The 54,986-nt window shown below is 37.9% G+C and overlaps 1 protein-coding gene across 1 annotated transcript; it reads right to left on the reverse strand.

Moving 5' to 3' along the window:
- Window positions 1-5,847: 5,847 nt before the first annotated feature.
- Window positions 5,848-36,681, reverse strand: MEIOB (meiosis specific with OB-fold). The gene is made up of 13 exons (XM_054589372.1): window positions 36,613-36,681; window positions 34,568-34,625; window positions 27,633-27,764; window positions 25,064-25,136; window positions 23,091-23,286; window positions 20,825-20,925; window positions 19,850-19,902; window positions 19,668-19,763; window positions 15,701-15,802; window positions 12,168-12,321; window positions 9,742-9,925; window positions 8,914-9,000; window positions 5,848-5,958 (listed from the first exon to the last, which is right to left on the reverse strand). Exons 1-13 carry the CDS (start codon window positions 36,679-36,681, stop codon window positions 5,848-5,850), a joined length of 1,416 nt encoding a protein of 471 aa, XP_054445347.1.
- Between the last annotated feature and the right edge of the window lie 18,305 nt (window positions 36,682-54,986).

Raw genomic sequence — 54,986 nt, forward strand, 5'->3', positions numbered from 1 at the left:
TTTAGTAACTTAAAGTATAGCCATATCAGTCCTAAAACTGTATTAGTTGGGGACCTTGGTTATACATAAGAAAAACCTACCTAAGGTAGTAAAAAGGCAGAATTTATTCAAGGAATGTAAGTATTCCAAGGGCAGAATAGAGCCAGGCCTAAGAACTGGAAAAATGAAGGATTTTAGGGAGCAATCCCTATCCTCTCAACTTGGCTTTATTTTTCTTTCTCAGTCGACTGACTTTCTTTTCTTTTTCTTTCTTTTTTTCCCCTTTGGTCTATTAAAAATTACTTTATTAAGTCAACAAGAAGAAAACTAACAACCTGTTTTTAAATGGGCATTCTTACCACATGCACAGATGGTCCCCAACGTATGATGATTTGATGTATGAGTTTTCAGTTTTATGATGGTGCAAAAGTGATGTCACCGAGATCTTGGTTTCTAATACCATTCTCCAGGAACAGGAACTAGGGCTCTTTGGGGTGGGAGGAAGAAGTAGGCACCTTGAAACCTCACACAGTTCTCCCAACAGACATCAGCTGCCCATTCATATTTTCCTGAATCTCATCGACACTCTAAAATCTCCTTCCTCTCGAAGGTGATTTTAGTTTTGGGAAAAGCCAGAAGTTGCAGGGTGCCAAGTCTGGGCTGTATGGGGGCTGAGTCACCTGAGTGATTTGATATTTCACCAATAACTCTGCATGAGACATGATGCATGAGCAGGCGTGTTGTTGTGATGAAGGTGCCAATCATCTATTTTCCGTAGCTGTGGCCTTCTGAATCACCTGAATAGTTTCCATGGAGGAATGTTTAAGCTTAACACAAAATTTGATGGAAGTAGTTTTGATCTGCAAATTTGTTGCTCTACTCACTTTGAATGTGACAGTGCACATGTTTACTCAATGGCATCTACTGCCCCCACTGACTAGTACAGCGAAGGCATCATTGCTCACGCATGCACATTTCAGTCCATTTTTCTTGGCTGCCAGGTTACATCGATGTTGTGTAAACCATTCTCGTTATATTAACAATGGCTGGACGTTTTCTGGACAGACATCATGTATGTAAAGGAGATCTGGATGGGGCCCAACATTCCCAAGTAGGTTACATAGGTTTCAGGTGTTTTTCTATCAGAAGCAATGATGTAAGGAACATCCTCCGCACACATCATTTGGCATTTGTTTCCTTAGGGAAAATATTAGAAGTGAAATTAATGGTTTGGCCCCTACAATTTTAATTTTTTTTTTTTGCCAAATTGTGGAGGGAAATATGCTAATTTGTACTTGACAAGAGTGTTTAAGAATACCTTTTAGGCACACCCTAGCCAACACTGAGTATCCAGTTATGGTCATTTTAATTTGCATTCCCTTAGTAGTAAAGCTGACATCTTTTCATATGTTTATACCCACTTATTTTTTTTTAACAAGACTACTGGACACATGTGGTATAAATGTTGGTGTAGCATCTTTGGTTTCGGGTTTTATGTTTATTTTCAATACAATTAATTCAAATATGGTAAAGCCATATATTTTAAAGAGAAACAGTAATTATATATGTAATAATGTATTTGAAAATTCAAACTATAAAAGCAGAATAGAATTCATACAACAAAAAATTTTTTTAAAGAAAGACTTTTTTTAAAGGTTTTTTTAAAAGATTTTATTTATTTATTTTTAGAGAGAGGGGAAGGAGGGAGAGAGGGAGAGAAACATCAATGTGTGGTTGCCTCTCGCGTCCCCCCTCCTGGGGACCTGGCCTGCAACCCAGGTATGTGCCATGACTGGGAATCGAACCAGTGACCCTTTGGTTCGCAGGCTGGTGCTCAGTTCACTAAGCCACACCAGCCAGGCATACAACAAAAATATTAAGAGCCAAATATGAGTGCCAATGAAACTGCTATACCTCAGCAATTACAGTAACTGATAATTATTGATCATGGACTAAATGCAGGAGTCTAAGCACTTTACATATATTAACTTATTCAGTCTTCACAGTTGCCAAGAGGAGTTGGTATTGTTATCACCATAAACAAAAGGAAAACTGCAAAGGAAGAAGCTGAGAGCTGGAGGCCATTCTGGGAGCAGCAGATGGGTTTGGGCTTGCAGCCACAGAGCCTGCCCATGTAACCATCTTCGGTTCTACCTCCTCTAGCTGGGCCGTCACATCCCACCTGTTCAATGGGCAAACTAGCAGTTCTTAGAGCAATCAGAAGTGTCTGTAAGTAAACAGACATATAGTTTACTTTATAGTTTACTATAAGTAAAGTGCTTATTACAATGTCTGCCACATAAAAAGCATTTAATAAAGTTAGCTATTAATGTCTAGAAACATATACCAAGGAAATAAAAATGTGGACAAAAATTTAGCTACAGCTGTTATTTATAATAGCAAAAAGTGGGAGACATCTTAATTCTGTAATAATATCGGATTGATAATATTCACTATCCTATACTTATATAATGACATGCAGCCATTAAAGTTATGTGGATTGTTTAATGATGTGAAAAAGTCGGTTGCAAATTAAATGTAAAAGCAGATTATAGTGTAATCTGTATTTGTAAATTGTGTATTTTACCACAGAAAGATGGATAGATAGATGATAGTAAGGAAGGACACAAATAAGTGTGGGATGCTCGTACATACACATTCATAGCAGCTATGATGGCCAATCACAATAGCCAAAAGGTAGAAACAGCCCAAATGTCCATTAACAGATGAATGGATAAACGAAAGGTGGTCCATGCATACAATGGAATAGTACTCAGTCATAAGAAGGAATGAAATTCCGACACATACTATAAAATGGATGAACCTCGAAAACATTATGCTAAAAGAAATAAGCCAGACACAAAAGGACAAACACCTTTATTGCATGATTCCAATTACATAAAGTATATGGACTAGTCAGTAGAGAATCCTCATAGAGATGAAGTAAACTAGAGGTTACCAGGGACTGGAGGAGTGGAAATGAGTTATCTAATAGGCACAGAGTTTCAATTTGGAATGATGAAAAAGTTCTAGAAGTAGAGGTGATGGTTGCACAACATGGTGAATGTACTTAATGCCACCCAAATGTACACTTAAATATAGTTAAAATGGTAAATTATATATGCTGTACATTTTTCTAAAATTAAAAAAAACACAAAACAACAACAAAAACATATCCAAGAAATCTGAGATGGGAAATTATGGGCTCTCCTTTTTATTTGTTATCAAATATTTTCTAATTTTTCTACAGTGAACGTGAAATATTTTATAATTAAAATATTTAAAAACAACCCCAGGGTTTCTCAAAGTTAATGATGATATATATATATAAAATGTTTCTGCCTCGTGCACCATATTGAATGACAAAACTCACCAAAGCAGAATTAGGAAAGGAAAATAATATTGAAATGAACTACTAATAGAAGATTATGAAAAATTATATATCACCAAACTATTTATATAAAGCAGTATAAAAATTGTATATCTAAATCCACTAGGACCAGGAAAAACAGCTCCCAGAGAATAGTAGGGAAATGGAGATCCCAGACTGGGGGTTGTATATTTTGTATTTTTTAATTAATTAAGATTTTATTTTTAGAGAGAAGAGAGGGAGGGAGAGGGAAAGGAATATCAGCATGTGGTTGCCTCTTACGTGCTCCTCACTGGGGACCTGGCCCGCAACCCAGGCATGTGCCCTGCCTGGGAATTGAACCAGTGACCCTTTGGTTCACAGGCCAGCACTCAGTCCACTGAGTCACACTAGCCAGGGCTATTTATTTATTTTTTTTAGAGAGTGGGAAAGGGAGGAAGAAAGGGAGAGAAACATGGATGTGTGAGAGAAACATCAATTGGTTGCCTCTCACATGCCCCTAACCAAGGACCTGGCCTGCAACTGAGCCATGTGCCTTGACTGGGGATCAAACTGGTGACCTTTCAGTTTGCAGGTCGACACCCAGCCCACTGAGCCACACCAGTCAGGTCATGGGGCATTGTATACTTTGTGTTGATGGGGAGGTGGGTTAGAATGTTTTGTTTTGTTTTTTTTTTACTTCTTTGAGTGCCTGCATTTTGACTAATCTACAACCAAATTTTATATTTAAATCAATTTGTAATCTTCATTTCTTAAATGCGTAATTTAGACTTGGAATCAGCCTCTCTGATTCAATGTGGCCTGACACCTTACCCCTATAGATTCCTGTGTCATCAGATGAAATAAGCAATTGGGTGTCCTTACGGTGACAGGCAAGGCACTTCCTACCAGTTAAATATCACACTGAGAGGTCAGCAGGGTAGGAGTAAGAAGGTCAGCCAGAACCCTCTGCCAGCCCACTAGGGCTCTATGGTTGGAGAACACTGATTACTGCATATGTACCTATTTCAAAGGTGCCTGTATCACGCACCTGTATTATGCAGTTAAAGCTAGTGGTAGAAGAGCCAGAGTGGCTGAGACCCAGGGACTGTAGGAGCCTAGTTGGTTCTGGCACCCTTAGCCCAAGCATTCGTACTCTGAGACCTGTTGCTAGAGGTAAGGGCCCCAGGAGGCCTGGCTCAGCAGCTCCTTGCACACCATCTGGGCCAGGCATCCTTCCTCGTCTCCTGCACTCTTGAACACGCACTCTTGCTTAACTAACAGAAGGTGTGAATGTGGCTGCCAGCAGGTGCCCTTGCTTCTCTCGCCTCCCCATCCCTGCTCCCAGTGGGAAGGGCATCATCCTCCACCCTCTGCCACTTTCCCTCCTCCCTTCCCTGTCCATGCTCCCAATTCACCTTGCTTAACACACCCATTCCACAACCCAAGGGAGAAAGAAACTAAGCTTTTCACTGGGCACACTTGCTGTTTGCACAGGTCAAATCCTTCATTACCTTGCTTACAACCACAATTTGGACACACTAAAGATCCACTCATATTCTTCCTCCATGGCTGCCTATGGTAAAAGCCAGAGAAAACATTATTGACAAGTTTATCTCCCAGCACCAGCTTTATAAAAGAGTTTCATATACTTTTTTTAATTTACTCCTGCGGTGGGTGAAGTGTAACCTTCTGAAGTGCCAGATCTAAATCATGTTGGCCAAACCTCCCAGACTATGGCTCAATGCTGACCGTGTTGGTGGATCTGTGCCCTGAAGCAAGTAACTCAGAATGGTGTGGAGCTGAGGAGAGTGTTCTGAGTCTCCTGCAAGGATGACTGAGGTAGAAGGGAGGCTATTGTCCTTCTGTCCAAGCAGACCCCCCACCGTTCCAAGTTCCTGAGACTTGGCATCACTCATATAATTTTTGAAGTTGGTTCCCTCCCAGTTGATTTAGGCTCATAAACGTCAGCCCTGAGTCAGCAAGTCTTCAAAAGCACTGGATAGCTTCAATGCATTAGATATCACCAGAGAAGGCAAGGGATTCACAAAACTCTAGGGTGTTCAAAGCAGTTGCACAACATTGCCTACAGACCTCTGCTGTTCCCACCTGGTGCTGAGAGAGCCTCTTGTTGGGCCCTTTCAGCCCCAGGGCAGCAGAACGAGCCATTGCCAGGCTCTCTGATCTTTCACAGAGAAATAGGACAAAGAGGAAAAGGGCTTAACAAAAAAATCAACCTGTGAGAAAGGTTAAATTTGTTTATTATTCACACAAACATTTTCCAACTTGGGAAGAAAGAGGGCAAAGCCAGTAGAAAGGGCCTAAGAATTGAGCTCGGGTGAGATAGATATTTAAGGCTTACCCCCAAATCAACACCAAGAAGAAACATAACAATTTATAAAAACATTTTTACCACATTTGAACAAAATACAATTTTATCCTTAGTTTTCAAACTTATTTTCCACTTTAAGGGCAGTTAAAACTCGTATTCTTTTCCAGAGTTTACAATGACATGTGGTTTAAATATCTCCTTGTCCAGACAAGTTCCTACTTGCCTCAATAGGATCTGCAAGCTTACATGAGAGCACACTAATCCTCAATCCACCCCTTGCTCTGTCTGATAAAAAAAACTGTAGGGAGAAAAAGAGAGAATGAGTTAGTTATAAAAATCACCATGTGTACAAAACTGAAAGCCAATGATCAGAACAGAGAAGGTAATAGACAATGAGTTTTGCTTACAGATGTTAACATGTCAATTAAAACTCTAAATTGAAAAAGAGTTCAAGTTTTGGTCAGAGTTCAGAAGAGAAATTACAAATAGGCTTTTATAAAAATCCAAGTCATTTTTCCATGGTAGGAAAGTTGGGATTTCAAATCCAACATGTAGAAAAAAAGAGCTTAAAGTATGTTTAAATGACCTGTTGTGACAGAAGTTAACCTGTAGTAGTAACATAATCTATTAGACCATAAGAATATGAGAAAGTTTATTAATAATGATGTCTTAATTTTTACAATTAACAAAGTTCTTTCGTCAACACTTTATTTAATATAGAGTGGAAGGACACATTAGCTAGCCATTTTAATTTCAAAGACTAACAGGAAAACTGTACTAATGCCAGGAAACGCTATGGAAGATTTTGAAATGGTCAGCCATGATAAGTGGGCAGCATTCAGTGGAATGCTTCTCCATGGTCTGGTGTTGGCTAGAGCACCTTCCAAGTTGCCTGAGTCTGCAATGGTCTGCACTTTTCATTGCACTGGCTGTAGGTTGTAAAAAAAAAACAAACAAACAACAAAAAACTGATAGTGATACAGATAATGTTGCTCATAGAAATCCAAATGAATTTGGTCGGGGTGAAGATGCAAGTGATTTTGTATTGTAGAAGAGGCCAGTTTTGCATCTATAAGCAAACTCATTTCAGCATTTTGAATTGTCTGACTATGTGTCTATTCTTTCAATTCTCCTTTGAACTCATTTAAAAAACACCTTATTGATTCCTTTATTAATTAATGAATTACATTAAATCTTTGATGTGTTCATTTTCCTTTTGTGACAATAAATTGAGATAACTCACTACCTTCAGACCAGCCCATTTTACTTTTGTATGGGAGTCATGATTTTACCCTTTTTGGAAACATTCCTTTACACAAATAACGGACTTACAAGGATATTGTAAATCTAATAACATGATGTGTTTGAAACATTAAAATGAATACCTCACTTTGAAATCCCTCCAACAGAATCATTTTAAATAGCCATTGTTTTTAATTGAAATATGATAAATATATAAAGTGTCCAATCTATATAGAATAGTTTTGTTTCTATCATATTAGCAGAGTAATGTAAGTTGTTATTTTAAAAATTAACTTCTATTTTAACTGATTTATAACAATTGAAATTATGTTTGATTCTCATGATCTTTACTACATTTTGTGATATAATCACTTGTATCCGACTTAAATATCTTTGAACATATTCTTTGGAAAGGTACAATGTCCCTTTACTTGAGAGCAATTTGTTGTTATATTAGAGTTAAGTTGGAAAACTCTAAGTTGCCATATACTTAAATTGATCAAACTCATTAGCAAGTGGTATCTCCTGTTTGGAAGAAAAATAAAATTGGTCAAGGATTTGAGTATATTATGATTTGGGAACAGACAGTAGTTAGGTCTATTAATAGACAGTATTTATGTCTCATGGTGGAAGAGATGCAGTGTATTACTCTAACTTTCCTCTTTCAGCCTAGTAATGAAGAATCTTTGAACCAAGGTCCTAGAAATATTGGCGGAGCCATTGGTGACTCCATGTCTGAAACCTATTCAGATATACTTGAGGCCACAAGAGAAGGAAGACATTGGAAAATAAAAAAGCCTACTTATGAGACTGAGATGCAGTGATGCAGTATTTGCAAGGACTCTTTCTAGGTACCCATGAGATCACAGCTACAGGATCTGGCACAAATAATGCCCTATTTTTAGTACAAAATCTTTTATTACAAAATCATAAGCATGTAATTCTGTAACATAACAATATCACACTCAAGCACACCATATGACATTTTAGGTGAAATGTTCAAATTAAAACTATCAATTATTACACCTGTATTATTACCCTATGAACCACACTCAAGCAGGCCCTATATCTGCTGGATGCTGTATTTTCCTAATAATACTAGGATGCTATTTGCCTTTTTTATTCTCATTCTTTCACCAGAATACACTGGAGTTTTCTTGAGGCTACATGACATGGGATGATATCACTACAGCTAATGAAATGCATGCTCATAAATGTTTTCTATTTTTCTCAATGTTAAGTTCTAGGACAGTAAATATGAACAGCTTTAACTCACTTAAACAAGAGCTTCCAGCTGTTATGACTGTAAAGGAGTAAACAATTGAGAACAATGAGAGGAGAGGAATAATGTAGGCAGTAGCCCTGTCTCACCTGTTGACTTGAGTCTAGTGGCAACGCTTCTTGGTCTCATTTTACTCATTTGTAAAACAAGGGGCATTTGTCTCACTCCCCTTTTTACATCTTTAACACTAAGATTCTATGATTCTCCAACGTTGTAACGTTTCTAGTATTGCAGGATTTGGATCAGAATTGTAGGATCACAAAATTTTAGAGGCTTAGAGAAGTTAATTAACCTCCCCAGGATCACATAGGCTGAGGAGTGGCAGAATTGGGATTCTTACCTGAGTCTGTCTTATCCCAGCATCTAAGCATTTAACGATATGCTATTGTATCCTGCTCACTGAAGTGAGGAGAGCACTTCAAGGGTTGCCACATGGGTTGTTGGGGTGGGGAGACCCAGCTTGACTCTAAAGCCAGGTGCCTAGTCTTGGAGTTAACATTACTGGATATTTTCTTTGTTGACCTATTTCTTTGGCGTCATTTGTAACTACTTTATGCTATATGAAAAAACCTGATTACTTCCATCATTTTTACAGTAGCCAGATCCTTCCGCACATCTGAGAATTGGGCATTATTAAAAATAACAAATTCCCTAATTTATTATGTCATACTCTAGGACTTCATTTTGTTTGAATATATAGAATAACATAGTACCATAAAATACACTAACTTTTAAATAAATTTTGCTTCTTTCCAAAAGAAATTGCCACTTCAATGCTGTTTTCTGTTCATCCGTCATTGCAAGAAACTCATTTACCTGGTTAAAAAAAAAATCAAACAAATATTTCCAAAGTATATATATATATATAACTCATCTTGACAACAAGGTGAAATTTCAATTTGCTCACTAAAAGTGGAATTTTATTTACAGTAATCACTTGATTCTCTTGATAGAGGAGATAAGGCCAGAGACCTACTTTAAACTGAATCTTTGAAGCTAATCAGGTGGCTTGGCACCGAAAACTCTCCTTGACAAACTGGAAATCACTTGGAACTGAGCTTTAATGGTAAATGTCAGAAGCTGGTTTTAACAATAAAAAAACAAATGCTTATCATCAAGTGTACAATCTAATCTCTAAGTATCTGCTGCTGTCCTATAGTGCAGATGGAGAACACTCGTGGCTAACATTATACAGCTGGGTAGGTGAAATATTGCCAAATCCTCCTGGAAGAGCTGCCTCGTAGCCGATCAACATCTCCAATGTGTTGTTTTACCCACTGTTATATGACTATATAAATGTCTTGTTCATTCTCCATTATGGTCCAGGACCTCTGTCATTATTCCTAATAGTTAATATTAGCTGTGATTTCAGTGTACAATATGCAATTACTTGTTCATTAAAGATAGCAATGTATGTTTAAATCAAGATTGATTTTTGCAGACCTCTTTATTAGTAAATTAATTTCTATCAAATGTTGACCAAAATCACCTATATTTTGGAGGAAGAGATCCCAATTTGGAAATATTTCTAAGCATGGTTTCCTTTTTGCTATTTACCGTGCAGCCCAAAGTCTCCTCAGCAACACTTCCTGTGAGACTACAGGAATGGAGGGTACCTGTATGATCAGTAAGATCAATTAGCATATCAAAGCTGAGAAAAACAGAATTAAACTCCGAAGAATCTTTATTGCAAGTTGTACAAACGCTGGATGCTTCATGTACATTGTAGCCACAGCCTGAACTGAAAAGAAACAATGGACAATGATAAAATGCAACGGCCCTAAGTAATAAATCTTTCTAGCAAGATTATGACTTAAAAATCTAAATCAAAGTAAGTAATTTCAGAGTGCTCAGCACTGTGCATGATACAAAACAGATATACAAAATTACATGGAATAATAAAACATCAGTCTCATTTTCAGTATTTGCAATTTATCTGAAACTGGGATATACTGACTGTCCTGCTTCCTACCTTCCACCATGCAGGAGCCTACCCAGGCTCATTTCCCTACAGGGGCCTTCCTTTCCTGCACCCCAGCCTTCACTCCTTCCCTTCTCTGACCAATTGCATAACTTCTACTTCAGCACTAACTATATCCTGACACATGCTATTCCTTGTTATTGCAGGTATGTCCATCTTATCTCTCTGGCTCAGTGTTCAGAAAGCAGGCACTGTGTCTTGCACCTAGAAAGTCTAGGTTCACAAATGCTCACTTGATGGTCCTGTATTATGTCATATGTACACTTACAGAAAACCCTAGGGTTGGGCAGGTTCACACCCTAAATGTTCTGCTAGTGACAGATTCACCTCTTTTTAAGTGGTAATTACATGCTATTCCATATTTTTGAAGCAGGTCTTATTTTGGCCAATTTGAAAAGAACTAATTCAAATTCCTCAAAAAGAAGGGAGTGATGAGGATAGCAGTCTCTTATCTAGCTACAAATCACTTCTAAAGTAAATGTTAGATACTTTTCTTCATATAGCAATATTAAAAATGTAGGAAAAATGAGACAAAAATTATTTAAATTTGTGAAAAATATTTTTCAAACAAAAAAATACCTGCTTTACCAGCAACCTCCACATTAATTTTTTTCAACTTTAATACCAAATCATAAAGTACTTAAAAAATCCATAGGTCAGTCCTGGCCAGGTGGCTCAGTTTGTTGGTTGGAATGTCTTCCTGTACGCCAAAAATTTTGTGGGTTCAATTCCCAGTCAGGACACATACCTAGTGTGTTCGATCACTGATTGGAGGAAACCAATTGATGTTTCCCTCTCAAATCAATGTTCTTTTTCTCTCTCCCTTCCTCTCTTTCTAAAAAAATCAATAAACATATCTTCAGGTGAGGATTAAAAAAAATCCATAGGTCACTATCTTGACTATGGTGATAGGTACACAAACCTACATATGTGATAAAACTATATAGAACTTAATACGCACATATATACACACATGCACACAAATGACTGTATGTAAATCTGGGAAAATAAGTGAATTGAATTAATGTCAATACAGCTATGATTTGATACTATAGTTTTTAAAAATGTTACCAACATAGGAAATGGGACAAAGTGTCCATGGGCTCTATTATTTCTTAAAATTCCATGTTAATCTAGAACTATCACAATAAAAACTTCAATCATAAAAACCCATATAGAAATTTCCACAATAACATTTTAGATGTTTCTTTTGAATAAGATTATTAAATCTACTGGGGTCTACTTTTCTATGCAAGTAGATATTTTGACCTATGAGTGGCTGGAAGTCATTCATCATGCAGTTGGAAATAATTTTTTAAAATGTAGAATGTAGCAACTAAGGTAATTTTCTAATACATTATAAAACAACAGTTTGTCATTCCAGTTAAAAGTTTCTGGCAGGGACAGACTTATAGAGAGGAGACTGACAGCTGTGGCGGGGAGTGGGACTGACTGGAGTGAGGTGCTGGAGGAGGGTGGTGGGATTAAGTAAAAAAGAAAAAAAAACTCACAAACATGGACAACGGTGTGGTGGCTGCCTGGGTGGCGGAGAGGAGGAGGGTGAGTGGAGGAGAATATGGGAGAGATAAATGGTGATGGATGAAGACTTGACTTGGGGGGATGAACACACAATATAGTGTACAGATGATATGTTGTAGAATTGTGCATATGAAACCTGTATAATTTTGATAACCAGTGTCACCTCAATAAATTAAATAAAAAGGAAAAGAAAAGTTTCTGGTAGTATTGTATCTTTATAGCTTAGGACTGCAGAAACACAGTAAATTAAATATTGCTTTAAAAAGCAGTTACAATCTTTGAATCTAAATAGCTTGCCATGGAAACTTCAGTATAGGTTATTTATATACACATTTCTCTTAAATATATAATCACTGTGATGTCCAAGAATAGCTTAAACTTTTTTAGAACTTAAAATTTATTAACAATATATTTTTTAATTTCTTACAAGAATGAATTTGCTAAAAGTAATTTGGCTGCTTACCATCTATTTCGAACCACTTTTGTAGTGTCATCATCAATGTTCAGTGTAGAAATGTAAGCATAAAGAATGCCATAAAAAGGATCAGCTTTTCCTTCATTCTTCAAGGCTTTTACCTTTAATTGCTCAACTGTATAGACATCAACTATTGTATTTACTAAAAATAAAAAGAAGTTATTATAGCTCTCTATATATATATTCTAAGAAGTCCAAAGAATTATATCCAAATAGAAAAGCTACAGAATTCAAATGAGAACTTGTAGAAGCTTCAGTTGAGTAACAAAAAATTATTATATTTGCTATATTAAAACTAATAATATGAATGGACATAAAAGCAAAAAATAATAAAAAATATGAAAAAATGAGAAATTAATCTTCATTAAAATAAAGAATTTATGATCATCAGAAGATGCCATTAGAAGAGTGAAAAGGCAAGCTACAGAGTGAGAGACACTAGCAATCTATGAAGGGAGAAATTCTTTAGATATATCTTAAAAATCAATGACAGTGGGGCCAGAGGTTTCTGGAAAGGCCTTGGGCTTATGGCACATGTTCCCTGAGATGAATTATGTAGAAGCTGGTGGTGCCACTGTCTTCCCAGACCTTGGGGCTGTGATTTCACCCAAGAAGTTACCTCCAAGATGGCAGCCGAGGTAAACACAGCTCACCTGCTCGTACAACCACATCCAAATTACAACTATACCATAGAACAACTATCACTCAGAACCAGCAGAAATGAAATTGAATGGAGGTCCTGAAACCATGGAATTAAAGAAGAAAACACATCTATCCAGACTGGTAAGAGGGGGCAGAGATACAAAAACGAAGAATGGGCTGGTCCCACACCCATGTGTGGCAGATAAAAAGCAGGAGGGATATCTTGGGAACAAGGGGTCCCAGCCCCACATCAGGACCCCCAGCCCAGGGTTCCAGTGCCAGGAGGATAAGTTGCCATGGCTTCTGGTTGTAAAAACCAGTGGAGATTGAGTCAGTGGAAGAAACTGCTGTATTCCCAAGCAGTTCCTCTTAAAGGGTCCACACATGGACTTACTCAGACTCACTCCCGCTGAATTCCAGTGCCAGGGCAGTAGCTTGAAAGTCACCACTGGCATTTGGTAGGGAACTGAAGTGTCTGGTATCAGGGCAAGAGCTGGTGGGACAACTTTCTCCAAGATGGAACTTCTGGCAGAGGCCATTGCTCCTCTTCTGAGCTCTTCTTCCACAGGGCAACGGGGTGCAGTGGACAACATATCCGAGACTCCACTGACGTGGCCCACAGTTTGCCCCACCCTGGTGATTACCTGAATATGCCCCATCCAACTTACGGGCCCACCCAAGGGGTTAACAGTGGCTTTTCCATATGAATGACTTGTCTTGGCACATGCTTCTGATCTTCTTAAATCCTCTCAAACAAACAGCAGCTGGCCTCAGGAAGCCTCTGTACCTTGCTAAGTGGCCATAGGCCCAGCACTAGCAGCAGCTGGCCCGAGTTCACAGCCTGGCCTCTCCAGGGCACCTTCAGGCCTAGCACAAGAAGCGGCTAACTGCAGATCACTTTATAGCATATGCCAAGTGGCCCAAGAAACAACACAAGCTGGTACCAGAGCCCTGCTGAAGTAAGTCCTGCTCTGTAGAGTGTGCCCCTGCATAGATGATCCTCCATAGAGGGCAGAGGTTGGTTGTCAGTGGTCATAGCCAGTCCACGCAGCTGATTAGCTTGGGTAAATCCCTCCCATTGACTTGCCAACAGCAACCGAGGCTCAACTATAAGAGAAGGGTGTACTCGGCCCACACGAAGGGTGCACCTCGAGTACCCAGCTTGGATGATAGGGGAGGTTGTGCCACTGGACCCCATAGGACACCTACTACATTAGGCTATGATACCAAGACACGGAGTCATAGCAGCTCTACCTAATATACAGAAACAAATACAGAGAGGCTGCCAAAATGAGGAGACAAAGAAACATGGCCCAAATAAAAGAACAGATCAAAACTACAGAAAACTAAACAAAATGGAGATAAGCAATCAATCATATGCAGAGATCAAAACACTGGTTATAAGATGCTCAAGGAACTTAGTGAGGACCTCGACAGCATAAAAAAGACCCAGTCAGAGATGAAGGATACACTAATTGAAATAAAGAACAATTTACAGGGAATTAACAGCAGAGTGGATGAAGCTGAGAATCAAATCAATGATTTGGAACATAAGGAAGCAAAAAATAACCACACAGAACAGCAAGAAGAAAAAAAGAATCCAAATAAAAAACCAAGAATAATATAAGGAGCCTCTAGGATAACTTCAAGTATACCAACATTTGCATCATAGGGGTGCAAGAAGGGGAAGAGGAAGAGCAAGAAACTGGAAATCTATTTGAAAAAAATAATTTAAAAAACTTTCCTAATTTGGTGAGAAATATAGACATGCAAGTCCCGGAAGCACAGAGAGTCCCAAACTAGACAAATGCAAAGAGGCCCACTCCAAGATACATTATAATTAAAATGACAAAGGTAAAAGGTAAAAAGAGAATCTTAAAAGCAGCGAGAGAAAAGCAGTTAGTTACCTACAGGGGACTTCCCATAAAACTGCAAGCTGATTTCTCAAAAGAAACTTTGCAGACTAGAAGGGATTGGCAAGGAATATTCAAAGTGATGAAAAGCAAGGACCTACCATCTAGATTACTCTATCTGGCAAAGCTATCATTTAGAATCAAAGGGCAGAGAGAGTTTCCCAGACAAGAAAAAGCTAAAGGACTTAATCGTCGCCAAATCATTATTATATGAAATGTTAAAGGGATTTATTTAAGAAAAAGAAGAAGATCAAAACTATGAACAATAAAATGGCAATAAATACATATCTATCAACAATTGAATCTAAAAACAAACTAAGCAAATAAGTAGAACAGAAATAGATTCATAGATACAGAGAACAGGTTAATGGCAGCCAGATAGGAGAGGGTATTGGGGGAATAGGTGCAAAGGTGAAGGGATTAAAAAGCACAAATTGTTAGTTGTAGAATAGTCATGGGGGTGTAAAGTACAGTACAGGAAATGGAGAAGCCAAAGGACTTACATGTATGACCCATGGATATAAATAAAGGTATGGGGACTGCCTGAGGGAGTGGGGAGTGCTAGGTGGAGGGAGGCCAATGGGGAAAAAATTGGGACAATGGTAATAGTTTAATCAATAAAATATAATTTAAAAAAAAAACCAAAAAAATCAATGAGAAAAAAAGTCAATTTAATTTTTTAGCTGTCCTCAGATTGATAAAAGGTTATAGAGAAGCTCCAAAAGCTTTAAACTACTTTTAAATGTGGAAATATAGCAGTTACAGAATAAGAATATGGTATCTTTCATTATGTAAAACAAAACTTCACAGGCCCCAATGCTGGCCTTTTAAAAATTCAAACAATATTTCGTGGGAGATGAGGATGGGTGGGGCAGGGCAAAGTGGTGGTGAGAAAATGGGGACAACTGTATTTGAACAATAAAATAGTAAATTAAAAAATTAAAATAATATTTAAAGGTCACTTACGATTTATGGATTCTTTCAAGTAGCTGTTAATTTCATCATCCAGAAGATTTGTTTCTTTATTTTCTCTTATAAAATTCAATAAGATGTTAGCTTCTGGTGTATCTTAAATTGAAAATGCATAATAATTAAAAATCAAACTGATCACTTTTTAAGTAATTGTGAATGATCCAAAATTATTTTTAATGGTAAAAATTAAAGACTTAAAAGAATGCAATCAAACAGAATATTATGCAGACATTAACAATGTGAAGTAGCATTCTACTAACATGGAGATGTATACCAGTTATTGTTAGTATAATGAGCACCCTACAAAAGTATGCAGAACAATTTCCTTTTGATTAAAAAAGTATATAGATATATATATACACACATACATATGCAAAATTATCTCAAAGAATATATGTTAAAGAAATGATTCTCCATCATAAGATGGTAGATTATAAGTGATCTTTTTTCCTTTTTATGATTTTATGTTATTTTCTGAATTTCATGTAAAGAATAATTTTTTAAAAAAGATTATTTGAAAGTCTTGCTCCTTAACTTGGGATGTGAGTATCCTCAGGAATAGTCAGATGGGGTGCCAGAAGGCAAGAATGTGATTTTGAAAAAGGGCTCTCATGTGACTCTGACACCCTAACCTCTGCTCCAGCACCTCCCTCATCTACTCCAACATTCTACCAATCATCCTGAGGATGCTTGGACCTTAACCAACTAGGGCAGTTAGGCGTTTCTTCTCCCTTGCTCCCATAACACCACAAGTCTTAGCACTGTTCTTCCTCAGAACTAGAATGAAATTCCTTGTGAGCAGTTCTTCCTTTTCATCTCTGTATTCTCAGTAACCAGTACCTATAGTGACTATCTTTCCATTCATCTGACTATCCATCCACTCATATCTTGCCTTATTCCAAAAAGGATTTATCTTAGCATTTGGCAAATAAAAGGCATTCAATAAACATTTACAAATTAATGTGTGAATGAATGAATATTTTTAAAACACTGAGAACTACTGCACACCAGATGAAAGCAGATGCTGGAGTGGTGCCACAGAAATCAAACCAATGTGCTTCCTGGGATGAAAGCTGATGGGAAGGGTGTGGTGCAGGCACTGCCATAAAGATCCCTACTGTCAACAGGGTTACCCAGGTCTGTCAGAAATTCTGTCTTCCTTATCTGATGATCCATCTCAGGGCAGAGAAAAACGAAGCCTGGATATCGTGGCTAGTATGAAAGCTTTAACCATTAGGAGTTTTATTTTCTACATGGCAGGTGTAGAAAATTAGAAATAAGACTGATTAGAACCAAGCACATTGACATTCATACACCCTTATAAGTATTCTTCTTTAAATTTGTCTCTTTGAGAAACAGGTATTTATTCTAATGACGGCATTGTTCAAAAACACTTTGGCATTTTAATGTTTTCAGAGCCAAATGTACAACATCCATCAAATATCTGTCTCATTAACTTAGTCTTGATACAATTAGTCCTCTCAAGCTTGATAACCTTTTTCAAAAGACAAACCCAATTGTCTTTTAGATACTTTCCCAGGCTGAATTAATCCTTAATAGGTGGAAATTTTCCATCACTGATGTTACTAAAGATAATAATAATAAATTAATTAATAAAATATTATATTAATAAATTATTAAAAATAATAAACCATGGTATGTACACCCCTCAAAAAAGGGGGGAATTGAAGAATAGACTATGGATGTATCACCATCAATTTACCACAAAGCAGCCAGAGCAATCCTTTTAGAACTTAGATATTGTCACTGCTCTACTCCAAATCCTGACCTGATCCCTCCTTTTCCTACAGTGTAAAAAGCCAGCATCCCTTTAACAGCCTGAAAGGCCTTCTTGATCACCACCATTTCTTCTCTGAACTCAACTCCTTTTTCTGCCCCGACTCTATCAGCTCCAGCCTCTCTGGTTACCTTGCTGTTCTGCCCATAGGCAGGCATATTCCAGCCTCAGGGCCTTTGCACTGGCTGTTCCCTCTGCCTGGCACTTTTTCCTGTGGTTAAACCTCTTACTGCCTCACCACTTATTTGCTCAAATTTTGACCCCCCACAATGAGGCTATCTGACTATCCTCTGAAAACAGTCACCATACCATAGCACTCTGGACCCCCCTGACTCTGCTCCTCTTTTTCTTCTTAAATATTTAATAATTCACATATGTTACCTTTATTATTTATTATCTGTCTCTCCCTGTTAGAATGTGAGCTCCATGAAAGTGGAGTTTTTTGTGTTTTGTCACTGGACCCCAGAACAGTGCCCAGCACACAGCATGTGCTCAGTAGATGAGAGTTCGACAAAAAACAAATCACTGAGTGTCACATCACCTACTGTGATGCTGCTTTCAATGAGACAGCATTCTGTGGTGAATATAAAGATCCAGTGTACTTACATAAAAAACAGTCTTGTTATTTTATCACATATCATAATAATTCTACTTTTAAAAATTCTGATAATGGTTTGGTCAAAGATATAAAATTATAGTTCTCGGTAACTCTTTTTTAAGATTTATTTATTTATTTATTTTTAGAGAGGGGGGAGGGAGGAAGAAAGAGGGAGAGGACATCAATGTGTGGTTGCCTCTCATACGCCCCCAACTGGGGACCCAGCCTGCAACCCAGGCACGTGTCCTGACTGGGAATCAAACCAGTGACCCTTTTGTTCACAGGCCAGCACTCAATCCACTGAGTCACACCAGGCAGGGCAGTTCTCAGTAACTCTTGTGCTTTGTTATTGACCAGTAGAGTGAGTTATGTTTAAAGTGACAAGCTACTATATTTATATCTTCTTGAAACTGGAGGATAATTCCATTTTTGGGAATTCTGCACTCTTCTTTAATGTTGGGCTAACCTCTTTCTGCACCACAAAGCACTTTGAAGATCTTACACACACCAATCCCCTATCTCTCCAGGTCCTGTTCCCCTGATTTCATGCTAGAATAAGCTACAATTCTTCCCAAGAATCACTCCAGTGGGTCTGCTAAACATTTAATTACAGTCATGAACTAATAATTTATAGTTATGAACATACTACATATATGTTCTCAGTGCTCTAGCACTGTTATTTAAATGTAGTAAAACTGAATTTATTTTAAATAGTCGATAATTTAGGTTTTCTAATCTATAGCATTGGTCTCTCAAAAATCATCACAAGGGATGATGCTTTAAAAATGAGTCTGGCCCTGACTGGTGTGTCTCAGTTTGTTGGGCATCATCCTGTAGGACGAAAGGTCACCTGTTGGATTCCTAGTCAGGGCATATGTCTAGGATGTGGGTTCAGTCCCCAGCTGGGGCACATACGAGATGCAACTGATCTATGTTTCTCTCTCACATTAATGGTTCTCTCCCTCTCCTTCTCCCTCCCTTCCCCTCTCTCTAAGAAGGTTTTATTTATTTTTAGAGAGAGGGGAAGGGAGGGAGAAGGAGAGGGAGAGAAACATTAATATGCGGTTGCCTCTTGTACCCCTCCCCCACTGGAGACCTGGCCCACAACCCAGACATGTGCCCTGACTGGGAATTGAACTGGTATCTCTTTGTTTCACAGTCTGGTGCTCAATCTTCTGAGCCACACCAGTCAGAGTTAAAAATAAATAAAATCTTTAAAAAAATAAAATAAAAATGAGTCTGGTTTTTCATGTTTCTTTAGTAAAGATATCAAAGATATAGCTTATGGTACATTTTAAAAAGTCATTCATTTTTATTTATTTATCTATTTATTTTTAGAGAGAGGGAGAGAAACATTGATGTGCAAGAGATACATGGGAATCAAACCAGTGACCTTTCAGTTTGCAGGCCAGCACTCAATCCACTGAGCCACACCAGCCAGGGCAACAATCATTCATTTTTAATTCAAATAAAATCCAATCTTTGTTTTCATTCTTAAATACTCAAATATTGGAGTATCTAATATAGTCACATCCAAAAGGATAAAAAATTCAAATAACTTTTACCTGGATTAGTTGTAATAATGGTTTTTGAGATTACAGTTGCTGTCATGCAGTTCCGAAATCTGTCAAAAGTGATTCTGACATCTGAGGCAAATATTACTGTTTGGGGAAAAATCCATTTAAAATTATTATATGAAGGGATAAAAAAATGACAAATATTGAACACAATCATTGAAGTATGATACCTGTTTCTCGTGGTATCCAGCTCTGTGCAAGTAGAATGGATTCATTATCCCAACTGCACATTTTTTAAGTGATAAAAATGAAATACATTAGAAAAAACTGACAGTGAACATTATTTACTGAAAAAAAAAAAGAATGTCTTAAGGGCTGGGGTTAACCATCCCCCATGTGGTCAAGTACACAAGTTAAAAATATTGGGTTTTCATGCATTTTGCAGGGCTACACTGCTTCACAGAGCATTTAGCATCTACATGATCAATCATTCCTCCGATACCATTAATCTCTAACAACTTCTGCCCCATCAGTTCTTTCTTTTCCCACCACTCAGGTCACTTGAAGCTACTTGAAGCTGAGTGACAAGTCTAAAGACTAAAGTCACTCTTTCAGACTGTTAAGCAAGGGCCCCCACAAAGGATACACTTTCAGGGAATTTGACAGATTGAAGGCTCATTTCAAATTAAGTGCCTTCTTTGGCACCAGGCCCCTGGAGTCTAAATAATACCATGTAGTACCCCGCAGTACTTCAGAATGCAGCCCTGCCCCACATCTGACACACCAGGAGCACCACAGAACCCAGCCGGTGATAACATTTGCTTTTCTATCATCTTTCCATGGCCTGCCTCCAGGGTACTACTCAAGGAATCATGGAAAACCTGGCACGTTCACTATCAATGGGGCCTAATAAATCACATTTTTAATAAAAAAGAATACAATAGAATACAATAATACAGCAGTTACAGTGAGTTCATCTAGTCAACCCCATGTCACCTAAAGATCTCATTTTAAAGCAATCTTATAGCAGAGTCTGTAACAATTCAAAATACAAGAGAGCAAGGTTTATTTTTTAAATATCATTTCTGTCCTATCATTACTCATCTCCTAATATTAAATCCATCATCTTTTTGATAACATAAAAATGTTCTGTCTTGGTGATAATAACAGGGATTTCACAGTTTGGGACAAATATGGGAGGTTACCATATCATGGCAAAAGAAGACTCCATCTCATCATAGAGTTTAACTTCACACCTCTGGCCTTTTCTTCGGTCTGAAGTTGTAAAGTATTTTGGCTCTCCAACCTTAAAAATTGAAGGAAATTGTTATTCTTCACCTATAGTTGTAGACATACCTAAATATTTTGATGGAAATACTCAGATATTTACCCTTTAAACACCAAATAAGAAATATCAAAATATTTCTTCAAGAATCACTAATATATATTTGATGACTCAAAAGAATCTTTTATCTTAAACTAGATATATTTTTAGCTGATGTTTGATTGAAGAAAAGTACAGAAATACATATTTTAAGACTGCGGGATCTTTTCAACATATCAGAACATATGTTCCATGACAAGCTCATGGGTGGTATTTATGTGGACTCACTGAGGTTGAAAGTATATTTTCAACAACTGTATATCCCCATGATAGTACAGAGTCTGGCACTGAGTTCATACAACTGGATGAACTCAGTCTCTCTGAGCCCCAATGTCCTCGTCTTTCTAGTGCAAGTGTAAATATCAATACCTCTTTTGTCCCTTTGTAAGAATAAGGGACAAAATGAGGGACGTGTAGGAAAGTGCTTTGACATAGTCTGATTCAATCCACACTGAAGGGTAAGGGGACCATATTAATGAAGGTGAACTCATGAGCCCATCTGTCCCCCGATAGGACACATGGAATTCTCACATGGAATAGCAGGCACCTATGACAACCACATAGCGACAGCCCAAGCACAGACAATCAGGTGGCTGCCCCCTATATCACTGTCACCATTACATCTATTGGCAGGGCTGAGCTCCATGGGAAGTTGCTGAAGGAACTCTCAGAGCTACCAGCACAAGAGTAGTATCTGGAAAGAAAGTTGGAGGAAAGGACAGCCTGTGTATGAGAGAGGCCTGCCATACCACAGCACACAAAACAATTATACAAAAAGGAGTTTTTCAGTAAAGCGACCCAAGCAGAGGTAAGAAGGAAGAGAGAGCAGGTTAACTAAAGATGTGAAGAAAGGAAATGTGAGAGGGATGGAAGTAAAAATGGGAGAAGGCAGTGAAAAAAAGAAGTAATGTAACCCCGTAGAAGAATGTACTAGACTCATGGGGTAGAAGTGGCAGGGGTAGGGGAGGTATAGAAAGAGCTGTTGCAGGTTTTTGCTTATATTCATACCAAGTGTTAGAAAATTTTTACTACACTGTAATATGACATCATATAGGATTGCAGGGATATTGACAGATCATATCCTGACTTTAAGTAAGAAATACTAAATTACCAAGAAAGTGATTTCTCCCTATTTTTCACGATTGTTATATAGGGTGTTTGTGCTTCCACCCTCAATTATACTGAGTCCTCACTATATGGCTGGCACTGTATGAGGCTGGAACTAGAGAGATGAACAAAGCAGACATGCATCTGCCATCAAGGACCTGTCATTGGGTATAGCTGACATTCTTACTGGTCAGTCATTTAATACAGAAAAGCAATTAGCAATTACTAATAACATTAACTACAAGTACCTAAGTCAATTTCCTTTCCTTTTTGCCCTTTGGCTACCATCATTCCATACACTGAGGAACTGGTCTTGCCCCTTTAATTTTCTTTGTGTACTTCATTTTGTGAAACTTTAATTTTGAGGTCCACCCCTTAGTTCCTGCCAAGTGCCTCTAGTTTGTCCAAAGTTCAAAACTTGGGGCAATAATTAAGTAAGAGGGAGATGCTGATGCAACAAATGGTAGAACACCCCCAGAGCTCCAAGGAGTGCTGTCCTTCCCTGCTTTTCACCACATGATGCTGTGCAGATCATCAGGCCCCTACTACAGTACAGTGGGTATTCTCACTCCCTCCCCCAACTCAGGACAGCTCTGAGAACAGGCACAAAATTGATTCCTTGATTTATACAACTTACACCCCTTTAAGTAACTTCATGGAAATCTTCAAGTCAATGTATTTACCCTTTCCATTTGCATCTTTGTTTAACCAAAGTATGAAAGGCTCTCATATAGTTAGTGGATCATTTATGAATGTGTGTTGCCTTTAACATTCAAATACGATTTTATTTTGCTATACATTCACAGATAAAATGTTACTTCCCCATTAATGAGAAGTGGTACCATTTTCTTAACTCAACTGACTACAGATCACGATGCAGAGAAATATTTACTCCAGCTGGTTACTACTTTCCAAACACAAATTAAGTGATAGAACTCCCCCACCAAATTTAACTTTGCTTTCTTGAGGTTTTGACTTACCGACCTCACAGCTGCAAGCACATTAATAATTCTCCCATCAAGACTGTGTCCATTTGCAACGATATCACCCAATGAATAATAATCCCGAGATTCTTTAACAGGTAAGTGTATCAAAGAAAGCAACTTGGTGTCCACTTCATAACTAGAACAAACTTTTACTGTTGAGTGATCTTCACTGAGCAATAGTTTACAGGCACTGAATTGCAAAAACACACACAAAAAGTTAATATCAAATGACTTTTTAATAAAAAAATATTCTAGGTTCACAGTTAAAATATTTAGACTATATTAAGAAAATTTATACAATTTACTTTTTGAAACATTGAAAAAATATAATAAAATATTTTTTTTTGTCTAAAATACATTTTCATTAAGACAATGTTTTGGGAACCAATTTGTGCCTGAGTGCGAAGAATACTAGTTGTTTGACCTTACTTAAGACTCTGAGCCACAGTTCTCTTCTCTGTAAAATAAAGGAATAAAAGAACTCTAGGCCATGTTTGTTATCTCTATAAAGAGACAGCTTGTTATGGCTATCTCTATAATACTGACAACCCTGCTAACAGACTTTAAATCAAGGACTGTGCTTCACTTACTCCTGCGGTGCTCTGTGTGGAGTGGATGCACAATATTAAACAACTGAATTTGAATTGAGGCACTCTTTCCTGTCCAGCCAGTCAACTCTCATGTCCCCTTTGTAGGCTTATTTCAAGTCCTCTGATGCAGGCCCTCCTCACTCTCCTCCTCCACTATTGCTTTAGGTATTTACATCACTTCTCACCCAAAATATTGCTGCGTCGCCTCCTACAGTATCCTCCTAAGGTAGCCAAAATGATCTTCCTAACCCACAAATATGAGTATATTATGTCCCAACTTGAAGACCTTAGAGGTTAGCCATCACCAAAGAATGAAGCTGGTACAAATGGGCAAAGCTGTGAAATGTTTTTGCTTCTCTCTTGCTGCTCCCCTGCCCTTGCCCTGTATCAGTCATATCAGAGTACTAGCTATGAAACTGATATTTTTAGACAAAAATAATAGTCAAACATCATCAGTTTAATATGGTTCAACCTACTATTTACTGGTAAGGCCAGGAGGTTTCATCTTTGTCCCCCTTCCAAGAATGCCCTTCCCTCTACTCATTCATCCAGTTATTGATTCATTCCATAAATATTTACTGAGAGCCGATTCTATTGAGTGACTAAGTCCTAGGCCTGGAGGACACAGTGTTGAAGAAGACAGATAACACCTTGAATCTCATGAAGTTCACATGTGTAAGGAGACAAGACAATTAATTGAATAATCCAAAACAGCAATTGGGGTTGTGATGGTAAGAAACAGCACAGGGTGAATCCTAGTAATTAACTGGAAGAGCTACTACAGGCTGAGTAGATGGGAAAGGTTTAAGGAGGTGACATTCAACCTGACACTTCAAAGAAGAGAAGGAGCAAATGAACCAGGCTGAGACTGAGCTCCAGATGAACCTACCTCTTTGCTCAGCTCCCTGCACCCCCTCCCCGCCCACCCCATTCTCCACCTATCCTTACAGGTTGCTCCTGAGAGCTCACCTTCAAGAAACCATCTGCCCAAAAGTCCTCCTCCAGGCTCTGCTTCCACATAACCTGAACCAATGTAGTAAGGCATGTAAGGAAAGTTATACCTTGATATAAAAATATAGGTATGTGAATTTCAATATTTATCTTTTCTTTTCATTATTCAGTTTTAATATGACTGGAGTCAAATTTTTGTAAATTTAAGAATAAGAATCACTAAAAACAAAGCCATTTTTATATGATCCTATATCAAAATAAATTATCTCATAATCAAAAATAAACATTGTGAGGAAGAATTAAAGCCCTAATTTTCAAACTGAAGTATACACCCTTAGTAAGCTCTCTGCTAATTTGACACACAAAAGCTTATTAGTAATGATCATTTTAGCACAAAGCTTGTTGATCTCTGTGCTAGATGTTTACCTAGGAGTTGCAGGGCTGAATTTTTCTTCTCTTTCTAATTCCTTTCTTTGGATCAGGGGATTTTCAATTATCACTAAAACAGAGGGAAAAGTATGATGTTATTACAAAAAAGTAATAGGATAAATAAATGTTCTTTCTAATTTCTGAGTTAGTGTTATATATCCTTCCCAATCATTTTGTGTCAGTATGAGAAACAAAATCCTGGAGTATGACCATAAATTTGATCCCAGATGACATTTTTTATTTATGTTTCGTGTTTAAATCCCAACATGTAACCGACCTTAATATTATTTTATTGATTAGGTACACTGAACATTTCGCTTGATTACAAGATGCCCATCTCTATTTGATTTGATTACAACATGCCCTATTATAAATACTGGATTTATCTCCACCCAATTCACAGTTGCCCTCAGAAAATAATGGTGGTAGGGTAGAAAGAGCAATGCATATCTGGGTCCTGACTTGAGTTCTACAACTTAATAAGCTTATGAATTAACATTTCAGGGTTTCCATTTCCTTATGTCTATGTTAGACATGTTTGTGCTCTATTTTACTAATTACTCACACAATCATTTCTTTTTGACAAATGAAAAATTGAAGCTCACAGAGGTTAAACAACTTTCTTGAGATTTTATATCTAGAAAGTAGTAGAGCTGTAATTAGAATTGTTCTGATTTAAAATTCTGTAATCTTTTTCACTCTACCACACTGAAGTCCAATTTAGATTTATAATTATCAACTTTACATTTTTAAAATGGCCATCCTAATCATCCTCACAACCACCATCAGCATATAACATATTTTAATACCAAAATATATTTTTAGCTCTATATAACTAATGTTGGCATTCATCCAAGGAATGTTTCTAACTGTACTAGGTCCTGTAAAGTCTGCAAAGTTTTCTGCCTTCAAGTTCATATGTTCAATTACTTCATTATTCAGTTGGAAAGATACTAACTCTGAAAGTTAATAATCCAAGCCTATGAGTAGGCGCTAAATAACTGCCATGGGTAATAAGATGCTTCTTACTGCAGTATTGGAGAGGAGTAGTTTGATTACCTGTATTATTCTTTACCTTCTTTTATCTACCATGATAGAAAGCTGGTATATGTGCTTTTTTGTTTCTGGCATGAGGCTAGATATGTCATCTATTGAGTGACTAAGTCCTACATTTTTTAAAAATAATTTTCCTTAGATCTTTACTTATTTATTTTTAGAGAGGGGGAGGGAGAAGAGAAAGAGAGGGAGAGAAACATCGATGCCCACTGGGCACCTGGCCTGCAACTCAGGCATGTGTCCTGACTGAGAATTGAATCTGTGACCTTTTGGTTCACGGTCCAGCACGCAATCCACTGAGCCACACCAGCCTGAGCTAAGTTCTATACTTTATGCCAGACACACTATCTTGTTTAACATTCACTAGAATCTATAGTGAATTAATTTGTAGGGAATTAATTTGTAGTTGAAGCCCAAGAAGACTGAGAAATTTTCTCAAAGCCACCTTGTGAATAAATATTGGAATTAGGATCTACCTTCTTTCAAAATCCTTGTTCTTTTTGTTATACTACACTGTACTTCAGAGGGATATCGGTGTGGGGAGAGAATGCAAAAGATTTGGTATTTTAGAATAAAAGTAGAGTTTCTTAAAATCCATTAAAATTCAAATATCAGCTTTTATCAAAATCTATTTAGCAGCCCTATTATGTTAAATGATTATAGCAACAATAGAGATTGATATAAACTGAAATATGAAATAAGCCAAAGATATAAAGCTACCTAGTAAAAACATGTGACTATCATGTTGTATGTATCAAGTAATAATGCTGAATGTCTTGTACTATGCTGTTGAATTTTTACTTTTTTCTGATAAGGTTCTTGAGAATTATGTCTTACAGTAGTCCCCCTTATCCATGGTTTCACTTTCCACAGTTTCAGTTACCTGCAGTCAACCACGGTCCAAAAATATTAAATGAAAAATTCCAGAAATAAACAATTCATAAATTTTAAAATGTGTGATGTTCTGTGTAGCATGATGAACTCTCGAGCCACCCCTTTCCATCCCTCCTGAAATGTGAATCATCCCTTTAGCCAGTATATCCAGGCTGTACACTCTCACCACCTATTAGTCACTGAGTTGTTGTCTCATTTATCAGAGCAGTTACCAGATATTCTGAGAGAAAGAGACCACATTCATATAAATTTTATTATAATATATTTTTATAATTGTTCTACTTTATTAGTTATTGTTATATCTTACTGTGCCTAATTTATAAATTAAATTTTATCATAGGTCCATGTGTATAGAAAAAAACACTATATATGTGTGTGTGTATAATTGTGTATGTGTGTATACACACACTCATGCACACATACAAACATACATATAAAATATGGTTTGGTACTATCTGCAGTTTCAGGCATCCATCCACTGTGAGTCTTGTAACTTATCCACTGTGTATAAGGGGGACTACTACATTGCATTTTGACTCCCTCAGTGTAGTCACCACAAATATACCAAAGGAATAATATTATAATAACAACAGTTTAAGAATCAATGCCAACTTACCACACTCACCAACCCGAAAGCTGTCAGAAAGTGATCTGATATAATTTTCGTTGCCCCATGATGTTGCATTTACAAAATGGGTTGGTGAGTCACGAATGGTGAAACTGAAAGTGTACCTTTCTGATCCAATATCTAAAGGAAAAACAATGCTTTTATTATTCAAGTGAAATTTTTATCATACTTCTGAACAAATATTATAAAAATATTCAAAAACATGGCATAAAATACTATTTCAGATAAAAGATCTATAATAAGTTATGTTTGCTTTTATGGATTTCAAAGCTGCCCAAGTAGATAATCCTCTCACTATTACCCCCTCAGTCCTCTTTCCCCAGTTACCTGTATATTTGGAAGAAAATGACATTTAGGCTTGAACCATCCAGATGTTAGCTTAGAGTCTCCATTTCTCTCTTACTGTTACTGTCTTAACCTAAGTCAAATTCAGATCTAAATTATTTGAAAACAAATAAGCATGTGCTACCAAATAGCCACTAGAGGTCAGCAAGCACATATTTTTCCAAATAAAATTTCTTTGTTGTTTTTGCTAATTAAAAAGGTGACACAGGTACTTCTGGTCAAGATGGAGACACAGGTAAATACAGCTCGCTTCCTCACAAAACCACATCAAAATTACAACTAAAATATAGGACAATCATCACTCGGAACTGTCAGAAATCCAGGTGAATGGAAGTCTAACAGTTAAGAAATTAGAGAAACCACATCCATACAGACTGGTAGGAGGGGTGCAGACATGGAAAAAGCTGGTCCCACATCCATGTGTGGTGGATAAAATTTGGGAGGGATATCTCAGGAAAGAGGAGTCCCAGCCCCACACCAGACCCCCCAGCCCAGGGTTCCAGTGCCAGGAAGATAAGTCCCCATAACTCCTCGCTGCAAAAACCAGTGGAGATTGAGTTGGTGGAAGAAACTTCTGGAGTCCTAAGCAGTTCCGCATAAAGAGCCCACATACAGACTTAATCAGACTCACTCCTTCTGAGCTTCAGCACCAGGGTAGCAGCTTGAAAGGCACCAGTGGCATTCAGGGAGAAACTGAAGTGTTTGGCATCAAGATGAGAGCTGGGGGACAGCTTTTTCCCAGAGAGGAAGGTAGGTAGAAGCCATTATCCTTTTTCTAAACCCTCCCACCACAAAGCCACAGTGCTGGCAGGGTGGTGCCAATCTGAGATTGTATCAACCTGGCTAACACTATTTGCTCTGCCTTGGAGATCCTCAGAGACCCCGCCCCACCCAACTTACACTCCCACCCAAGCTGCTTTTCCATATGAATGGCTGGTCTTCTCTCAAGGATCATAACTTCCTAAATCCTATCAAACAAGCAGCAGCTGGCCTCAGTGAGCCCCCAGACCCTGTACCTCTTACTAAGTGGCCCCAGGCCTGGCACTAGCAGCAGCCAGCCTAGATTCACAGCTTGATTTTGCCAAGGAATCTCCAAGCCCAGCACAAGTAGCAGCCATCTCAGATTGCTTTACAACTCAGGCAGAATGCCCTGGGTAAAACACAGGTGAAGGCTGACAATGGCCTGCACCATCTGGGAAACCCCAGACACTGCACACCCAGTGGACAGCTACAGACCACATCAGAACATCACTACCCTACCCCTGCACAGCGGATCCTTCATGGATGGTGGAGGTTGGTGGTCAGTCATCACAGCCAGTCCATGCAGCTGACTGGCCTGGATAAATCCCTCCCATTGACCTGCCAACAGCAACCAAGGCTGAACTACAAGAGGAGGGTATACTCAGCCCATACAAAGGGCACACCCTGAGTATCCAGCTTGGGCGATAAGGGAGGCTGTGCCACTGGACCCTACAGGACACTGACTACATTAGACCACACTACCAAGACACAGAGTCAAAGCAGCTCTACCTAATAAATAGACACAAACAAGGGAAGGCTGCTAATTGAGGAGACAAAGAAACACAGCCCAAATGAAAGAACAGATTAAAACTCCAGAAAAAGAACTAAACAAAATGGAGATAAGCAATCAATCATATGCAGAGATCAAAACACTGGTTATAAGATGCTCAAGGAACTTAGTGAAGACTTCAACAGCATAAAAAAGATCCAGCCAGAAACAAAGGATACACTAATTGAAATAAAGAACAATTTATAGGGAAACCACAGTAAAGTGGATGAAGCCAAGAATCAAATCAATGATTTGGAACATAAGAAAGCAAAAAAAACAAACAAAAAAAAACCAAAACCCAAACAAAACAGAAAAACCCCCCAGCCAATCAGAACAAGAAGAAAAAGAATTTAAAAAAAAACTAGGATAGTGTAAGCAGACTCTGGGACAACTTCAAGGGATCCAACATTCACATCATAGGGGTGCCAGAAGGAAAGGAGAAAGAGCAAGAAATTGGAAATCTATCTGAAAAAATAATTAAAGAAAACTTCCCTAATTTGGTGAAGGAAATAGATGTGCAAGTCCAGGAAACACAGAGAGTCCCAAAAAAGATACATGCAAAGAGGCCCACTCCAAGACACATCATAATTAAAATGCCAAATGTTAAAGAGAAAGAGAGAATCTTAAAAGCAGCAAGAAAAAAAGAGGCTAGTTTCCTACAGGGGAATTCCCATAAAACTATCAGCTGATTTCTCAAAAGAAACTTTGCAGGCTAGAATGGATTGGCAACAAATTTTTAAAGTCAAGATTGCTCTACCCAGCAAAGATATTTAGAAGCAAAGGGCAGATAAAGAGCTTCCCAGACAAGAAAAAACTAAAGGAATTCATCATCTCCAAACCATTATTATATGAAATGTTAAAGGGACCTATTTAAGAAAAAGATCAAAATTATGAACAATAATATGGCAATAAATACATATATATCAACAATTGAATCTAAAAAAAACTAAGCAAACAGGAAGAACAGAGACATAATCATGGATATGGAGAGCATTTTGATGGTTGCCAGATTTGAGGGGTTTATGGAGGAAGGGGTGAAGAGATGAGGGGATTAAGAAGTACAAATAGGTAGTTACAGAATAGCCATGGGGATTTAAAATACAGTATAGGAAATGGAGTAGCCAAAGAGCCTACTCATGATCCATGGACATGAACAATGGTATGGGGATTGCCTGAGGGAGTCGGGAGTGCTGGGTGGAGGAAAGCAAAGGGGGAAATTTGGGACGAATGTAATAGCACAATCAATTAAATAGAATTTTAAATAAGTAACAGCCTAACATACATATATAAATTATAGATATCTACCAAACTGTAATTAGTGTTTTTAGAGTAGGAACTGGGATGGGAAGAGTTGAATGTTAAATGAAGAATTTTACTTTTCAACTTTAGACCTGTACTGCTTGAATTTTAATGAAAATATATTAATTATATTTTATATGTATATGTGATTTTAATAGTAAAATTCACCCTTTATAGGTTTACAGTTAGATGGGTATTGTATATGTGTGATTTTTAAAAATAACAAATAAGAAGCACATTTTCTCCAAAAAAGGAATGTTGTATATATAATCATAAAAAATAATCAAACACTACAGAAGTGGTCCCCTTCTCTCACAGTCTGATAGGTGAAAATGTTATTTCATTGCTGTAATTTTAGCTAATATTTAAATATTGACTTTTGGCACTCGCTGGTGTGGCTCAGTGGATTGAGTGCTGGCCTGTGAACCAAAAGGTTGCCAGTTCGATTCCCAGTCAGCACACATGTCCGGGTTGTGGGCCAGGCCCCCAGTAAGGGGTACATGAGAGGCAACTACACACTGATGTTTCTCTCCCTTTCTTTCTCCCTCCCTTCCCCCTCTCTAAAAATAAATAAATAAAATCTTTAAAATAAATAAATAAATGACTTTTTTCCTAATTCATGTATTTTTAAATTTTATTCTTGTTTATTCTATTACAGTTGTCCCCATCTTTCCCCTTTTGCTCTCCTCCATCCTACCCCATCCCTATTCCCACAGTCCATCCCTGCCATTGTCCATGTCCATGGGCCATTCAAACATGTTCTTTAACTACTCCTCTCTCCGCTTTCCTCTGGCAGCTGTCAGTCTGTTCCCTGTTTCCACATCTCTGGTTGTTTTGTCCATTAGTTTATTTTGTTCATTAGATTCTTTTTTAAGTGATATCATATGGTATTTTTCTTTCACCAGTTGGCTTATTTCACTTAGTATAATAGTCTCCGGTTCCATACATGCTGTTGCAAAAGGTAGGCATTCCTTTTTCTTTCTTTCTGCTGCATAGTATTCCATCATGTAGGTGAACCACAGTTTTTTAATCCATTTATCTACTGATGGGCACTTAGACTGTTTCCAACATTTGGTTATTATAAATAGTGCCACTATATACATCGGGGTGCATAAGTTCTTTTGAATTGGTGTTTTGGGATTCTTAGCGTATATTCCCAATAGTGGAATTGCTGGGTCATAAGGCAGTTCCATTTTTAATTTTTTTAGGAAATTCCATACTGTTTTCCACAGTGGCTGCACCAGTCTGCATTCCCACCAACAATGCAGTAATGTTCCCTATTCTCCACATCCTTACCAACACTTGTTGTTTGTTGATTTATTAATGATGACCATTTTGACAGGTGTGAGGTAATGTCTCATTGTGGTTTTAATTTGCAACTCTCTGATGGCTAGTGATGCTGAGCATTTTTTCATATGCCTATGGGTTATCTCTATGTCATCATTGGAGAGGTATCTATTCAGTTCCTCTGCCCATTTTTTGATTGGCTTGTTTGTCTTCCTGGTGTAGAGTTATGTGATTTCTTTATTTATTTTGAAGATTAAACTCTTGTCCTATGTATCATTGGCAAGTATGTTCTCCCAAGCAGTCAGTTCCCTTTCATTTTGATGATTGTTTCTTGAGCCATGCAGAAGCATTTTAATTTGATGTAGTCCCATTTGTTTATTTTTTCCTTTATTTCTCTTGCCCTAGCCGATATATCATCAAAAATATTGCTATGTGGGATATCTGAAATTTTACTGCCTGTTTTCCTCAAGGACTTTTATGGTATCATGACTTATATTTAAGTCTTTTATCCATTTTGTGTTTATTCTGGTGTGTGGCATAAGTTGGTGGTCTAGTTTCATTTCTTTGCAGTGTACCATTACAGTTCTCCTAACATCATTTATTGAAGAGGCTATTTTTACTCCATTATATGTTCATGCCCCCACCCCGTTAAATATTAATTTACCACAGAGACATGGGTTTATTTCTGGGTTCTCTATTCTGTTCCATTGATCTACATGTCTGTTTTTATGCCAGTATCAGCCTGTTTTGATTACAGTGGACTTGTAGTATAGCTTGATATCAGGTGTTGTGATCCCTCCAACTTTGTTCTTCTTTCTCAAGATTGCTGTGGATATTCAGGGTCTCTTTTTGTTAATTCATCTATTTAAGTTATCCTTTTTAGAGTTTAGAAAACAGACACATTGACCTCAAATTATTCAAATGGTATTTCTGAACTAATGATAATTAGTCTGATATTTGAATATTTAAATATTTATTTTAAATATTAGATTTAAATATTTAAAATATATAAAAGACAAATGAGTGAATATGGGTGGGAGATGACACCTTTGTTATTTACCTCAAAAATAATAACAGAATATTACATGAAACAAAATAAAAATAGAGGTACCTGTAACTATACCATGAGTCAAATAATACAGTCACAAATACTCAGAGGATTCATTTTCCTCTGCCAAAATTATTGGATGGCTAACGAGAGCTCTGGTTCCGTCAAGCTGTATAAAAGCACTTACACTGTAACCTTCAATAAACACCTTTGACACTTTTAAAGCTAATAGTAGTAATTTGCTAGATTTGACATTCTGTCTTGTATCTTTGCATGTTAACTACAACAGTTTGAAGGTGAGTTGATTTTGAAAATTCAATTTTAGTTTTGGATTATGTTTCCACAGTCTTAAAACTCTTACGCAGTTCAAGCAACTCATTAAGAACCAATAAAGCCAAAAATAACTGTATTTTCCACAGACAAAAGATAAATTTTTTTCACTGAATTGCCTGGTTTTTTTGAGTAAATACTTGCCATATCTCTTTCCCTTAACACTACACTACCATGACATATCCATGCTCAAAAACCTTCCTCCTAAAGAAATCAACAGAGACAAGAGGGAAGCGGGGGGGTGGGAAAAAGGAAGGGAAGGGGAAAGTCAAGGAACATATAGCAAGGACTCATGGACAAAACCAAAGGGGAAGAGCTGAGGGAGGGAAGGAGGGAGGGGGCAAGGGAAAGTGGTACGGGGTGGGGGGGGGGGAGGCAGAGACAAATGTATTTGAAAAAATAAATTAAAATAAAATTTAAAAAAAAAACAAAAAACAAAAAAACTTCCTCCTTAGCACTGTCTTGAGTTTTACCTGTGTACCTGTATCTCTTAGGCTGAAAGTAACAGTTAACATGGAGTTCTTACTACAGGTCATTTAATTCTCACACAACCTCTACTTTTCCTGAATTCATAGCTGTACCTAGGACAGATTTCATATCACTCAGTGACTAAGTGAGGACAAATTTCAGATCACTTAGTGACTAAGTGAGCTCAGTCAATCTAGCTGTAAATCCACACTCTCATACACTATGATATCTGAAATGATACAAGACTACATACAATTGCCCTCTGTTTTCTTTATGCAGGGCTTACACAGTAGAGGTACTCAATAAATACACTTTGATACACATTAATGAGTTAACAAAGTTAACTAGCTATTTTGGCATTTTACATACGAGCTTTTAAAATTGTTTGAGAAACATCAAATAAAATCATTAAAACAATTTTAATGTCCTCACACATATAGCCTTAAATTGAGTACTTTACCATGCAACAGAGAACATGGCCATTGTTCTTCAGCATTTAAAACAGCATGAAAAAATTTAATCACTTAAATATACTTTGTTGTAGTCAATGAAGCAAAGAGTTAAATGGAACTCAGCTTTTTCTGTCTGGAAAGCCTTTGACATCTGTTTTCCCAATAACTATACCAATTATTTTCTGAAAAAACAAAAAGGTTATAGAAGACATATTAAACACAGATATAGATGATAAATTTAATTTCATGAACTTGTCCCTTTATATTTTACTGATTCTCACAAACATTTTTGACAAGGAACTATTTAAATGTATTTATTCCAAACATCTAAAATAACTTCATAAATCATCAATTCCACAAAGAATAGTATAAAGTAATAAGACAGTAAACTGCTATTACAAATATAATCACTTACTACTTTATATGTTTCTACTTTATTTTCAATCAAGAGATAAAGCACAATAACTGCCCTATTATACTAACCCTCACTGAATTTATTCAAAGCATGTGTATAATGCAATTTAATTTGCCACAGTCTTCAAAGCCTTCATTTATATAGGATTTTCTAACAATCCACATAAAATTCCTTAGCTTCTTAATCCAAACATGCTGGACAGTAACGTAAATTAAATTGCAAAGAACTTGTACATTACTGCTAATAAATTTAAGCTCTAAAGTCCTAGATCTTAAACTCTCTCATACACTATGATTTGAGGTATTTACAATAGAATTTTGCAATATTTTTAAAAGAAGGCTTTCCCCCCCACCCAATATTTAAATCTACAAATGTCCCATTGAATTATCTCTCATCTGAAACTCTACATTTGCAGGGTACCCTAAAATTATAAATTACACACTTTCTGGATAATGAATTAAAAATTGAAACTAACCTATATCATTTGAAATTATAACAGGGCATTTGAAACATGTTTTTTACAGGTGGAAACTGTATTAACTTACATTTCACAGTTGTAATAAAACCTTTTCCCAAAGAATCAGTAAACTATCTGGTACTTTTCTATGAGAGTTAGTATTTTTTTGTCAAAGGAAAAAATAAACTATGAGAGTTAGTAAAGATACTAACATATCAAAAATTTTAATGTTCTCTTTAGTGGCTACCAAATAAAAATTAAATGTTAAAAAGTGCTTTGAGAAGTAAAAATAATTACCTTTTTCTGAAAGAATAAACTTAAATTTATTAATTTAGCAACTGATTTAACCTTATAACAATCTGTTACATTTAAAATACATTCAAGTTTTTAAGACTGTCATATCCTAGCTATTAGCTAGCGTTATTACATTTAGACACACTGTTGTTATTTCTTAAATTCCATATGCTTGCAGATCTTACTGAATTTTGTTGGAAAAAACACAACTAATGAAAATATTGAATAAAACTTTCTTACTGACGAGGTAATCAGCAATAATTTGCTGTTCAAGAAAAACTATAACAGCAATAATTATTTTTAACATTAATAAACCTTTAATAATAAACTATTATAGTTACGTGTAAATTTATCCTATTTTAAGAAATCTGATTTGCAAATACCAAATGTAAATAGCAGATTGCTCAGAAGCAGGAAAGTAAGAGACTATGATAAGTGCTTTACAATAAGTTCTTCACCTTATAAAATGATTCTACGCAGATTTCTTTTAAATAAGTAAGAATGAAATGATTGAATGCCCCCACAACCCTTTTCCTTAAAATGAGTTTTCACATAATCATTTCAGAAATCCACTTGTTGTATCCCTTTGTGTCATAAAAGTAGCATAATTACGAGTATTTAAGTCTATAACTTGGATAGTTTGATTAGAGAATAGATACTGCTGAACAAAAAAAGTTTTAAGTTTACAATGATAAACTTGAGTGATTATTAAATATTTAATTAAAATAATACAGATAGACTTTGGATCAGTTTGAACAATCACTAGTCATATCTACAATCTCTTCCTCTGTAGAGAAAGGAAAGACTAATTTTCATTTAGCTGGCATAAATATAAAGACACTTAGGGGTACTTAATATAAAACTATTATACAAATGCCAGGAGAACCTATATATTTGTCAATTACATAAACATGTATCAAAAGAATCAATGTTGATGTAATGTAATATTACCACAGAAAATTTCATTATAGAACAGCCAAACCACTACATCATTGAAGCCTACCAGATTTGCCATATTTGGATGCAGATCTGAAAGTGCAGTGAAGTTCTTCGATGCAAAGAAGTCTGCCATTCTTTTATCTGCATTTTAAAAAAATATAATTTAGATACATAAATTAATGAAATAAAGCACAAAAAACTCCAAGAATAAAAAATTTAGAAAAGTACCAGATAGTTTACTGATTCTTTGGGAAAAGGTTTTATTACAACTGTGAAATGTAAGTTAATACAGTTTCCACCTGTAAAAAACATGTTTCAAATGCCCTGTTATAATTTCAAATGATATAGGTTAGTTTCAATTTTTAATTCATTATCCAGAAAGTGTGTAATTTATAATTTTAGGGTACCCTGCAAATGTAGAGTTTCAGATGAGAGATAATTCAATGGGACATTTGTAGATTTAAATATTGGGTGGGGGGGAAAGCCTTCTTTTAAAAATATTGCAAAATTCTATTGTAAATACCTCAAATCATGCATTTGGTTACGCTGTGTGTGGGGATAGGCAGTGACTTTAACCTTTCCTCTAGATGGTAAGCTCCATAAGGTCAGAGGTGGCATCTAGCATATTTTTTTAAAGATTTTATTTATTTATTTTCAGAGAAAGGGGAAGGGAAAAGGAAGGGAGAGAAACATCAATGTGTGAGAGGAACATTAATTGGTTGCCTTTCGCATGCACCAAACTAGAGACCTGGCCCACAAGTCAGGCACGTGCCCTGACAGAGTATCAAAACGGTGACCCTTCAGTTCACAGGCTGGCACTCAATCCACCAAGCCACATCAGCCAGAGCCTGACATATATTTTATGTGTGTATTTCAATGCTACCTTGCACATAAAAAACACTCAATAAATACCAAATGAATGAAATGGTGGTTTGTCCCTCATTGTTTTCATTTAAAAGGTTTTAATATAGTAACAATTGTCAACTACACCAAACTAGCAGATTTACTTGACTTCACTTCATGATACAATACATGGCCTCTTTAACTGTAAATGCCCTCACTTACAGGCTTCACTTTCAGGACATGCCCATAACACATGAGTTTCAGGGAGCCTGTAAAGTTAGTCAAATATGATTTTGAATTCCAGTGCCACTAGTTTGTCGTCAAGTATTTTGACATTACTGAGTTTTAATTTCCTCATCCCTAAAATGTGGATTATATCTACCCTATATGGTTAGTGTGAGAATTTGAAATAACGTACATGAGGTGCCTAGAAGTTCAAAGGCTCTCAACAGGTAAGAACACTTCTTTTCATTCTTATCCAATGTAACAATCTCTGTACTGGAGGCCTTTTGGTGCTAGCAAAAACAACTATGAACTAAGCAGTGTTAAGTTTCCCACTCATTCTTAGGCCTGGTTGGATCTGGCTCACTATGCAATTTCAGTCTCCGAAATACTTACCAAGCTTTGACAGATTCATGCATTCACCACCTACTCAACAATCATTTACTGAGAATCTGTGAAATGCCAGAAACTTGAAGTCAGAGAGGATGAACTATGCAGTAGCTGGATTATGTGTAAAAATACTACCCACCTACATACTAAGTTGAGTTCTCCAAATCTTTATCCCCTAACATTTTTTAGTGGATTGGTCACTGACTTATATGATATCCCATGAACTCTTTGAAGTTCCTCCAATTTCTACTATCTTTCAAAATAAATGGTGATACACCTTAGTGTCTGTCTACAAAAAAAAAAGGCAACTTGCTTCTTTACCTGGACATTTTGAGCAATACAAAGTTAACATGAAGTGAAGAATTCACTATGGTAATCCAGAGATTACAGCATTCATCAGCAACTGCTGTCCCTTCTATCGGGTTGGCAAAAAAGTCCATTTAGTTTTTTCCATAAAAAAGACACATTTGTCATTTTCACCAAATAACTTCATTGATTTGGGTATTTTGAGTACGTTGGCTATCTCCCACTATTGGCATCTAATAGATAGAGGCCAGGGGTGTTGCTAATCATCTACCAATGCATAAGATAGTCCCACAGCAAAGAATTATTTGGCCCAAGGGTCAATAGTACCAACAAACTTCGCAAACCACTTTTGACACATTCAATCAGTCACAGCATCTTTTCCATATACTACACAAATTTCTTTTTGCATTTCAGTTGAGTTTCTACCTTTCTTGAAAGAACAAAGCATGATATGCTGAAAAAGTTGTATATTTTCTTTCATCTTCAATATTAAAATGGCTGCACAAAAATTCACCAATTTTGGTGTTTTTTTTAAAGTGCACACTGATGTGACAGCTGTCACAATACAATCTAACAAAATTGTTTTGAATGAAGTTAAAGACAACTAAGCACTACTTGGAGCCATTGGGTGGAAAAAACTAAACCAACTTTTTGGTCAACCCAATACTTTTCAAATATATTTTAAATGTCTCCTTTTCTCCATCTCCAATGCCATCTCCTCAGCCCAAAACTCAGACACTCCTCACCTAGAGTACTGCAATCACCTTGTTTATATCTACTTTATTCAATCAGCATGTGTGGGTTGAGTGTCTGATATGTATCAGGCCCTGCCTGAATCAGGACAGGGTAGAGCTGGGGTTGGGCTGGGGTTGGTCTGGGGTTGGTCTCCCACCCAGGAGCCTCAGAACAAGCAATGAAAGTAATGAAAACAAGAGCACCAGATGTGGGACCAGATGTATACAGCCTCAAAGCCACAGATCCAGATCCTTGACAACAGTGGAGGGAAAGAGGAGGTGTTATTAGAACTAGCCCAACTAAGGTAACATGGTGGCAATGTCACAGGTGATACTTTCTGGAATGCCTGCTATGAGCCTGGCCCTACATTACAGAGACTATATACACCATAATGTTCTCTGACAGTCCCCACCTCCAGGTCTCCCAAATTCCCCTCACTGAGCTCTAAGCCCTTCTTCTACTTTTTTAAAAGTATATTTTATGGACTATGCTACTACAGTTGTACCAATTTTTCCCCTTTGCTCTCCTCTGCCTAGTAGCCCCCTTCCCTTCAGCAATCCCCCCTTAGTTCATGTCCATGAGTTGTACATGTAAGTTATTTGGCTTCTCCATTTCCTATACTATTCTTAACATCCTCCCATCTATTTTGTACCTACCAATTATGCTTATTTTTTTTAAAGATTTATTTGTTTATTTATTTTTAGAGCAAGGGGAAGGAGAAAGAGAGAGAGAGAACAGCAATGTGCAGTTGCCTCTCATGCGCCCCCTACTGGGGACCTGGTCAGCAACCCAGGCATGTACCCTGACTGGGAATTGAACCAGTGACCCTGTTGGTTGACAGGCTGGCACTCAATCCACTGAGCCACACTGGCCAGGGCCCAACTGTGCTTCTTAACCCCTGTATGTTTTTCCCCATTCTCCCTCTTCCCCCTCCCCACTGATGACCTTCCATGTGATCTCCATTCTATGATTCTGTTCCTGTTCTAGTTGTTTGCTTAGTTTGTTTTTGTTTTCGTCTTTTAGATTCAGTTGTTAATAGTTTGTTGTCATTTTAATGTTCATAGTTTTGATCTTCTTTTTCTTAAATATGTCCCTTTAACAATTCATATAAGGTCTTGGCGACTCCTTTAGCTTTACCTTGTCTGGGAAGTACTTTATCTGCCCTTCCATTTTTAATTATAGCTTTTATGGATAGAGTAATCTTGGTTGTAGGTCCTTGCTTTTCATCACTTTGAATACTTCTTACCAGTTCCTTCTTGCCTGCAAAGTTTCTTTTGAGGTATCAACTGATAGTTTTATGGCAACTCCTTCGTGGGTAACCCTCTTCTTTTCTCTTGCTGCTTTTAAGATTCTCTCTTTATCTTTAATCTTTGGCATTTTAATTATGATGTGTCTTGGTGTGGCCCTCTTTGGGTCCAACTTGTTTGGGACTTTCTGTGCTTCCTGAACTTGTATGTTTATTTCCTTCACCAAATTAGGGAAGTTTTCTTTCATTATTTTTTCAAATAAGTTTTCAATTTCTTGCTCTTTCTCTTCTCCTTCTGGTATCCCTATGATTTGGATATTGGCACATTTGGAGATATCCCAGAGTCTTCTTATTCTCTCCTCATTGTTGTTGTTTTTAAGTTGTTGTTTCTGTTTTTGTTTTGATTCTTGTTTCTTCATTCTGAACTGGTTGACTGTTTATTTCTTCCTTATGTTCCAAATTGTTGATTTGAATCCTTGCTTCCTTCCCTTCATGTTGGTTCCCTGTGGGTTTTTCTTTATTTCACTTAGTGTAGCTTTCCTTTCTTCCCTTATGCATTTGAGTTCTCTGAGCATCTTTATCACCAGTGTTTTGAACTCTGTATCTGATAGGCTGGCTATCTCCATTTCATTTAGTTCTTTTTCTGGAGTTTTAACCTGTTCTTTCATTTGGGCCATTTTTGTCTCCTCAATTTGGCAGCCTCCCTGTTTTTGTTTGTGTGCTATGCAGAGCCGCTTTGACTCCATTTTGGTGCACCTGTTATGTTGTAAGGGGTGGAGCCTTACATATTCAACAGGGTGGGGCAAGCTGTTTCCCCACTTTTTGGCACTGATGTGGGGGAAGTGTCAGAGAGGGAACAATGCTGCTTGCTCGACTCTCACCCCATTTCTAGTCACTTTCCCCATTTTCTGTATGTTACTAGTGCCCTTCTAGCTGCTGCCCTGGTTCTGAATCCCAGAGTGGGTGGATCTGCATACATTCTAGGATCATGTGGGTCCTATAAATGGACTCTCCTGAGAGACTGGCAGTTTCTTCTGCCACCCCAACCCCTACTGGTTTTTACAACCAGAAGTTATGAGGCTTTATTTTCCTGGAGCTGGAACCCTGGACTGTGCAGCCTGGCCTGGGGCTGGGATCACTTGCTCCCTAGGCATCCCTCCTGTTTTTTATCTGCCACAAATGAATGTGGGACCACCCATTCCACTGGCCACCGCCACATCATGTCCTCCCCATGTCTGCCCCCCCCCCCCCGCCGCACCTGTCTGGACGAATATTTCTTTTTTAAATCCTTGGTTGTCAGACTTCCATACAGTTCAGTTTTCTGGCAGTTCTGGTTGTTTTTTGTTTTGAGGTTAGTTGTGTTCCTTCTTATGGCTGTGTGAGGTGAGGCGTGTGTACCTATACCTCTATTTTAGCCAGAAGTGAGCCCTCCTTCTACTTTTGAAAGGTGACCTCCTGTCTCTCCCAGAACCCAGCCTGACCTGGTCCATTCCTCCCAAGATCTTCCAGGTCCCTTATTTTAGGTTTTATGAGGGTGTGGCAGGGCCAGAGCTCTTGTACTCCTCTTTGCTAAAGCTTTCCTCCACAGAAAGCTACATTGCTTAGTTTTTACTCCCACTAGTATTCTGAACCCACAGGAGGAAGGAACACTCTTAGTTATTGACTCTGAGAAGTCTCTGGCCCACAGGTCAACCAAGGTTGTCAGTCAGATCCTTAGGACAAAGCCTACCAACTTTCCTGTTTTGAGACCACAGTTTCAAATTCTGAGCAGGCCAGAGTTAGTCAGCTTGAGGCCTGGGCCTAGGAAGGAGTTGTGAACAGAGAGGTGGAGGGGGCCCTTGACATGAACTTTGCTCACTTTTTTTTCCTAGGGCCAGGGAGGGGTGTATGTGTATGTGCCTCATCTGTGTGCTTTTCATTCCTGTCATTGCAACAATTACTCATGGACACTTGTGTGCCAAGTACTGTGTTGATGCCCTAGACTCTCCCATCAGAAAATTCTATTACCATCTACTACTGTCATCATTGATACTCTTTCCTTGACTGCTCAGATCCAAAACAATCCTCACCAAGTCCTGCAAATTCTCCCTTCTCATTATCTCTTGAATCTGATCACCTCCCCCTCATCTCCCTTGTCCTTACTACTCTCTGCTTCTAATTTTGCCTCCTCCATCTCTTCTCCATGACAGAGAATTCTTGAAAAACTTAGATCATCTTTCCCTTGCTTAAAACTGTTCCCATATGCACACTGAATTAAATCCAAACTCCTTGCTACTCCTTGGTAATGTCCCACTGATCTGCCCTCTGCCTATCTCTTCCTTATTTATTATCACCTTCTCGTGGATAACCACTCTCCAGTCACCCTGGCTGCTCTCTTTTCCTCAAATATGACCAGGAGCATTGGCATATGCAGTTTCCTCTCCCTTGAGCACCCTCCTCAGCCTCACCCTTAGATCTTCCCAAGACAGGCTCGTTGGCATTCTTTGTGTCTCAAAGAGGAGCCTTTCTCACTACCCTACTTCGAGTATTCCCCAGGCTCTAATTCCTCTCTCAGCATTGCTAATTCATAATTGTTGCTTGTGTTCTCTCTGTCCTTTTCCCTCATTAGAAGGTTGGCTCCATGATGACAGAGCTGAGCCTTATCTTGACTCCTAATTATGTCCTGCAGTGCCTAGTTCAGTTCCTTGTGCATAATAGCTTCCAGTTATTGTTAACTAGTAGCTGCCAGTTATTGTTGACAAAGGTAATGAGTCCTAAAATCAGTCTAATCTGTAATTTAAGAATATCACTATAATTAGCTTTTTAGATAGAATTTTAGTTAACAGCTAGTTTTACATTTATATCAAGTATTTAAATTATGGAAACAAGTACAGCTTACATCTTGCTATACCAGGCAAGTGGAGCTTCTAAAGAGCTCAGTGATGGTGTTCCTATAACTTCCTATTTTATCCTATAGACTGGTGGGGAGTTAGGCTACTGCACAGAAGTCCTCTTTATAGGGTTATTTCTGTACCTGGGTATCTCCCCAACTTCTCATCACAGAACACAGATTTTGTGACAAACTGGTAAAATTGGAAATTTTCTCTCATAAAAGGTAGCAACTTAATTCAACTATCTCTATAAAACCAATTCAAAAAGGTTATTTTTACTCCTGCTGCTTCAGTACAAACTCAGCAAGTTTTGCTTTATAAAATTCTAGCTGACTTCTAAACACTATGGGTGTCCATTAGAAAATTAGCCTACTAGCCATCACACTGGAGAACTCTGCAACAAGCAGGCTTCTTAAACTTTCAAGGTAGTTTCAAATTTTATAAGAAAACGATGCTTTAAAAGAAAGAAAAAGAAAACTTCATGACTTGGGACTGCAGAGGTTAAACCCCTGCAGTGACACGCGACACTCCGTTTGTTCAATGTTTGAAAATGTATTTTGATGATTCCAACTCTGCGACATCCTGGAAAAGGCAAAACTGGAGCTGGCCCAAGAACGGGGTTATCAAAGGTCGAGGAAAGGAGGGACAGGTGGTGGGGTCAGAAATTTCCACCGCAATGGAACTGCTCTGTGGGGTCCTCTCGCCGTGGACACAAATGTCTTCACTCATTTGTAAGACCCACAGAACGTTCAACCCCGAGAGTAAACCCTAGCGTAAGTGATAACAGTATCTGAAATCCGGGTGTAATGTGTCATTCTGCATTGACGACACAGACCTGTCTGTTGGCGCATATTCATTCTACGCGCACCGACGCATTCCACAGAACACTGTCGGTCCTCTCGGATTCTGACTGAAACATTTCTGCCGGTTTCACAGACGCCGTGTCCCACGCATCCCAATCCGCCGGCTTCCGCCAGTGCGGGGCCGCAAGTGAGCCGACGGTCCACCAAGGACCGGGCGACTCTCCTTCACCACCACCCTGCCCCGAGCCTGCCCGCAGCCCCGGCGAGGCCGTCCTCTCAGGGGGCGGCGACCCGGTGCCCCGCCCTCAGGAGCTAACGAGAGCCCTCCGCACAGAGGACCTCTGGACCTTCACCTCAGAGGTCCGCGCCGGCCGCTCCGGGCAGCGCACTCCGCGCTTAGGCTCCACGCTCCTCAAAGGCGGCTGGCCGCTCACAAGCCACGCCCGCAGCCTCGCCGCCCCGGTCCCAGGGCCGCAGCTCACAGCTTCTTCACAGAAAGTTCCACCGACAGCCCCTCCACTAGACTACCCCTCCGCCTGCCAAGCGACCGTTAGCACTGGCCCCGCCCCTCGCCCTGGCCTCCGACTCCGCCCACATCCAGACTCAGTGCAGGCCCCACCCCCGAGCTCTGACTCCACCCTCTGCCCCGCCCCATTTCCTCCTGCAGTGCCGAGGGCCGCAGCGACACCTCTCCAGTCCCAGGAGTGAAAGGAAAGACTGGGAGACTAGGGCGTGAGTGGTTCCCGTTTCTTTCCTTCCCAAGCATGTCCTCCAGACTAGAAGGCAGTACGGGGCGCTGAGAACCAGTGGCCCAGGAAGATGCTATGGGACTTTTCTGCTGAAACACGTCAGGAGGTGTTATACTACAGGAAGTATAGCAGCTGAATACATACACAAATGTGTGCAGGTGAAACCCGGGAAATCTGGACCAACCTCAGTAGCCTAGTTGTGATCTTGCAAAAGTGGGTCAAATGTAACAAGGATCTCTGCATTACTCTTATACTGCGTGTGACTGTAATTATCTTAATTAAAAGAAGAAAGTGCACAGTAGCAGGATTGCTGATATGGTTTTAGAAAAGAGTAGGTACTGGATGTAAACCCTCGTGACTTGCTGGCAGAGTGTCAGGGAAGGCCAGGCTACTAGATCAATAAATCATTTTCTTGATGATATTATTTATAGCATTTCAGGTATAAATACAGACCGCACATCTAATTATATGTGCTAACTATTGGACTTGGGTGAACCTGACAAAACATTTGCCAGCTCTTCATTTTTTTAAATTCCAGTTGATATACAATAGTATATTAGTTTCAGGTGTACAACATAATGATTAGACATTTATGTATTTTACAAAGTGATCACCCTGACAAGTCCAGTACTCATTGACACCATACATGGTTATTACAATATTATTGACTATATTTCCCATACTGTAGTTTACATTCTTGTGGCTGTTTTTATAACTGGCAATTTGTACATCTTAATAATACCTCCCCCTTTTTAATTCATCCTCTCAACCCTTTCCCACCTAGCAACTGTCAAACTATTCTCTATATCTAAGTTTGTTTTTGTTTATTTTGTTTTTAGATTCCACATATAAATGAAGTCATATGGTATTTGCCTTTTTCTGACTTATTTTACTTAGCATAATACCCTCTAGGTCCATCCACATTGTCACAGTTGGTAACAGCCCTTCTCCTTCTCCTTCTCCTTCTCCTTCTCCTTCTCCTTCTCCTTCTCCTTCTCCTTCTCCTTCTTCTTCTTCTTTAAATCATCACCTGAGGATATTTTATTGACTTTAGAACAGGGCGGAAGAGAGAGAAACATCGATTTGAGAGGGAAACATCGATTGCTTTCCTCCCATACATGCCCTGACCAGGAATCAAACCACCAACCTTTTGGTGTATGGGTGAAGCTCCAACCAACTGAACCACCCAGACAAGGCAGCTCTTCATATTTTTAATCACTACTATTTGAACATCTTTTTAATCTAATGACCTATACACTAACTCCTGTTAATAGAGCATTACTCAGGGGCAAATAAGATCCAGCAACTAAATGCATTAAATTTGTCACTAACTGTCCACTTGTAGATTATTTAAATTATTGAGCTCATACAACTCAATAACAAAAAAAATCCAATCAAAAAATAGGCAGAAGATATGAAAAGACTTTTTTAAAAGAGGATGTGATGGCCAATAGACATGAAAAGATGCTCAACATCATTATTCATCAGGGAAATGCAAATCAAAACCACAATGAGATACCACCTCATGAATGTCAAAATGGCTATTTTGAAAGTCAATCAACAAAGTGTGTTGGCAAGGATGTGGAGAAAAAGGAACTCTTGTGCACTGTTGGTGGGACTGCAAATCAATGCAGCCACTATGGAAAACAGTGTGAGGATTCCTCAAGAAACTAACAGTAGAGCTGCCATACAAACCAGCACTTCTGAAGAAGAAGAAGATTAATCTAAATGAGTAAAGAAGATGTGGTGTGTGTGTGTGTGTGTGTGTGTGTGTGTGTGTGTGTAATAGAGTATTATTCAGCAATAAAAAATAAATGAAATCTTAAAAAAGAATGAAATCTTGCCATCTGTGAAAAAATGGATGGACCTGGGGGTATTATGTTAAGTGAAATAAGTCAGACAGAGAAAGAGAAATACCATATGTTTTAACTTATATGTGAAATCTTTAAAAAAAAGCAAGTGAACAAACAAAACAAAACAAAAACAAACTCATAGAAATAGACATCAGACTGGTGCTTGCCATATAGGAGGGGAGGGAGGGAATGGGGGAAATAGGTGAAGAGGGATATAGCCAATAATATTGTGATAAATTTGTATGGTGACAGATGATTACTAGATTTATTGTGTTGATCGCATTGTAGAGTATGTAAATGATGAATCATTATATTGTACACCTGAAACTAATATAATACTGTATACCAAATATATTTAAATTTTTAAAAAACAATAAATAAAAATAAATTATTGAGATTTTCTTTTAAAAAGAGAAGACAACTTTGGTACTTATTATACAGCCATTATTACAAAAGAAAAACATATCAGAGGCAAGTTTTATATTATCAAAACATGGTTTTTATTTTTCCTCATTTTTTTAATTTCCCAAATAATAATGGAAAGCAAAATAATGTATCTGCATTTCTACCATTTCAAATTTAATACAGAAAGCTTTAAAATTATTTCCATATTCCTTTTAAGTCGCTGTATTTAAAAACAACCAGCATTTTAAATCAATTTTAAAGGAAAAAAAGAAAGTATAAAAATAGCATGCATTTTTCATTTGAGCTTCAGTGGAGGAATATAATCTTAAATTTTTGTTTGTATATTTTCATATTTTAGTAAATTAATTTTTGCTGAAAGCTGTTTAAGATTAAGCAAGAATAATGAGCCTCACCAGGACACAACAGGTTTTTCATAAGACATGTTGCTTTGAAACACCACCTTAAAGGAGTAGGATTGTTGATATTAACATTGAGATTGAGACCTCATTACTATACAAAGAATTCTTTTCTTTCATTATTTATAATAATTCTGTGAACTTGTTTTGTTCTTAACAGTAGAATTGACTTCTCAGTACATGTTGGATGAATGTGAACAGAAGCAAGGACAAAGAATGCCTAGCCTTGACACATGATGTAGAAGTCAAGGGTGAGTGAACAAAGGTCAGAACTGAAATAGCTTGTGTGTCTGGCGAAAGAAATAGGATGAGGCTATACCTGTCACCTCCCTGGAGCACGCAAGATGTCAAACCATCTGGGAAGCATGTCACAAAGGGGTGACAGAAAATACATAGTAAGCAACTTCACATATACTAATCAGTAGGGAAAAGTAACAATTCTATTAATGAATTATAAGACCACTTTTTATTTAACAATAAAATAACTTTTCTAAAGTGGCTCCTGTGATTACAGTATTTCTACCAGGAGCTGAAATACCTCCCCACTCTTCCATTTACTGAGGAAGCAGCCAACATTTAAATATGTTGTGGCCCTGGCTGGGTAGCTCACTTGGTCAGAGCATTGTTCTAATATGTCAAGGTTGTGGGTTCAATCTCTGGTCAGGGCACATACAAGGAGCAACAAATGAATACATAAATAAGTAAGAAAACAAATCAATGTTTCTCTCTCTAGCTTGTTCTCTCTCTCTACCACCCTCCCTCTCCTCTCTCTCTAAAATCAATAAATTAAAAATATTTTAAATAAATAAATAGGTTGTAGGTGTGCTAATTTTACAGATATGTTTGAGAGTTTGCAAAATTATGTCTGGAGAAAAGGAGTGAGGTAACTTGCAAGTAGGGTTGAAAGAACTAGACATGGAGAGTGGGTTTATGTGCTAAGCAAAGCAATTTAAGAGATATTGGGGCAAGTGAGAGGAAACAAGAGACAGAGTAAAAAGGACATTTTGGGGAGCTGGATTCATAAAAGTTTAAAGGAGCATTGAAAAGGAGAGAGTTCATGAAAAACAAAATAGTGCGAACTCTGGAGCAGCCTAAGGATAGAGTGTCCAGGAGTGTTCTGGAAAATCCTGGGGGAGAATCCATGCAAACTGCTGAGTCAGCATTTGGGGAGTTATGGTTATAAACAGATTCCTTCTCAAGCCTCAATGGTTTAAGCAAAAAAGAGCTTGATTTGTTCTACAAGCAAAGCAACTGAGAGAAGAAACATAAACGTTGGCATTTGACTGGAAGTAGTAAGAATCAAGGTTGAGCTACAAAGTGAAACTGGAAAACTTATTAAGAGCCTGATGTACAAGTTGATCTATAGTAAAGTGAATAATGAGCAGGGATTGGAATAATTTAGCATCTATTATTTACACACAGGGACTGCTCTATATGGCAGCATGTTCTTTTTGTGCTCTATGTGCCTGATGTACACTCTACCAAAGACAATGTGTTAAAGGAGAGAGTAGGAGGAGAAGATCATGAGCGCACAAAACATAGGATTTGGTCTTTGGAAGAGAATTTGGCTGCCCCCGAGCTGGCCCCACTGGAAAGTTACTCATGCGACATTAGAAAGGGCCCTTTTTTTTTTTTTTTTTTGGAGGGCTGTCATGGGCCACGTTTCATCACAATTTGTATTAGACCTATATAATTTCTAAAGGCCTTTCTAAATTTTATTGCAACACATCTTTACCAGCTACATTGCAAATAACCATATCACTGACCTCTCAAGTTCCAGCTCCACATTGCCAATCATCTGTGGGCATTTCTACCCACTTGAGAAACCAGGTATATCAAAGCTCTGTATATCTAAAACTAAACTCAGAAGCTCACCCCAAACCAGCTCCTCTTCTTCTAGTTCTGACATAAACATACATCTGGTAACCCAAGTTCAGAGCCTTGCAGGCAGCCTTGAATTCTCTTCTGCTCCACTTTTAGCTAATCAGGGGTCAGATTCTATTTTTCTTTGGAATATTTCTTGTGCCTGCCCTTGTCTCCCCATTTCTATTGCTACCAACTTCATTTAGGCCCTGGTGGCATTATACTGGAAGGCTGTAGGAGCGTGCTGCGGGGCTCTTTCCCTTCCCTGCTCCAGCCTATTTTACACTCTCCTGCCAGATTAAGCTTCTCATAGCTTCCATCACAGCATTCCCCTGATCTGGAACCTTCAGTACTGCCTGTCATAGGAGCCCAATTTTTTTTGCCTGTAAGAGGTCATATATAAAGGGCTTTGTGGGCCATATGGTTTGCCAAAGTGACTCAAAACTACCTTGTAGTGCAGAAAGCACCCACAGACAATACCAATAAATACAAATCACAATAAAACTTTATAAAACAGTGGATCAGATTTGGCCTTGAGCCATAGTTTACAAACCCCTGGGTTAAAGTGACATTTTTTTTTAGTTTGGTATTCATCACTTTCTAGAATTTGTACTCAATTTTAAACTCTAGCCTTCTCTCCCACCATTTCTCTAAAATATGCCCACTTCCTCAAAACTTTTTTCGTACTTTAAAAAATGTTTGTTTGTAGAGAGAAAAGCGAGAGAAAGAGAAACATTAATTTGTTGTTCCACTTATTTTTAGATTCATTGGTTGATTCTTGTGTATGTCCTGTCCAGGGGTTTAACCCACAACATTGGCGTATTGGAGCGATGTTCTAACCAACTGAGCTACCTGGCCAGGGCTTCTCAAGACTTTCACATACATAACAAATTCATGTTTAGAAATGAATTTCACACTGAAAATGTACACATATTTTTAAAGATATGTAACAATGATTCATACAGTGTCAAAAATGTCTTTTTTCCTATATTCTTCTCCACTTCATTGTCTGTGAGGTTGATGCTCACCACTTCATTACTACTTCCAGAAAATATTTTTAAGAGGTACCTTGACACCTGAGGCCACTATCCATTTTGAACAACTACTACTCATATTGATTATTTATCTTAGAGTTCAATATTACTCCAGAGTAAAAAATATGAATGCTTAAGAAAAGCAGAGACTTCCTCCTGAAACTGTGCTTTCCTCCACTTGGGTTCAAATCCCAGGCTTTGTTCTTTGTAAGTTTATTGACATGTTTAGGAATTTCCTCAGAGAATGATGGCCTATCTATATTGTTCACATATTTGGCATATACTAAAGGAAACAGGAGAAGACCACACTTACTCTGAGAAACAGACAATAGTATTTCTCAACATGCTTAATTTCAGTACAGTCAGATTTCTCTAATCTTAGCAGTTTTATCACACAGTTGTCCAAAATGAGAAAATAAATGGGGTTTAGGAGGAGCTAGCATAAATTGTAGAAAATAAAAAGTCAGGTTCTCTGCTCAGTGTCTCAACTTTGCCACTAATTAGTTGTGTCAGTCAAACAAAGTTTTCTGAGCTTCATGTTCCCTATCCATCAAATAAAAAGTTGGAACAGCCTTTGTCCAGTGGGACAAAGATAAATATAAAAATACAAACCATGTAGGAAAATGCAGTAGGTTTGTTTGTATAGTTGTCGGCCTCTTCTAGACTGAAACTCTTTGAACAGTTGTTCACCTCAGAATCTTCCCACTGCTAATGTAGGGCCTTGCATGTTGCTGGTGTTTGCTGAGGGAATTATTTGATGATCATGAATAATATCAGCCTCTAATATGTGGCAAAGCTGAAAAAAAAGGGGGGAGAGACCATTGTATTCACTCAGGGAGCAGAGAGGCTGCTTTGTGCCATAATGGGAAGATCAGATTTGTATTATAGGACTTATTTCTAGTTCCAGACCTTAACTTTGCTGTATAGTTTTAGAAGAGTTACTCAACTTTTCTAGACCTTAGAATGACATGTAAAATGTAAATAAACATCACTGTCCTCATTTTTAAACTCATAAGGTTCATAGTGCAGCCATCCCTATGAAATGATGGTTGAGAAAAAATGGAAGGCCACATTCCATTGATAACCATTACTAAATAGCATAATAACAGAAGTGGCATTCCTGCTTCATAGTATCTTTGCCTAGGAAGACTATGAAAACAGCTTGAAATGGCTCTACTATTCTACTTTTTCAACTCAATTTCTCCTAAATTAACCATAGATTCAATTATACAAAAGAAGCAGACAACTGTCACAAGTTTCCAGGAAGTGTCAATTTATCCTTCCGCTTTCCTTCTCAGAGCTCAGATGGAAATAGCCACCAAGGACCCTGCAGCCTTAGTAGTGCTCTATGGGTGTCACCATGTTCCACGCAGGAGACAGCCACAGGCCATCAAGCAGGAAATCCTTTCCCTTGTGTTGGTGTTGGTTCTCTTACACTTTTCGTATCATCTTTTTTTTGGGGGGGGGTCTCGACTGTTTAAAACCAGAGTCAATTACAAAGTTTTACTAGGCAAATTTTTTTCTTTTAAGACTATTGGCAAATTTATGAAAACCTTGATGACACTGATGAGTCAGTAGATTAGTAAATGGTGACAAATGTTCTTTTCATTTATTTAACATTTGTACTCATCTATCTCCAAAAGGATGTAAGGTACTGCACTGGGTTGAATAGTGTCTTCCCCAAATTCATGTCTGCTAGAACCTCAGATGTAATCTTTTTTTTGGAAATAGGGTCTTTGCAAGTGTAATTAGTTAAGAGGAGGTCACACTGGATTAGGGTGGGCCCTAAATCTAATGGCTAATATTTTTATAAGAATTGGAGAGGAGACACAGAAACATACAGGGAGAAGGCCATGTGACCATGGAGCAGAGATTAAAGTGATATGTCTACAAACCAAAGAATGTTAAGAATTGCTGACAGCCACCAGAAGCTAGCAGAGAGGCATGGAAAAGATTGTCCCTCAGGGATTCTAGAAGGAACCAACCTTGCCAACACTTTGTTTTCAGACGTCTGGTCTCCAAACTGTGAGAGAGAAAATTTATTTTAAATCCTCATCCAAGGACAACTTTTCATTGCTTTTAGAGAGGGGAAGAGGTAGAGAGGTAGAGAGAGAGAGAGAAATTGGTTACCTTCTTATATGCGCCTTGACCAGGGATGAACCTGCAACCCAGGTATGTGCCCAGAACTGGACTCAATCCTGCAACCTTTCAGTATATGGGATGACACTCAAACCAACTGAGCCACACTGGTCAGGGCAAGAGCGAATAAAATTCTGTTGTTTTAAGCCACCCAGTCTGTGGTAATTTGTTACAATAATCCTAGGAAACTAATAGAGGTGGTTCACAAATTAATTGTAATGCACAATAGAATGATTAAGAAAGCAACAAAAGGATCTGTAATAGTGTCAACAATAAAAACATTTTTTAAAAGAAATAAAGCAACAAAAGAGCCACCAATTACAAATAGTAGAGGGAATAAATGTGTCCAGGCATCCCAGATGAGCAGATTTAGGTTGTTTTTCTGGCTGCAGAATCACAAAAGAAAACACATTGAATTATACAGTTTTGATTCTCCAACAAAGAGAACATACAAGTTAATATAAGGAAACAGCCCTATTTATTCTCCCATGGAATTAAAAAAAAGAAATTTACTACAAATTTCCTTGCACAGGGCCATGAAGGAACATGATAAACATCAACTTTTAAAAAATTTCACCAAATACTGTTAGACCTCCCCAAAGCCTATAACCCATCTATCTAATCATGAGAAAAACTTGAGACAAATCCCAATAGAGGGGCGTTCTACAAAATACCTGACCAGTCCTCCTCAGAACTGTCAAGACCATCAAAAACAGTCTGAGAGAGGCGCAGACGGGTGGCTCAGTGGATTGAGCGCCCACCTGCAGACCAAAAGGTCGTGGGGTCCATCCCCCGTCAGGCCAATACCTGGGCTTCAGGCCAGCTGGGGGCGTGTGGGGGACAACTAATTAATATTTCTCACATCGATGTTTCTCCCCTTCTCTTTTTTTCTCCCTCCCCCTCTCTCTAAAAATAAATTTTAAAAGTCTTTAAAAAAAAAACAGTCTGAAAGATAGTCACAGCCAAGATGAGCCTAAGAGATGAGACAACTAAATGTAATGGGGGGTCCTGAGACAGAAAAAGAACATAAGGGAAAAAGTAAGGATATTGGAATAAACTGTGGACTTTGGTTGATTATAATGTATCAATACAGGTTTATTAATTGTAACAAATATACCATCTAATGTAAGCTGTTAATAATGCAGAAACTGGGTATAGAGTATAAGAAACTCTGAATGATCTTCTCAATATTTCCTTAAACCTTAAACTATTTTACAAAATAAAATCTATTTTTTTAAATTCGGTTAGATGGGCAATTCTCACATCAACTTTCTGTAAAAGACTAGCAAAGATTTCTATACCCTATGTTTTTACATCTAAAAATCTATTCAATATAACATAAAGAAAAGTGCACAGATTTTAAGTGTACAACTCAATAGATTTTCCACAAAGGGGACCATTCACCACCCAGAGCAAGAAACGGAAGGTAAGTGGCACCCCAGAATCCCCCTCCCACCTCTTCTTCTCCCCACCTACCTCCCACCAGGCAACCACGAACTGGAATTCTAAAGCCATGAATTAGTTGTGTTAAGTTTTGAACTTCATAAAAATAAATCATAAACTATCTCACACTATTTTTTAGTAGACACCACTATTCTCATCTCTAGGGCTTTTTAGCATTTTTCAAATCTTATATATTGTCCAAAAAAGTATCATTCTTTTACACTCCACCATGTCAGACATTCTAAGTAAAGTTTCCAAATCCATTAAAGTCATGAATTGTCTGCAATGTATTGTAACTAAGCTGACCTCCAACAAGATTGGCCATGCCAATCTCTTCACACTCAGGAGAACTAGTCACTTAAAGAGGATGGAAGACCAATCATTGATATCACCTTGTATTTGCAAATAATTTTCTTACTCATTTTGAGTAGGCTATTGGAATATGAAGGTGTGGAAAGTGTTTTTATTATTAAACAATTCACTATGACTCAATATGCTAAGTGTTGTAAATTCTTTACAGAAATATGCTCCTTAGAGAATGTTTAAAATTCAAGACCGAACTGCTTAAATGAGGTCAGAGGCATGGAAATGCAACTAAGTAGTGAATGTTTCAGCTTGGTGTCACAATCAGAGTGAAAATCCTGAAGAAATTGTGACTACCTTCAAAGTGGATTAGAATGCAGGACTTAATGGGGTAAATGAGGCTTTATGAGGCATAAAATAGGCATAACCCTAAAATTAACAATGGGAGTTGCGGGAAGGCCTGAGGAATGGTATGGGGAATGGAGAAGAAACATGTAGTCCAAAGACAATGGAATAATTCATATTAAAAAGAGAGCTTCACCTGGCTGGTGTGGCTCAGTGGACTGAGCGCCGGTCTGCAAACTCAGATGACACTGGTTGGATTCCCAGTCAGGGTCACATGCTTCGGTTGCAGGCCAAGTCCCCAGTTGGGGACATGTGAGAGGCAACCAATTGATGTATCTCTCACATATCAATGTTTCTCTCCGTCTCTTTCTCTCTCCCTTTCCTCTATCTAAAAATAAATAAACAACTCTTTTTTGGTAAAAAAGATTTTTTTATCTATTGTTTGTAAGACAGACAATAACAAATGTTGATGG

The sequence above is a fragment of the Pteronotus mesoamericanus genome, unplaced genomic scaffold (genome assembly GCF_021234165.1).
Source record: "Pteronotus mesoamericanus isolate MK-2021 breed Mesoamerican mustached bat unplaced genomic scaffold, CSHL_Meso_final scaffold_167, whole genome shotgun sequence".
Classification (NCBI taxonomy): domain Eukaryota; kingdom Metazoa; phylum Chordata; class Mammalia; order Chiroptera; family Mormoopidae; genus Pteronotus; species Pteronotus mesoamericanus.

Bases quoted from the DNA above. Each gene is read 5' to 3' on its own strand.
- MEIOB (XM_054589372.1), bottom strand. From the start codon at position 36,681: ATGGCAGACTTCTTTGCATCGAAGAACTTCACTGCACTTTCAGATCTG. The intron at 25,137-27,632 runs GTAAGTTGGCAT...CCTCTGTTTTAG, and splicing joins CTTTCGGGTTGGTGAGTGTG to TGATAATTGAAAATCCCCTG. The intron at 20,926-23,090 runs GTAAGTCAAAAC...TCAATTTTTAAG, and splicing joins TGCTTGCAGCTGTGAGGTCG to GTTGGAGAGCCAAAATACTT.